Below are 72089 nucleotides of genomic sequence, written 5' to 3'. Positions count from 1 at the left end.
GAAGAACAAGCAGCCAACAAGTGCTCAGCATATGTGGGAACTCCTTCAAGACTGTTGGAAAAGCTTTCCAGGTGAAGTTGGTTGAGAGAATGCCAAGAGTGTGCAAAAGCTGTCATCAAGGCAAAGGGTGGCTACTTTGAAGAATCAAAATATAATAAGTATTTAACACTTTTTTAGTTACTACATGATTCCATATGTGTTATTTCATAGTTTTGATGTCTTCACTATTATTCTACAATGTAAAAATGAAGAGAAACCCTTGAATGAGTAGGCGTGTCCAAACTTTTGACAGGTACTCTATTTACATACACATCCCTGATTGGCTGATAGTATGGTTTAGAGCCCACCCCCTAACCCAGATGAACAGTCATTGGTCTATTATAATCAGATCACATTGTGATGTCATGATGTGGACCAAAAGTTCCATCACCACCTGAACAGGTTGAAATTCAATACTTTTTTCCAAATAACTCTTACACAAAAACTGCATTAACATCGTTATCCCAATTTCAGAGTTTTATTTCAACCTCATAGTAGGGACGAGACAATACCAGTATTGCGATACTCGTTAGTATCGTGGCAATCAAACACTAATGTTGGAAACAAACATCATATGTTGTCATCCAGAGTCACATTTATTAATTTTCCAACCTGTAGCACACACTATTTTTCATACAGCAGGTTATTAAAGAGTTTGATCTGCTTCATGTTTTCATGTTTGCCATGGAAAAAATATTGTGATACTGATGTCGTCCCAGCTCTACCTCATAGTGTGTGTGTGGAAATAAATTAGTGCATTCGGCTATTTCAGCCACACCCGTTGTTGACAGGGGTATAAAATCGAGCACACCGCCATGCAATCTCCATAGACCAACATTGGTAGTAGAATGGCCTTACTGAAGAGCTCAGTGACTTGGCACTTCAACGTGGCACTGTCATAGGATGCAAGTCAGTTCGTCAAATTTCTGCCCTGGTCAACTGTAAGTGCTGTTATTGTGAAGTGGAAATGTCTAGGAGCAACAATGACTCACCAGCAAAGTGGTAGGCCACACAAGCTCACAGAACGGGACCGCTGAGTTCTGAGGTGCGTAGTGAGTAAAAATCGTTGTGCAACCCTCACTGCCAAGTTCCAAACTGCCTCTGAAAGCAATGTCAGCACAATAACTGTTAGTCGGGAGCTTCATGAAATGGGTTTCCATGGCCGAGCAGCCGCACACAAGCCTAAGATCACAATGTGCAATGCCAAGCATCGGCTGGAGTGACGTTAAGCTGGATTCTGAAGCAGTGGAAATGTGTTCCGTGGATTGATGAATCACCCTTCACCATCTGGCAGTCCAACAGATGAATCTGAGTTTGGCAGATGCCAGGAGAACGCTACCATAGTGCCAACTGTAATGGTTAATGGTTCGGGCTAGGCCCCTTAGTTCCAGTGAAGGGAAATCTTAACACTACAACATTCAATGACATTCTAGATGACTCTGTGCTTCCAACTTTGTGGCAACATTTTGGGAAAGGCCCTTTCTTGTTTCAGCATGACAATCCCCCTTGCACAAAGCAAGGTCCATACAGAAATGGTTTGTTGAGATCGGTGTGGAAGAACTTGACTGGCCTGCACAGAGCCCTGAACTCAACCCCATCGAACACCTTTGGGATGAATTGCAATGCTGAACCAGGCCTAATCTCCCAACATCAGTGCCTGACCTCACAAATGCTATTGTGGCTGAATGGAAGCAAGTTCCCACAGCAATGTTCCAACATCTAGTAGAAAGCCTTCCCAGAATAGTGGAGGCTGTTATAGCACCAAAGAGTGTACCAAATCCATATTAAGGCCGATGATTTTGGAATGAGATGTTCGACGAACAGATGTCCACATACTTTTGGTAATGTAGTGTTTTCTTAAAAAAACGGAAAAATCACGTTTTTAACTGCACTGCCCCTTTAACATTTTTAGACAGTGCCAGACTGACTGACTGCACTTCTATAATACCCATGGCCTGTCCAGAAACAACTCCTAGCCCCTACTGCCCAGAGTCTAGAAACTTGTGGAGATCTGAGAGGGATTGATGTGGGGTGACATGGTGAGAGCTACACCTTACCCTCTGAAAGGCTTAGTGGAATTTTGGTGGTATTCCTCTCAGATCTCCACAAGTTTCTAGGGGTAGGGCCTAGGGGTTGCTTCTGGAAAGGACTCAACATCCCTCCGGGTATGTGGTGGACCTACAGCAGGGGTGTCAAAGTCAAATGGACGGAGGGCCAAATAAAAAAATCAGCTACAAGACGAGGGCCGGACTGTTCGAATGTTCATTGAAAAATGTTTAAATGACGCATATAGTCTAGTGAACCTAATTGAACCTACTGAAAACCTAACAAATATATTACAATATGATCAGATAAATAAAGCAATATTTTCTTATGGCTCTGTCAGTAATCTTTAATTTTCAACAGACACAAAAGACAAATTTCCTTTATATAAATATCCCCATAACATGAACATTAAATGAAAGAAACCGGTATTCAAGGCACCATCAGTAGACTATATTTTCTATTTTAGCAAAAGTGGGCTAAATTTACTTCAAAGAAAAACAATAATAGCAATTTTCTATCATCCACTCAACTGAAATATTTTTAAAATATAATTGGATTGAAATACAAAAAATAAAGTGCAAAAATCTATTAATCAAAAACAACACTTTGTTTAAGGAGAAGTAACATGCAGTGAAAACAAATATTAAATTTTAACTTTTAAACTTGAACTGAGTAAAAACTCTAAATATGTGATTGCACAGTAATGTTCACTTGTTTGAGGTTGAGGGTGATACTTGGTGGTGTCCCATCTTTTCCACAAGTTCATCAATGTTCGGGTAAGGCTCTGAGCTGAAGAAATCCTCAGAATTGAGTGGAGGTGTTCAGCAGTAAGTCGACTTCTGTGTGATGTTTTGTTCAGGTTCATCAAAGAAAACAGTTGTTCACACAGGTATGTGCTGCCAAACATAGACAACGTTTGAGCAGCCTGGATGCGCAGCTGGGGCATTGTGCCGGGAGGAAACGGGCGAACTCCGCAGCACCCACTGCCGCATATTTTGCCCTCAGTGCATCATTGCATTGGAGGTCAATCAACTCCATTTGGAGGTTTGGTGGTGAGCTTTCCACGTCAACAGCAAATGGGTTACCGAGCAGTTCCAACCTGCTTTTTTGTGCTTCAAAGTCAGCAAATCGGCGCCGAAAGTCAGCGGCAAGCATACCTATTTTATCAGCCAACTGTGTGCTCGGGAACGCACTGGTAGAGAGCTTCTCTTTCATGGTCTGGCAGCTGGGAAAGTGGCTCAAATTTTCTTTCCGCATCTGCGTCTCCCACAGAGTCAGTTTGGTTTTAAATGCCTTCACTGTACTGTACATATCAGAGATGACACGATCCCGACCCTGCAGCTGCAAGTTTATTGCATTCAGATGACTCGTAATGTCACACAGAAAAGCCATTTCACACAGAAACATTTCGTCTCGGAGTTGTGTTGTGTCTTTCCCTTTGCTGTCCAAGAACAGACAAATCTCCTCACGAAGCTCGAAACATCTTTGAAGCACCTTTCCCTGGCTTAGCCATCGCACCTCTGTGTGATAAGGCAAATCACCATGCTCCGTTTCTAACTCCGTCAGAAATGCCTTGAACTGGCGGTGATTCAAACCTTTGGCTCTGATAAAGTTAACTGTGCGCGTGATGATGCTCATTACATGCTCCATTTTCAAGGCTTTACCGCACAACGCTTCCTGGTGTATGATACAATGATAAGCTGTCAGCTCACCTGTCGCGTTTTCCTCTTGCATCTTTTCCCGTATCTTCGCCACCAGTCCGCTCCTGTGTCCACACATCGCAGGTGCTCCGTCGGTTGTCAAACCCACGAGTTTTTCCCAAGGCAGCTCCATCTCATTTACACATCTTGACACCTCTTCATACAAATCATGCCCCGTAGTTGTGCCATGCATAGGACGTAAAGCCAAAAACTCCTCTGTCACGCTTAGGTTGGAGTCCACTCCGCGGATGAAAATTGACAACTGGGCAATGTCAGAAATGTCGGTGCTCTCATCCACAGCCAAGGAATATGCAATAAAATCTTTTCCCTTTTTCACAAGCTGCTCTTTTAGATTGATGGACAACTGGTCTACTCTCTCGGCAATGGTGTTTCTGCTCAGACTCACATTTAAAAAGAGTTGCCTTTTTTCTGGGCAAACTTCGTCACAAACTTTAATCATGCAGTTTTTGATGAAATCCCCCTCCGTAAATGGCCGGGCTGATTTAGCGATCTCTTCTGCCAAAATAAAACTGGCCTTGACAGCAGCCTGGCCTTGTGATTTGGCTTTTTGAACAGAGCCTGTCGAGATTTGAGGCCTCGTTTTAATTCCTCTGCCTTTGTAGCCTTTGTTCCATGTCCATATTCTTGTTTTTGTCCGCGTGTTTCGTTTCATAATGTCGTCTCAGATTATACTCTTTCAGTACCGCCACACTTTCTCCACACAGAAGACACACAGGTTTTCCAGCTACCTTCGTGAACATATACTCCGACTCCCACCTTGTTTGAAACCCCCGGTTCTCAGTATCCACCTTCCGTTTTGCCATTTTTGATGGGTATCTGAAAGTTAATTTTACTGTGATGCTGACGACTGCTGTGCCAATAAATATTGAAATGAAGCAGCCTACTGCTCGGTGCGTCACCTTTGCATTGTGGGAAATGTAGTATTGGTGCGTGTAAAAGATCTGCGGGCTGCCGGCTTGCTGCGGGCCGGTTCTAATAATAAATCAAGATCATCCCAGGGGCCGTAAAAAACCTTCTTGCGGGCCGGATGTGGCCCGCGGGCCTTGACTCTGACATATGTGACCTACAGCATGACTCGTGGTATTGGTTGGATGTTCCATTCATTCCAGCTAGTTAGATGTGTCACCACTGACTAACTATATCTAGGGGCATGTGTCTAGTCTAGCAATAGATACTGTTGTTTTATCAATGGTTAGTTAGGTAACTAGGATATATCAGTCAACTAACCATTTTAAAGTAACAGTAGTTCATTAACAAGTCAATACACACTAAATCTTATGCAATTGAGAAATCTTACTTTATCGTGGCACTGTATGGGCAGCTATTAATCGATTAATAATTCATTAATATATAATAGATTCATAGAATGGAGTTAAAAGGGTGAACTCCTACTTTGAAAGCACAGAAAGTATTGGCTATGCACTTAACCAATGGCAGGCATTCCACATTTAAACCCACCCACACGTGAAAATCCACATTTCACATTTAAACCCACCCACGCGTGAAAATCCACATTTCACATTTTGTTTTGTTTGTTTGGTTTTATATGCAAAAATGAAATACAAGGCATTTAATCGAAGCCACTTTCACGTTCCCGATTGCTCCCTTTTAACTCGGAAAAACAAACGATCAAAACATATATGGACAGTAATCTTACCCCAGGAATTTTGACTTAATGTTGTCCGTGACGTAAGCTAATTATCCTGAAAGCAGTAACAACACCAAATGGCTGTCATTTCCCTTCATTTTGGCTGTTGTTCAATCGCAGTATCCAGAACTGTATCACTGTCACCTTTCCTGAATCAGCTGACGTTGCACGGTAATCTCCCCACAAAACTAAACAGCTAGACTTCAAATACACCTCAAACAACTATTATGCATCATTATTGAAGAGCCCCGTTAATGACCGTATTGATTTTAGTTTGATCTTGTTAGAATTATTCTAATAGAAAGAGTAACTTTATCTCGCAATCCATACAATATGGAGATGTGCCCGTGATAACTGTTTTCACAACATAACATACGGAGTTACTAAATGTTACGAGGTTACAGTGCACTTCCGAGATCTCCATACAAAAAAACGAGTTCAACAGCAATGTCCAGGAATTTTACAGGTTCAAGTTCATTGTGTAATTCAATTGTTAAATGCTTCGTTTAAGATATAATGACAAACAGAAGTCTCATGTAAGGAAAGAAAGGTAGTGTTTTATGTCACACGATTTTTGCCAAATCTGTGAAGACTCCAATCATGAGAAATTGTTTAAACAGGTTTTGATTTAACTCATGAATTAAATTGAAGGTATCTGTCTTCCCCCTTATATCTTAATGTATTTGTGTAAAAAAAGGAAAATGATTCGGCTCCAAACAGTTGTCCATTACAAGAAATGGTACCCTAGTTTATAGAAAGACCCACATGCACAGCAACAAAGCTGCCCTAGGGGCAGAGAGAGGAGTGCAGGGAGAGGGAGAAAGGCACATGAAAACAAGAAAAAGTGTGATTTATAATGATCTCACTTTGTTTGAGGACACTGCATACTGAATGAGGGACGGAGAGGGGGAATAAGACAGGGAGAAGGAGAAAAAGAGCAATAAAAGCTAGATTTATATGGAGTTGGCCCTCTTCTGTCACCAGTGATCCCATAGGAGCTGGCAGACTCTCAGGTCTGGTTTCATCGTCATGGAGACGGAGACAGTGGATGGGTGTAGGGCTAGGACTATAACCCCTGCACTCCTTTCCTGCACGAACCCAATCATATTTTACCCTCTCTGCCTGTGTGACGTCTGGCTGAGCCTCAGGTATGGATTATTTGTAGCAGTAGAAAGCAGAATGAGTTATTCACAGACCTTGAGAGGTAATGACCACTCAGAAAGACCCAATCTGAAGAACAGAAAGAAACGAGTCCACAACCATGTTATTGGTAATAAACAAGACACACACACACACACACAGAGATGATGGAGGTGACATGTGCTATTGCCTAGAGGCAGGGGAGAGGAGGGATGAAAGACACAAGACAAGAAATATGCTCAATTTTCCCCTGGAGGGAGAAAATTTGACAGCCATAATAATGCATCCAACAATCAGACTCATGTACAATAAACAGTAATATATACAGTACCAGTCAAAAGTTTGGACACACCTACTCATTCCAGGGTTTTTATTTATTGTGCTATTTTCTACATTGTAGAATAATAGTGAAGACATCAACTATGAAATAACACATTGAATCATGTAATAACCAAAAAAGTGTTAAACAAATCAAAATATATTTTATATTTGAGATTCTTCAAAGTAGCCACCCTTTGCCTTGATGACAACTTTTCACACTCTTGGCATTCTTTCAAACAGCTTCTTGAGGTAATCACCTGGAATGCATTCCAATTAACAGGTGTGCCTTGTTTAAAGTTTGTGCCAATCAGTTGTGTTGTGACAAGGTAGGGGTGATATACAGAAGATAGCCCTATTTGGTAAAGGACCAAGTCCATATTATGGCTAGATCGGTTAAATTAGCAAAGAGAAACAACAGCCCATCAAATCAAATCAAATCGAATTGTATTTATTGCATGCGCCGAATTACTTACAAGCCCTTTTAACCAACAACACAGTTTTAAGAAAAAATAAGTGTAAAGTAAAAAATGGATGAGTAAAAAATAAGAAATAACAGTAACAAATAATTAAAGAGCAGCAGTAAAATAACAATAGCGAGGCTATATATATACAGGGGGTACTGGTGCAGAGTCAATGTGTGGGGGCACCGGTTAGTTGAGGTAATTGAGGTAATACGTACATGTAGGTAAAATTAAAGTGACTATGCATAGATAACAAACAGAGAGTAGCAGCAGCGTAAAAGAGGGGGGGCAATGATAATAGTCTGGGTAGCCATTTGATTAGCTGTTCAGGAGTCTTATGGCTTGGGGTAGAAGCTGATAAGAAGTATTTTGGACGTAGACTTGGCGCTCCGGTACTGCTTGCCATGCCTTAGCACAGAGAACAGTCTATGATTAGGGTGGCTGGAATCTTTGACTGTTTTTAGGGCATTCTTCTGACACCGCCTGGTATAGAGGTCCTGGATAGCAGGAAGCTTGGCCCCAGTGATGTACTGGGCCGTACGCACTACACTCCCAGACACATCTCAACATCAACTGTTTAGAGGAGACTGTGTGAATCAGGCCTTCATGGTCGAATAGCTGCAAAGAAACCACTACTAAAGGACACCAAAAAGAAAAAGAGACTTGCTGGGCCAAGAAACACGAGCAACGGACATTAGACCATATCTCAGACTGGCAAATAAAAAGAAAAGATTAAGATGGGCAAAATAACACAGACACTGGACAGAATAACTCTGTCTAGAAGGCCAGCATCATTGAGTCGCCTCTTCACTGTTGACGTTGAGACTGGTGCTCTGCGGGTGCTATTTATTGAAGATGCCAGTTGAGGTCTTGTGAGGCATCTGTTTCCCAAACTAGACACACTAATGTACTTGTCCTCTTGCTCAGTTGTGCACCTGGGCCTCCCACTCCTCTTTCTGTTCTGGTTAGAGCCAGTTTGCCCTGTTCTGTGAAGGGAGTAGTACACAGCATTGTACGAGATACTCAGTTTCTTGACAATTCCTCACATGGAATAGCCTTAATTTCTCAGAACAAGAATAGACTGACGAGTTTCAGAAGAAAGATCTTTGTTTCTGGCCATTTTGAGCCTGTCATCGAACTCACAAACACTGATGCTCCAGATACTCAACTAGTCTAAAGAAGGCCAGTTTTATTGCTTCTTTAATCATAACAACAGTTTTCAGCTGTGGAGAATAATTACAAAAGGGTTTTCTAATGATCAATTAGCCTTGTAAAATTATAAACTTGGATTAACTAACACAATGTGCCATTGGAACACAAACAACGGGCCTCTGTAAAAAAAAATAATCAACCGTTTCCAGTAGAGGTCGACCGGCATGGCCAATTAATTAGGACCGATTTCAAGTTTTCATAACAATGTGTAATTGGCATTTTTGGATGCCAATTATGGCCGATTACAATGCACTCCACGAGGAGACTGCGTGGCAGGCTGCCCAACTGTTACGCAATTGCAGCAAGGAAGTTGCTAGCTAGCATTAAACTTATCTTATAAAAAAACAATCAATCTTAACATAATCACGAGTAAACTACACACGGTTGATGATATTACTAGTTTATCTAGCTTGTCCTGCGTTGTATACAGGGTATAATCATTGTGGTGCCTGTTAATTTATCATCGAATCACAGCCTACTTCGCCAAACGGGTGGTGATTTAACAAGCACATTCGTGAAAAAGGCACTGTCGTTGCACCAATGTGTACCTAAACATAAACATCAATGCCTTTCTTAAAGTCAACACACAAGTATATATTTTTAAACCTGCATATTTAGTTAATATTGCCTGCTAACATGAATTTCTTTTAACGAGGGAAATTGTGTCACTTCTCTTGCGTTCTGTGCTAGCAGAGTCGGGGTATATGCAGTAGTTTGGGCCGCCTGGTTCGTTGCAAACTGTGTGAAGACCATTTCTTCCTAACAAAGACCGTAATTAATTTGCCAGAATTGTACATAATTATGACATAACATTGAAGGTTGTGCAATGTAACAGCAATATTTAGACTTGGGGATGCCACCTGTTAGATAAAATATCGAACGGTTCTATATTTCACTGAAAGAATAAACATTTTGTTTTCGAAATGATAGTTTCCAGATTTGACCATATTAATGACCTGAGGCTCGTATTTCTGTGTGTTTATTATATTATAATTAAGTCCATGATTAGTTATTTGACAGAGCAGTCTGACTGAGCGGTGGCAGGCAGCAGCAGGCTCATAAGCATTCATTCAAACAGCACTTTCCTGCGTTTGCCAGCAGCTCTTCTCTGTGCTTCAAGCATTGAGCTGTTTATGACTTCAAGCCTATCAACTCCCGAGATTAGGCTGGCAATACTATAGTGCCTATAAGAACATGCAAAAGTCAAAGGTATATGAAATACAAATGGTATAGAGAGAAATAGTTCTAATATTCCTATAATAACTTCAACCTAAAACTTCTTACCTGGGAATATTGAAGACTCATGTTAAAAGGAACCACCAGCTTTCATATGTTCTCATGTTCTGAGCAAGGAACTGAAACGTTAGCTTTCTTACATGGAACATATTCCACTTTTACTTTCTTCTCCAACACTGTGTTTTTGCAATATTTAAACCAAATTGAACATATTCTGTTATTTATTTGAGACTAAATGTATTTTAAGTATGTATTATACTAAGTAAAAATTAATGTGTTCATTCAGTATTGTTGCAATTGTCATTATTCCAAATATATTTATCAAAATCGGCTGATTAATCGGTATCGGCTTTTTTTGGTCCTCCAATAATCAGTAGCGGCGTTGAAAAATCATAATCATTCGACCTCTAGTTTCCAGCTACAATAGTCATTTACAACATTAACAATGTCGACACTGTATTTCTGATCAATTTTATGTTATTTGAATGGACAAAAAAATTGCTTTTCTTTCAAAAACAAGGACATTTCTAAGTGACCCCAAACCAGTCAGCCACAAGAGCATTGGGGTGTTTGGGCACTTATGTTGGGCCATTTGGCCTGGCTAGCAGTCTGCGTTCCAGTGCCTTCAGAAACTATTCACACCCCTGGACTTTTTCCACATTATGTTGTGTTACACACTGAATTTGAAATGGATTAAATAGAGATTTTTATTTCATAATGTCAAAGTGGAATTATTTTAGAAATGCTTAGAGATTAATTAAAATGAAAAGCTGAAATGTCTTGAGTCAATAAGTATTCAATCCCTTTGTTATTGCAAGCCTAAATACTGTAAGTTCAGGAGTAAACATTTTCTTGAGTCACATATTAGGTTGCATAGGCTCACTCTTTGTGCAATTATAGTGTTTAATGTGATTTTTGAATGACTACCTCATCTCCGTACCCCACACATACAATTATCTGTAAGATCCCTCAGAGCATTGATTTTCAAACACACATTAATCCGCAAAGACCATGGAGGTTTTCTAATACATTGTAATGAAGGGCACCTATTGGTAGATTGGTAAAAAAACAGACATTGAATATCCCTTTGAGCATGGTTAAGTTATTAATTGCATTTTTGGATGGTGTATCAATACACCCAGTCACTACAAAGTTACAGGCATCCTTTCTAACTCAAATGCCTGAGAGGAAGGAAACAACTCTGGGATTTCACCATGAGGTCAATGATGACTTTCAAACAGTTACAGAGTTTAATGGCTGTGATAGGAGAAACCTGAGAATGGATCAACAACTTTGTAGGTACTATACTCCAAAATACTAACCTAATTGACAGAGGGCAAAGAAGGAAGCCTGTACAGAATACACATATTCAAAAACATGCATCCTGTTTGCAACAAGGCACTAAAGTAATACTGCAAAAAATTGTGGCAAAGCTTTTTGTCTAGAATACAAAGTTTTATGTTTGGGGGAAATCAAACAACACTTTACTGAATACCACTCTCTATATTTTCAGGAAGAGTGGTGGCTGCATCATGTTATGGGTATGCTTGTAATCAATATGGACTGGGGAGTTTTTTGGGGATAAAAAATAACCGGAATGAAGCTCAGCACAGGCAAAATCCTAGAGGACAACTTGATTCATTCTGCTTTCCACCAGACACTGGGAAATGAATGAATCTTTCAACAGGACAATAACCTAAAACACAAGGCCAAATCTACACTGGAGTTGCTTACAGTACCAAGAAGACAGTGGATGTTACTGAATGGCCGAGTTACAGATTTGACTTAAATCTCCTTGGAAATCTATGGCAAGACCTAAAAATGGTTGTCTAGAAATGATCAACAACCAATTTGACAGAGCTTGAATAATTTTGAAAGGAATAATGGGAAAATCTTAGAGACTTACCTAGAAAGACTCCCAGCTGTAATCGCTGCCAAAGGTCCTTCTACAAAGCATTGACTCAGGGATGTGAATAAGGATATAGATAGGTGCAGTGAAATGTGTTGTTTTACAGGGTCACCCATATGGCAGCCCTGGAGCAAATTCGGGTTAAGTGCCTTGCTCAAGGGCACAGCATGATTTTTCACCTTATCGACTGGAGTATTCAAACCAGCGACCTTTCGGTTACTGGCCCAACGCTCTAAACGCTAGGCTACCTGCCGCTGCCTAGTTCTCATGACAAATATAAACATGTGAAAAGCAATATCACAACATTTCACATAACTTCAGTAAGGAATATATTATTCATCATTAGTGATGGAAAATTGAATAATTTCAAGAACTGGTGGTGGAGTAGCAAACACGTTACACTTTGCACTGTCAAAATGTATTGACTTTTCTAAGAGAACTACATTCAAGAATACTTTAAATGAATGAATAGCTGATTCATTAATTTGGGGGACATTATCTTTGAATTTTGAGAAGAACATGTATCAAATGATATCCTTAATTCAATAGTGAACTTATTTATTCATAAAAAACAGAGGTAATTTCCAATAGAAAATTAGTAGTACAGATTTGATGCAAAGGTCGGTGTAGATTAATTTAAACTAGAGCAGAGGTTAATTGAAATGTAGTACTAAAATTCATTAAACATCTGTTGGGTTTAACCCCAAAAATATCCAACATTAATTTATTTGCAAAAAGATCACTTTTAAGAGATCATTTGTATTAACTTGATAGAACGTTCTAACTCAACACCACATCCTGGGGCAAAAGCTTTCAAATTAGATTTGGGATCAGAGCTGAATGTCAATGAATGCTGGATGTGTGTGTGAACATGTGTGTCAGTGTATTAGCTTCTCCTCTGAGAGCCGAGATTCAGCTAATCAATGGCCTTGTGGGAAATCCAACCAAGAAATCAATTAACTTTACTCCAGTAATACTGTCAATTATGGGGTAGGTGAATATGGGACAGCAACCTAGTAACAATAACTCCTTTTATCTGTCTTTTTGATCTCCTCATAAATCAACCCTAATCTTAAAAATTTGGGCTGTGGTAGTACTATTAGAATTCCCTCTAGAATGGAGATAGAGTTTGCCCTAATAGTATACATTGCAGGATAGAGTACGATCTATAGCTCTCACCAGGGGCCCCCCTTTCAAGTTTCTGACTTGAAAGAGTTTCATGGTTTTATTGCCATAAGGGGTAAAATGACAGCTGGTGTTGGCTGGACTTCAAGTAATAAAAAGCCTGCATTTGAAGGCTATATATGATAGACATACACAGAATAAATATGAATTCAATCATAGACATAAAACGACTAAGTAACCACCTGCAGTTCTATAGCAAAGAGTATAAACAAGAATCCTAGACATATACAAAACAGTTTGTAATCTGAACATTCATTTCATTTGTTGAGATAATAAGGAGATATCAAGGTGGGTGTGAATGTGGATGGAATTATTTTCAGAAAATCAAGACACACACATTTATCAAATAGACAATGCAGAATGATGGAAGGTGACATTCTCATCATGTATGCTCCTCAATAAACCCTTAAATGGGCAATTCCACCACTTTTCAACCTCATTTTTATTATGTCCAGCCCAATACCAACGTCTACATATGTGAAATGGTGCATGTCTTTGTTTTGTAGAAGAACATTTAAAAAAAAAGTTTATACCTGATGACATCATCAAAAGTTCAAACATTAAAAAAAGGGAATTTCAAACACTTGAGCTTTGCAGTGATGAGAAGAGCAATAAAATACCCTCCCGCTAGCTAGTAACTTGTTACAGGTTTTGAACATCATAGAAAAACTCACTTTTAATTCTACCTCTGTGATGTCACAGAGAAGCATTTTTTTTTTTGGGGGATCTTTCTTCTCAACGTTCACAGATCATAGAAATGTACCGTTTCACATACACTACACGACTAAAGAAATCTGGACACTGGGTCGTCGAACATCTAATTCCAAAATCATGGGGATTAATATGGAGTTGGTCCCCCTTTGCTGCTATAACAGCCTTCACTCTTCTGGGAGGAAGGCTTTCCACTAGATGTTGGAACATTGATGCGGGGACTTGTTTCCATTCATCCACAAGCTCATCAGTGAGGTCGGGCACTAATGTTGAGCGATTAGCGCTGGCTCGCAGTCTGTGTTCCAATTCATCCCAAAGGTGTTTGATGGGGTTGAGGTCAGGGCTCTGTGCGGGCCACTCAAGTTCTTCCACACCAATCTCGACAAACCATTTCCGTATGGACCTCGCTTTGTGCACGGAGGCAATGTCATGCTGAAACAGGATTGGTCCTTCCCCAAACTGTTGCCACGAAGTTGGAAGCACAGAATAATCTAGAATGTCTTTGTATACTGTAGCGTTAATATTTCCCTTCACTGGAACTAAGGGGCCTAAACCGAACCATAAAAAATAGCCCCAGACCATTATTCCTCCTTCACCAAACTTTACAGTTGGCACTATGTATTGGGGCAGGTAGAGTTCTCCTGGCATCCGCCAAACCCAGCTTTGTCCGTTGGACCAGCAGATAGTGAAGTGTGATTCATCACTCCAGAGAACGCGTTTCCACTGCTCCAGAGTCCAATGGTGGCTAGCTCTCCGACACTTTGCATTGCGCATGGTGATCTTAGGCCATGGAAACTCATTTCAATAAGCTCCCGACAAACAGTTCTTGTGCTGATGTTGCTTCCAGAGGTAGTTTGGAACTCGGTAGTGAGTGTTGCAACCAAGGACAGATGATTTTTACGCACTACGCGCTTCAGCACTCGGAGGTCCCATTCTGTGAGCTTGTGTGCTCTACCACTTCACGGCTGAGCCGTTGTTGCTCGTAGACGTTTCCACTACAGAATAACAGCACTTACAGCTCTAGCAGGGCAGGAATTTGATAAACTGACTTGTTGGAAAGGTGGCATTTTATGACAGTGCTATGTTGAATGTCACTGAGCTTTTCAGTAAGGCCATTCCACTGCCAATGTTCACCTATGGAGATTGCATGGCTGTGTGCTCTATTTTATACACCTGTCTGCAATGGGTGTGGCTGAAATAACCAAATCCATTCATTTGAAGGGGTGTCCACATACTTTTGTATATATAGTGGATATAGACACTGGTATGGTGCTGGAGATAATGAATAAGAGGTTGAAAAGTGTTGGAATTGCCCTTCAAATTATCTCCTTCAGCAATCCACCCTTCCACAATAAATTCTCCAATAGTTTTCTGTTACATTTGGCAAATGAACAGGTACAGATGTAGGATCTTAATTTGATCACTAATTTGATCACAGATTTTTTTCTGCCCCGCAGGAAATGCAGATGAGCTTCGTGATTTACATAAATTCCCTGAAAATCCAAACCAACACACAGTTATATTAACAGTATTGCATTTTTCATGTAGCCTACTTTTGGCTAGCTAATAAAACGTTCAAATCCTGTTGCTACAGGATTATTTAGCTGTGACCATATATGTACAATTAAGATCCAACATCTGTACCTCCATTTATTCTAATAATAATTTATTCATTTCTATAGCGCTTTTTCATAGAATCTCAAAGCACTTCAAGAGCAAAAAAACAAACAAGCAATATATCGTGACAGGTCAACCGACTCTTTGAAAGCTGCATCCTCCGAAGATGGAGAGGGTCAGTTCATGGCTTGAGCGGAGAGAGCTGGTCAGAGGATGGTAGATGAAAGTGATGGAGTCTGCTGATGATCTTGTAGAGGGCAAATCTGGGAACCAGCCTGACTCGTATAGCCACTGGAGTTCTCCTTTTCCACTCTGTGTAACACACACTTGGCACTTATTTGCCACTTCAGTTCGTGGAATGTAATTAACTTGAGAAGATAAAACAACCACCTAATGCAATTCAGATAGCAGCAGACTTGAAATGGAATTCGTAAATTAGAAATGGGATGACAAACAAATAAACATGATAACAGTATAAATATTGAATGCGCTGCTTGCTGGTGGCCAGCACACTAATCTATAGCAATTTCCATCACACTCCTGGCTCCTGGCACTGGACTAAAGCTCTATTAGAGGATGGGTGTGAGGACTGGGGGAGTGAGGACAATGTACATTCTGGCTCTGTGATACACAGATAAATCACACCATTATAGGGTGTAGAACATGAGCTAGGAACATGGCTGTATGGAATTTTTATTACATTTTTTACTTGATTTTTTTATTGGGATCCCCATTAGTCTGTTAGAGGATGGGTGAGAGGAATGGAGACAGCTAGTCTTACTGGGGTCTGACACATTACGAAAAAGACATTACAGACAAAATCTTTGACACGTTACATACATTTAAAAACATAATGTAGTGTGCCTGTCTCAGTTACACATACACGTCAGTACATGCACACAAAAAGTAGGCCACACGGGGGAGAGGCGTTGTGCTTTATTTGCTTTTTGAAAACAGGTTTGCTGTTTACTTATGTTATATGAGATGGAAGGGAGTTCCGTGCAATCGTGGGGCTGTATAGTACTGTATGTTTCCTGGAATTTGTTCTGGACCTGGGGACTTTGAAAAGACCCCTGGTGGCATGACTGGTAGGGGTAAGTGTGTGTGTCAGTGATGTGTGTAAGTTGACTATGCAAACAATTTGGAATTCCCAACACGTTTCTTGTAAAACAAGAAGCGATGCAGTCAGTCTTTCCCCACCCCTTAGCCAAGAGAGACTGGCAAGCATAGTAATATTAGCCCTCTGATTACAATGAAGAGCAAGATGTGCTACTCTGTTCTGGGCCAGTTGCATATGACTGGACAATAATCAAAATACGATAAGACTAGAGCTCACAGGACTTGCTTTGTGGAGTATGGTGTCAAAAAAGCAGAGCATATATTTATTACGGACAGATCTCTCCTCATCTTTACAACCATTGGTTCTATATGTTTTGACCATGACAGTTTACAAACTAAGGTAACCAAGTAATTTAGTCTCCTCAACTCGTTCAACAGCCACACCATTCATTGCCAGATTCAGCTGAGGTCTAGAACTTAGGGAATGATTTGTACCAAATACAATGCTCTTAGTTTTAGAGATTTTCAGGACCAATTTATTACTGTCCACCCATTCCAAAACAGACTGCAACTCTTTGTTAAGTGACTTCAATAGCTGTGGTTGCTGATGCGTATATGGTTGAATCATCAGCATACATGGACACACATGCTTTGTTTAATGCCAGTAGCAGATCATTGGTAAAAATAGAAAAGAGTAGAGGGCCCAGTGAGCTGGCCTGCAGTACACCACACTTTACATTTTTGACATTAGAGAAGCTTCCATTAAAGAAAACCCTCTGAGTTCTATTTAAATCAATAGCTCTGAATCCACAATATGGCAGAGGTTGAAAAGCCAAAACACATACACTACCGGTCAAAAGTTTTAGAACACTTATTGTAGAATAATATTGAAGATATCAAAACTATGAAATAACACATATGAAATCATGTAGTAATCAAAAAAGTTGTAAACAAATCAAAATATTTTCTATTTGAGCTTCTTCAAATAGCCACCCTTTGCCTTGATGACAGCTTTGCCTTCACTATTATTCTATAATGTAGAAAATAGTAAAAATAAAGAAAAACCCTGCAATGAGTAGGTGTGTCCAAACTTTTGAATGGTACTGTACTTCGATACATTTTTTCAACTGGTACCATGGGACCTTCAGACGAGTCTCGTGAGTCGTGTGGCGTAGCAATGCAGATGTGTTTTGTTCGTCCTCTCGTGTACTTTTGTATTTTTCGTCTTCTTTGTATATATTTCAATTTTATTTTATTTTATCTCTTTTCCATTTTAATTAAATTATACCTTCAGGTAACCTGCCTCACCCAATGTGATACGGAACCTATTATTTTTCCTTTTTATACCTTATAGCAAGAACCACCTAGCCATCAGAAGCTAATCAGCTAATTAGCTACAAGCTATTTATTCATTGTTAGCCACTGCTAGCAGCCTTTACCTTCTGCACAGATACCAGCCCTTTTTTTTGTTAGCCTGGATAATACTCGCCAGCCTACCAGTATCGGACTGTCTCTCCACTACAACGCTGTATTCCTGCCGTAATCCCTGGACCATTACTCCTGATCTTCACAGCTAGCTAGCACCCACCGAATGACCCAGTACCGAAGCTATCCCTGAGGCCCACATCCTGGCCTACTCAGTTGTTCACCCGGACTCCACCCAAACACGGCTAGAACCCACTACTCCACCGGATCCTTGCCGTAAGCTCTGGACCTTGGCACCGAATCACCGCTACTACCTAGTGGCTATAGTGGCTAAAGCCCCTGCCCCGAAGCTAGCACCAGTTAGCCGTGAGCCAGGCACATCTCCCGGCTAGCAAACTAAATTACCACAACTACAATACCTCTTTCGCCATCTGGCGTGGATCCTTTGTCAGCAAGGCGCCCGCCGCACCACCACGGCTGGTATGCCGACGAATACTCCATCCGCTGTGCCTTCAACCGGCCTCCGTCGGACGTCGGAGCAGACGCTTCTACTAGCCCCGGGCTACTAACTTTAAACGCCGTGTCGCCCGCGTGCTAGCGTAGTAGCGACTACTCCGCAGCTTCCCTGTTCCATCTATTGCTGCCCCCTTGACCCTAGCTTCAGAGTTTGTTCTGTTAGGTGATCTAAACTGGGATATGCTTAACACCCCGGCAGTCCTACAATCTAAGCTAGATGCCCTCAATCTCACACAAATCATCAAGGAACCCACCAGGTACAACCCTAAATCCGTAAACATGGGTACCCTCATAGACAATATCCTGACCAACTTGCCCTCCAAATACAACACCTCTGTTTTCAATCAGGATCTCAGCGATCACTGCCTCATTGCCTGTATCTGCTATGGGTCTGCGGTCAAACGTCCACCCCTCATCACTGTCAAACGCTCCCTAAAACACTTAAATTTTCACATATGTTGATGTTGGGGTGATGCTGGAGATAATGAATATGAAGTTTACATTTAAAAAAAAAAAATGTTCCTTTAAGTACTGGTCCATGAATATATTCCAACAGATACAGACATAATGATATACATTTGATGAAACCTTCCATTTAACTTTGGTTACCAGAAAGTATTACTTGACCCTTTTATATGAACATTAAGTTAGACAAGAGTGTGTCAGGTGTCGGAAGTGGAAGTAGGAAAAACAGACATCAAGTGTACTAGTTAGCCTATTCAATCATGCAAGTGTGCCTGGGCCTGGCTCCAACCCCTCTCCAACCATCGGAAGACTAGTAGATTGTCAAAAGTTGCCAGCGGCTTGGACACACATCCCAATTTCATCATTATCTAAAAGACGAAGAGGAACAGGGACGGGGAGAGAGAGATGGGAATCACGTTAAAACCAAAGATTCATTAGATTGCAGTAGCCTGAGAGAGTCGTTGAGTACACTCAGAGCCCAGGAGTCACAGGTCAAATCATCTTTCTTCATTTGACGGGATGGGCGAGAAACTGAGCACATCACTTTCGCAGTCATATTACGAAATTGCCATTTCCATTAACCCAAGCCAGTGACCTTTGACCCTGAACACTAAAGTACAAGAGGGGGGATAGAGGTCAAACACTTGAATCGGGCACATAAAAAACAGCCATACAACAGCATTCAGCAGGATCACCATTTAAGCATAAATGGAGACAAGTTGCTCGAATCTTCAGCGACAGGTTAGACTAATTCACATTACAGACAAGTTTAAAGCAGCATAGTAAAAGCGTTGGAAATCAGAAGCCTTCAGCTTCACCCTCCTGCCTGTGCCTAGCCCCATCAACATTACCCTCTCTGCTCTCATTGCCTAAATGAAAGGGCTTGAGGCACACACAAGATCAAATAAAAATGGATCGAACAGCAAGGCTGTTCGAGACAAACAGGCCAGCACTGGAAGTCTAGACAGAACAGTCTAGACAGTGTGGTAAGGAGGGAGAGAAAGACAAGTGTTTATTTTATCCAAAGAGTAAGAAGAGGGAACAAAACACAGAGAGCAGAGAGACAGTACAGAGAGATTGAGAGCTTTGTCTGAATCCTCTGCTCTCATGTCCTGGGGGAGTTCCGTTCCGTTCTGTCAGACACAAATTAAACTCTTCCCCCCCTACAACTCCCCAGTGTCTGACAGCTGACTTGGCACATGAGTCTGGTGTGTGTGTGTGTGTGTGTGTGTGTGTGTGTGTGGGGGGGGGGGGGGGGGGGTCTTTAGGGTGTGTTTCACATCGCCACAGTCCAAGTGACTGGGTAGAGATGTGGGGGTGTTAGGAGAGAATAGCAGATTGGGCAGATTAGATTAAAGGGTTTATTGGCTCTCTCACACAGTCTAGAGCTGTGGGAGAACCTGTTGTAGAGGCATTCAGCATACTGGCTGAACACAACAATTAATAGAAGAACACATCATGCATGCCTGTGATTTAAACATGAGGGGAAATAGATCTGTCAAAACAAAGGGCAAGTAAGTGAAGGTGGGATGCAGAGTGGAGAGAGACAGAGAGAGAGAGAAAGGTCTCTGATACTAACCCTCTTGGTAGGCTCCATCAGCCATGACCAGGTGAAGGATGTTGGGGTACAGGTGCTGGTGCTCAGTCCCCAGGATGTTGTTCAGTAACATGTTTGATGTTCTCATCCTCAACCTCATGAATTGCCTTTAATGGTGCAATGACATGAACATTCAATTACCATCCGTCATTTCTGGACGATAGATCAGATCATAAATGACATCATGAGGGTAGAGGGTAAGCAGGTCCCATCCTTGATCGTGTTGTAGGCCTCTATAAAGTTCTCAAAGCCTATGTCCTGCTCCAGGTTCAAACGCAGCTCCTCCAGACGGCTGTAGATGCTGTCCTGCTTCAACATCCTCCTCCTCACCACTGTCGTCTGGTGTTCACACACACACAATCCTATTGACAATCTGGTTCTGACTGCGTGCATTGTAACTATTGTGCATGTGGATAAAAGAAGGATTACTAAATGTACCTGATGGCCATTCCTCATGGAAAAGGCTCTCACTGCTGTGGTGCTCCTCTTCTTCCATTCTTCATGGAAAAGGCTCTCACTGCTGTGATGCTCCTCTTCTTCCATTCTTCATGGAAAAGGCTCTCACTGCTGTGGTGCTCCTCTTCTTCCATTCTTCATGGAGTTGGCTCTCACTGCTGTGGTGCTCCTCTTCTTCCATTCTTCATGGAGTTGGCTCTCACTGCTGTGGTGCTCCTCTTCTTCCATTCTTCATGGAAAAGGCTCTCACTGCTGTGGTGCTCCTCTTCTTCCATTCCTCATGGAAAAGGCTCTCACTGCTGTGGTGCTCCTCTTCTTCCATTCTTCATGGAGCTGGCTCTCACTGCTGTGGTGCTCCTCGTCTTCCATTCTTCATGGAGCTGGCTCTCACTGCTGTGGTGCTCCTCTTCTTCCAGTCCGTTGGTGAGTATGTGTCCTGCCTCCTCATCACCTGGAATCCCATTAGAACTCTCCTCCTCATCCTCAGCCATCCCGTTCAGCTCCTCCTCTACCTCAGCAGAATCGTCATCATCATCACCATCATCATCATCCAAAGCAGGGTTGCCGTTGAAGCAATCTCCTCCCTCTTCCTCTGGAGGGCTCCCGTTACCATCTTCATCACCCCTCTCCTCTTCCTCGTTGCGCTCCTCATGTAGGAGTCTTTCTATGGAGGCCCTTAACTCCCTCAGGTCATCATCCTGATACACACAGAGAACACAGGTCATATTACTCACAGCTTCATTATACACATGGTTTCATACTGCAGAAGGCATGTTCCTCATGACACAGAGAGGTCAACTTAAGTGTCTATGTATCAGACATATACTCATGGTGTGTGTGTGTGTGTGTAGTACAAGTGTGTCGCAGTGTCTTACTCCTCATTCTCTGATTGTTCATCCTCCTTGGCCTCTTCTTCCTCCATTGTCTCTATCTCCAGGTTGTTGTTGTTGTCGGGGGCAACAGCCCCGTTGCCCCCTCCTGCCTCCTGTAATGAGCTGAACAGTCTGCTGAGGTCTAGGAAAGAACAGGTCCGCAGCATCTGAGGACACACACACACCGCACAGCCAGCAAGTCACACTCCTATACACCCACCATGACTAACTAATTATCACACATGCAAATTCTTAGCGCCAGCTCAAGACTTTCATAACTCAAAAGTTTACACCAGGATTATTTTTGTTACACCAGGATTTTTTTGTTGTTGCCTTAAATAAGTTGTAGTGCAGCCAGGTCAGGTGCCCAGAAGCTCAAGAAACCGAATAGAATTGTAATATGTGAAAAATGCCTTTAACTACTGGATCATCATCCCGAAATCAGGACAGTTGCTGCTCAATATGCAATATTTGACTAGTAAGGCATTGTAAACAAAAGCCAACTTTCCGGGACATCATTTTAGGCGGAAAATGAGATGGGTCCGATCATGTTTGAGGACATGGGTGTGCACGTGAGTGTGTGTGTGCGCATGTGTGAGTGAGTGAGTGAGAGTGAGTGTGTGAGGCAGGCCGGTGGAGTGGCCTCTGGTATGATGACACATCAGGGATGTGGAAGAATCGCATTAATAACGCTGTGTCCAGGGAGAGCCATCGCTGAAAACACACATGCAGGGCTCCGACCTGGACCTGAGCATGCACACACACACACACACACACACACGGTTGAAAGTTGGAACTCTGCACAGACACACACAGTCCCTACAAAAATAACAGGGAACCTCGCCTGTCTCTCCATGGGCCTCTCTCCCTCTCTCCCCGGTAGAGGTTATGAAAGATGCAGGATGATAAATGTCCTCTCTCTCTCATCAGGCTCTCTTCCAGAACACGTGATGAATGGGGCTGGCTCCATTCCAGAGCCTTTTATTATTAAAGACTGAATCAGAGCCTAAAAATACCACAGAACCTCCGCTTTTCATCAGGAACAGGCAGAAAGGTCCGAGTACATTTTATGAACATCTACCACAGCTGTGCATCACATCACTGTAGAGGACAGAATAATAGATCTCATACGAATGGAAAAGGCCCTGCTGTCATGACTTCCAGCGAAGGTAGTTCCTCTCCCAGCTCGGGCGGTTCTCGGCGGTCGGCGTCGCCGGCCTACTAGCCATCACTGATCCTTTTTCCTTTTCCGTTTGTTTTGTCTTTGGTTCTTTCACACCTGGTTTCATTTGCTTTCATTTCTGTGTGTATAATTACCCCTGTTGCCTGCCTAGGTTTGTGCGGGATTATTCGTGGGATGTGGCTCGTTAAGGTTGTGCCTGATTTGTTTTCACATATTATACCAAGTGTGTATACGTTTAGGAGCGTTGTTTTTTCCTCCTTCAGTGAGTAACTGGTTTCCCGTTTGGTCGAGGTCGTTCATTTTTGGTATTGTACCTGACCTATATGTTTGTGGACTTGCCTATTAAAAAACCGCATCTCGGACATCTCTGCTCTCCTGCGCTCGACTCCTTCACCTACCTCTAAACACAATCTTGTAACACCTGCGATAGACCAGCGTCCTGTCCAGAGGGTGTACATCATGCTGCCTCACGCTACCGAAACAGGAGGCTCGTTCAAGGCTACTTACTTACGGGAGTGGCAAGTAGCCTAGTGGTTAAGAGCATTGGGCCAGTAACTGAGAGGTCGCTGGTTCAAATCCCCAAGCCAACTAAGTGAAAAATCAGTCGTTGTGCCCTTAAGCAAGGCACTTAGCCCTAATTGCTCCTGTAAGTCGTTCTGGATAAGAGAGTCGGGTTAAATGACTCAAATGTAAATTGCGATTAATATATGATCCTGGCTGATTGAAATTAACCATTTAATTTATTCATTTTATGGAGGAAATATGCTTGTTACTTGTGTTGTGATTGTGTACTATTATAGAAGGATGTTCAGGGACAGGGTTACAATATTAGTGCGAATATGAGAATGTTATTACTTCGTTATTCATAATATTTCCTTTATAATTCCACATCCATCCATTCTCTTTAGTTATTATCCCCAGTCTCTATGAGGAGAGGTGTTGTTATTCACCTTGGGGTTGTTGACTTCAAACCGGCCCGCGGAGAGGCAGATGAAGAGGGCGTTGTGGTGAGCGGAGCGGAGAGACTGAGCGAGAGCGTGAGGCCAGAGAGGAGGACGAGTCCTCCATGGACGACTGGGCTTATTTCTCTGCCCTCCCCAAACCCCTTGGTTTCTGCTGGTGTTACTCTGCCCCCTGGTGGCCTGATAGGGAAGTCACACACAAAATACAACGCAAGTATCCATTAGGAATTCTGTATTCATAACACTGGTTTTGCAAGACATAATTCATTAATAATTGCGTTTCATGAACATGTCATAAATAATCCAAGAGAATGGCTAAACTCCATTACAGTTCAAGTCACATTTTAGTCTAGAGGTTTTTAATCCAATATTAATAATGTCAATGAAATTCACATTAGGTCACTAGGAATAGGCATATACTTGGATTAGATGTATGTCATGCCGCTCCAGCGGTGGCAGTAAACCCTCACCTCAGCAGCAGGGCCTGTTCCTCCCATGCCTGCTCTACGCCAGCTGAGGGATTTGCAGCCCGCCTTTTGCCCTCCTCCAGGACCACTCACTCCAAGTCTGCTGGATCTGGAAAGAACAAGAGAACATCTGCCTGAGTGATTTAGATGGGCTGATCTATTCCACTGCCTGTATGTCTGTGGATAAAGAGTGTCAGTAACTGATAACCAGTACAGTACATAACCCACTCACCCTCTCTCTCTCTCTATAGGTTTGGGTGGCGTCTTCAGCATCTCTTCTGATTTGGCTGCTGTACCCTGGGAGCTGATTTATCTAGAGGATGATTTAAATCACGCTACAGAATGTTTTATTGATTTGCTCTTGGAGGTAATGGACCATCATGCCCCTATAAGAAAGAGTACAGTTGGTGCCCGTCCATCTCCATGGATTGATGATGAATTGGGTGAGGCTTTTTCTCAAAGAAATATGGCAAAAGTCTTAGCAGCCAAGTCAAAATTAGAAATTGATGAACAGAATTATAGAACATTACGTAATTATGCAGTTAAATTGAATCGAAAGAAAAAAAAGTTATTTTACAACAATGCTTTTATTGATTGTAAAAAATTATTGTAAAAAGGTATGGAACACAGTTAAGGGCTTACTTGGTACATCTATCTCATCATGCCCATCTAGTGTGGAGGTTGGCTTGGTACATCTATCTCATCATGCCCATCTAGTGTGGAGGTTGGCTTGGTACATCTATCTCATCATGCCCATCTAGTGTGGAGGTTGGCTTGGTACATCTATCTCATCATGCCCATCTAGTGTGGAGGTTGGCTTGGTACATCTATCTCATCATGCCCATCTAGTGTGGAGGTTGGCTTGGTACATCTATCTCATCATGCCCATCTAGTGTGGAGGTTGGCTTGGTACATCTATCTCATCATGCCCATCTAGTGTAGAGGTTGGCTTGGTACATCTATCTCATCATGCCCATCTAGTGTGGAGGTTGGCTTGGTACATCTATCTCATCATGCCCATCTAGTGTGGAGGTTGGCTTGGTACATCTATCTCATCATGCCCATCTAGTGTGGAGGTTGGCTTGGTACATCTATCTCATCATGCCCATCTAGTGTGGAGGTTGGCTTGGTACATCTATCTCATCATGCCCATCTAGTGTGGAGGTTGGCTTGGTACATCTATCTCATCATGCCCATCTAGTGTGGAGGTTGGCTTGGTACATCTATCTCATCATGCCCATCTAGTGTGGAGGTTGACGGGAGAATAATAACACAACCAGTTGATATTGACAATCATTTTGCAGATTTTTTACCACAGAAAATTTAATTACTGAGCAACAATGTAGACATACATTCTTCCAAACAAGCTATTGTCCAATGGATTTATGATCATATTATGAGCAATAAGATCTGCTCTTTTAGTCTACAAACGGTGTCAGTGGAGGAGGTGTTAAACCTATTGAAGTCATTACCTGATGGTAAATCTACAGGTTAAGGTCTTATGGACAATTTTTTTGCTTCGCTGTGCTGCTCCCCAGATTGCAGTTCCACTGAGATACATATTTAATTGTTCACTGGAAAAGGGGATGTTTGCAAATGTATAGAAGCATGCGAAACTGTGTCCTATTCCAAAAGACAGCAAAGAATCCATTACTCCTGCCAATAGTCGACCAATTAGTCTACTCCCTACACTCAGTAAGATATTGGAGGGTATTGTGAGTAGACAAATGTGGGAGTACATGGAAAAGAATGATCTGATTACAGCCAATCAGCATGCTTATCGCAAAAACCATTCCACTACCACTGCATTGGTTGACATGACTGACCAGTGGCTCAATGCTATGGATAATGGAAAATTTGTAGGTGTACTATTTTTAGATTTCAGTGCAGCATTTGATTTATTAGATCATGAAATCATTTTGACAAAATTAATGCATTATGTTTTTAAGGAGGTAGCATTGAATTGGGTACAGTCATATCTAACTGACAGGAAACAGTCCACCTATATCAATGGTTCATTTTCTTCCCCTAATGTGTTAAACTGTGGAATACCGCAGGGCAGCTGCCTTGGGCCACTTCTTTACTTAATATATACCAACAACCTTCCCTATGCCTTGGTTGAAACTCAAGCTACTATATTTGCAGATGATACTACAATTTATGCAGCAAGACAATCGGTTCAACAGGTACAGCAGGCTTTACAAGGAGATTTGGACAATATCAGGAAGTGGGTTTGCCAAAACAAACTTGTTTTAAACACCAAGAAAACCAAAGTTTTGTTGGTCTGTTCAACTAGGAAAAGGCCAAAACACCATGGGATACAATTAAGTATGGGAGGAGTACAAATTGAAGAAGTGGCAGAAACCAAACTACTGGGAGTGCAGCTAGACAACTGCTTATCATGGTCTTCTCAAATAACAAATCTATGTAAAAAAATATATATATATTAAAACAGCATGCATAATCAGAAGGATAGCTAAATATTTACCAGGAAAAATTATTCAGCAAATAACACAAGCATTAATTGAGAGTCAGGTGAACTACTGTTCTGTGGTCTGGGGAAATGCATCATCAAGTGAAGTTAGGAGGCTGCAGAATGCACAGAATAAAGCAGCAAGGATTGTTTTAAGGTGGAGATATGGTTCTTCTGTTGCAGTCATGCGCAGTGTTCTTGGTGGGTCATCAAACAACAAAATAATTGAAAAAAAACATGCTTATTTTATAATATACATCATTTAAAACGGCCAAGTTCACAACGGTATTCAGTTGGTAAGAGACAGACATTCCGTAAATACTAGGAATAGATTGTCCACCATCTATGTGTTATCCAGACAGAAAAGAGAAATAGGCTAAATAACATTTAGATTTAGAGCAATAAAGAAATTGAATAAATTAACTGAGCAAACTAGAAACCTTTCAATATATACATTTAAACATGATTTTAAAACAAATTAAATATAGTATATAGAAATGTTGTGGGACTATAGTAGATGAAGAATCAATATTTTTTAGATTGAGTATTTATTGGGTCATTATGCTAGTATATTATGTATGTTTGTAATAGTGTGTTATATGTGAAAGTGTGTTTGTTTTATAAATTGTATTTGAATGTTTAAGGACTCTTGGAAGATTAGTCCAAATGGGGACTAAAAGAGATCCAAATAAAATAAAATAAAATCTAACATAGTCTGCCTCTTCTCCTGACCTGTCACTTCTACTAAGGTAGCCCTCACTTCCTGACCTTTGGCCTCTGTGTTCTGAATAACAGGTGCCACAGCAGGTGGGTTTGGCTCTGGGCGCATCACTTGCTTAGTTCCACTCACACCACCCATCTCAGCCATTCGCTTAATATGGTTGTCTTGGGAACCAATCAGAATCATTTGCAGAGTCGTTAATACTTAGGCGTCGAGCCTGTACTGGATGTGGTTGGTGATAGTGAGTGTGTGTGTTGGTGGGTAAATGAAGGACTCAGTTTCTCTTCACAGATGCCGACGTTCCCCAGCAGCTGAGAAACGCTTTTCTGGGGACATCGTCCATCCGAATGACCTCGCCATTAGGATACATGTAAGATATAGTGTGGATGTAGGAGATATTGTCCTGGGATGCATGCATGTAGTTTATTCACCAGCGGTCCTCTACGGTCTGCTGAGCTACGGAGAGAATGGGTGGAGGTCCAGCCTCCCATTTTTTCCTGTCCCCACCAGAGGACAATCTCTCTTCTGGAGACCGAGCCTGGGGAGAGGAAGAGAGATGGCGCTTCAAGGGATAGCGTCAAAGAGTTGAGAATACAGTGCACAGAGTAAGGATCCACTGCTGTCATTAATCTACCAACTCCAATAGGTGTTAGACTTTTCTGTAGCGGATGAGGGTATATTTAAGAGTCAGGTCAGAGGAAAGGCAGATGGTGTAACTCACCAGTCGTTCTGATACAGGTCTATTCTGGTGTCTGCTGGGCTACAGAGAGAATCGATGGAGCTCCAGCCTCCCACTTCTTCCTGAGGACGGTCTCTCCTCTGTGATAGGCTGGCTCTGCTGGGGGGCGGGGCACTGTCCTTCTGGGGCTGTGGCTGACACCTCCTCCTCAGGGCTCTGGGCCTTCAGGTTCTCATTCAGTCTACAGGGAATCTCCTTCTCACTCTGAAATCACCATTAAAACCAAACGACCAAACTGTTTTAGGCGAGTCCTCTTTCAACGGAAAGCAAGGGGCTGATAGGGAGACAAATGGGAGAAGAAAAAAAACTTAATGATGAATGCATTTTTATTTAACCAGGCAAGTCAGTTAAGAACAAATTCTTATTTTCAATGACAGCCTAGGAACAGTGGGTTAACTGCCTGTTTAGTGGCAGAACGACAGATTTGTGCCTTGTCAGCTCGGGGATTCAAACTTGCAACCTTTCGGTTACTAGTCCAACACTCTAACCACTAGGCTACCCTGCTGCATAATGAAGGCATTCTCTCAATAATAGCTGGGAAAAGCTTAGGGTGACCGTACCCATGTCCTTCAGAGCAGTAGTCATGGAGATGGCAGGGGTGGAGGTTGTGGATGCAGTCTGGGCTTTAGCTGCCGGGTCCTATACAGGGAGGGAGGGGCCAGGCTGAAGGGGAGGAGCTACCGCTGCTGCTATTGCTACACCTCCTGCTACCATGCAAGCTGACAAAAACACACAAAAATGAAGCTAAGTGATTTTGGTCCTACATATGGGGTAGCTTAGGAGTAGGTAAGTGTGAGAAAAGAGATGGGGACCCACATGAGCCTCCCAGGCTCTCTTTTCTCTCTCATACGCCTATTTTCGCTTATTCTCTAGCTGCTCCACGGGCCTGTGCTTGGGCCTGGCAGAACAAACAAATTCCTCAGTCACATGTTGGTCAACACTTGTATTTCCTGGTTACTAGCTGTGACTTGAGGAGACTGACCGATGGAGCAGCACTCACCTTCAAGGCCTCAATCTTCTTTCTCCTAGGCTCCGCCTCATCACAGGACACCTGGCTGTCTGAGCCATCACTGTCGTACTGGAAGGGACACCAGAACAACCCAGAGAGGATGTCATAAACCTCTCACACAAATGATCCAACAAATACAGCGTCATAATCTGATCTCTGGTGGAGGAGGGATACCTTCTCTCCTATGAGGCGTGCTTTGATCTGCTGGCGCTCGTTGAAGTTCTGTAGCCTGAACTGCCTCAGCCGGGATAGGTACTCCTGAGAACAGACACAGACGTTACACACACACACACAGAGGTAACTAAGAAGTTACACAGTGCTCATGGAGACTACAGCGCAGATCACGCAGGTAACACATATCACAGACACACACACACACACACACACATTTTCACCTAATACAACATACACACACACCAACTGAGGTTTTAAAAACACAAAATAATTCACTAACATCATAACCATTTCCACAAGGAGAACATTGACTGAATTAGCCATCAACACATTTGACACGACAAAAAAAAGACAATACATTCACTTCAGTACATTCAGTTACACGTAAACACCTACAAATGACACACTGGTGTTATTTGAGATGAGTTTCTTTTAGTCAAAAACAAAACAAAAACCCATGACAAAATATAATGTGCACAAAATTGTGTGGAAAGGGTTCAAAAAAAGCTGTTACTGGTGCACCAAATGAATGAACGGCAGCTCTGACACAGACTTGTGCATTGACATAACGTTACACACACCTGTCCACACAGAAACATGCAGTACAGGAAGTGAGACACTGGGAGGTGCTGCTGGGTCACTTTTTGACTGCAGCGTTAAGGGGATGTGTCTGAGGGTAGCACCATGCAGACACAACAGAAGACTGGGAAGCCAAACCCAGGCATATCGTTATGCGTGAGGGATCGGATGGAGTGAGGCTGCCTGGACATCCAGAGCTGAAAGCTGGGCTCCTACCTCCTCCTCTTTGTTGGGTTTGACTCTCCTGTAGCTGGACCGACCATAGAGGGCTGCCTGGACATTCAGAGCTGAAAGCTGGGCTCCTACCTCCTCCTCTTTGTTGGGTTTGACTCTCCTGTAGCTGGACCGACCATAGAGGGCTGCCAGGTTTTGCCGGGCACCCTGTTCACTGTTGAATTCAACCACATTTCAGATGTATAAAATGTGCTTGCATTTAGTCCAAAACACCAGTAAGAATTCAATTCAACCTTGATTCCAGATCGACACTATGGATATTAACCATGAACATGGGGGGGAACGACCACTTCCCAACTGTTCCTCAGCGCGCACCTTGTTCAGCATGGCGTTTCTTTTACACTGCAGAAACTCCTGAACCTGATTGACCCGATCAGCTACCGCATGACCCCGTTGCCTGGAAACAGTTTAATTGACTTAGTACTGAAATAACATTGTACATCATGACTAAGAACTATTACCGTAAAATCCAGCAAAGCTTTTACTGCCAGTTAGAGACAGAACAGTGTGTTCTAGAATAGTTTGTGACCAACCACGGATCTGCTAACATGGGCTTGCTCTAGCCTCCGTAGCTCTCTCTTCACCGTATCAGGGTCTGGGAGACACGCATGACCGTTGATTAGACTACAGTACATGAAGCATATTTAAATAGGTTAAAATCATTACAAGCTTCCTTCTCTGGACGTGCACCAGCCAGTAAGTCGTCTCAATAAAGGCTATACATGACACTATTTCATCATCGTGGTGGCGGCTGCCTCAATGCACCTCAATGACCTTGCATTATCCTGTGTGTGTGACAAATTTACTCAGAATTTGTACAATCATGGTGATTCAACTCTACACCTTTTAAAATGAGTGTTTACAAACTGACATTCACACAAGGACCAAATCCTCAAAGTAAGTTCACGGCCCAATGTGAGGCAATGACCCCTCAGCCATGGTTACCTTTTGTTGTTGTACGTTTAGTTTTCACAAATCTCAGGTGACAGGTAGTACGGCATCCCGATACATGTCCTGGCCAGCTCCACAGCACTGAGAAAGAGGATTGTGGAGTTACTGAAATGGAGATTACCTTTGCAAAGAAGTTGCCCCCCTTTTTCACTGAAACACAGGCTATCTTCTTTAGTACGTGGTCTTGCTCACCTATTCAGCACCCGGGCAATCCCAAAGTCTCCTAGCATTATGGTACCATCTTCGGTCAGAAATATGTTCGGAAAGTTCAAAACCATATTAGTACGATGGATAACGTATACTACTACATGCTCAATACTCAGGGGAAAGTTGGGTCTCTTCGCACTTCCTGTTTACCTGCGATTTGATGTCTCTGTGGAGGATCTTACGGCCATGTACATGCTTCAGGGCGAGGCAATATCTGCACCAACCAATCCTGGATCTATCAAGACACAGTCAAACAAAGAGCATGTTCATACTCCTGCCCTCCCTCCATGACAAAAATCAGTCTGTAGCTACGCAAACGTAAGTATTTTTTGAGCTTCATTCATCTGAACCATGGCTCTCAGGTGAGTTTCACCTGCTTAATCTGCTCCTCAGAGAACTGCACTCCTTTCTGAGAGTTGATCATCTTGAATAGGTTTCCTCCCTCACAGTAATCCATCACGATGTACAGACATCCACACTCTAGAAAACACAAAGACACACACACAGATTGGTTTAACCCCTGTCTATGTATTACACTGTGCTACAGGACACACAAGCACCGTTATTCGATCTCCTTGGCCAGACAGATGTTAAACAGACTCTGCAGGATTGAATCAGGAGGGAGAGGACAGTGTGAGGTCATCCATCCTCCGTCTACTGTAATTAATGAGCCAGATCGATTCTCTACTTCCCTTGGAGGCTTCTGCCAAGTCTCACACACCCACTGAGATTCATCACATTGGTTCATCAGCACTCACACCACAGGTGACGGGCCCTGTAGCTCAGTTGGTAGCATGCTGCTTGTAACGCCAGGGTAGTGGGTTTGCTTCCTGGGACCACCAATACGTAAAATGTATGCGCGCAGGACTACGTTGCTTAGGATAAAAGTGTATGCTAAATGACATGATTTATTTCACAACCCTAAAGTCTCAAGGAAATAGATATAGGCCCAGACGTATTCTGGCCATCACAGCTGACTGTTGACCTCTGAACTGGGGACCCTGGACTGAGTAGTGCGCAGGTTGTTGTTTACCTTCAAAGGACTCTTTGTACTGGATGATGTTGGGGTGGCTCATGTTGGCCAGAACAGCCACCTCTTTCCGGGACTCCTGTCTCTCTTTACTGGACATCTGCCATCGAAAGTGAGAGAGGGGGAGGGAAAAGGCAAAGAGATAGCTAGAGAAATATAACATATTTTGGGTGAAATAAGACTTCCAAAACATGTCAAGTGTGACATGTCATGTATGTTCTCTCTTACCCGGGAGATGCCGATCTCCTTGATGACATACTGTTTTCCATCGTCCCTGGATTTGACGAGGATTGCTTTCCCGAAGGAGCCTTCCCCTATCTTCCTCACCTTTTCATAGTTATCCATGTCTCTGAAACAGATGACTCCTCATGTTGGGGCTGTTCAAAGACAAACACAAATAATTGTAATTCAGTTTAGACTTATGTGTGCCTAGGGTTGCAAAGGGAGGGTATATTACTGGAAACTTCAGAAGTTTACTAGAATTTTGGTAGCTTTCAAGTTATTTTATAAGACGACATCTAGCCGCCTTTTTAGGTTCTTCAGATTATCACAGGTGGCTAATTCTCTGCCCCTCTGTGTGGCCTTATCACATGTAAAATATATAAAATAATCAAATCAGATGATTTAAAAACTCAGTTGACGGAGAGGAAACTTCTCAGGAATTTAACCATGAGGCCAATGGTCAATTTAAAACAGTTAAAGAGTTTAATGGAGATAAGTGAGGATGGATTAACAACATTGTAGTTACTCTACAATACTAACCTAATTGACATAGTGAAAAGAAGGAAGTCTGTACAGAATAAAAAATATTCCAAAACAATGCAACAAGGCACTAAAGTAATACTGCAAAAACATTTGGCAAAGCAATATTTTTTTTTGTCCTGAATATAAGGTGTTATGTTCGAGGCAAATCCAATACAACACATTACTGAGTACCACTCTCCATATTTTCAAGCATAGTAGTCAACCTGGTCTCAGAGCATTTCATACTATTCTGTAAGTAAATATGTTACGAGTTACAATTCTTATTAAAATGTTACAAATTTCCAAAACGGAAAATATATGTTAATTTGCAAAATGTACAAAATGTACAGTGCCTTGCGAAAGTATTCGGCTCCCTTGAACTTTGCGACCTTTTGCCACATTTCAGGCTTCAAACATAAAGATATAAAACTGTATTTTTTTGTGAGGAATCAACAACAAGTGGGACACAATCATGAAGTGGAACGACATTTATTGGATATTTCAAACTTTTTTAACAAATCAAAAACTGAAAAATTGGGCGTGCAAAATTATTCAGCCCCCTTATGTTAATAATTTGTAGCGCCACCTTTTGCTGCGATTACAGCTGTAAGTCGCTTGGGGTATGTCTCTATCAGTTTTGCACATCGAGAGACTGACATTTTTTCCCATTCCTCCTTGCAAAACAGCTCGAGCTCAGTGAGGTTGGATGGAGAGCATTTGTGAACAGCAGTTTTCAGTTCTTTCCACAGATTCTCGATTGGATTCAGGTCTGGACTTTGACTTGGCCATTCTAACACCTGGATATGTTTATTTTTTAACCATTCCATTGTAGATTTTGCTTTATGTTTTGGATCATTGTCTTGTTGGAAGACAAATCTCCGTCCCAGTCTCAGGTCTTTTGCAGACTCCATCAGGTTTTCTTCCAGAATGGTCCTGTATTTGGCTCCATCCATCTTCCCATCAATTTTAACCATCTCCCCTGTCCCTGCTGAAGAAAAGCAGGCCCAAACCAAGATGCTGCCACCACCATGTTTGACAGTGGGGATGGTGTGTTCAGGGTGATGAGCTGTGTTGCTTTTACGCCAAACATAACGTTTTGCATTTTTGCCAAAAAGTTCAATTTTGGTTTCATCTGACCAGAGCACCTTCTTCCACATGTTTGGTGTGTCTCCCAGGTGGCTTGTGGCAAACTTTAAACTACACTTTTTATGGATATCTTTAAGAAATGGCTTTCTTCTTGCCACTCTTCCATAAAGGCCAGATTTGTGCAATATACGACTGATTGTTGTCCTATGGACAGAGTGTCCCACCTCAGCTGTAGATCTCTGCACTTCATCCAGAGTGATCATGGGCCTCTTGGCTGCATCTCTGATCAGTCTTCTCCTTGTATGAGCTGAAAGTTTAGAGGGACGGCCAGGTCTTGGTAGATTTGCAGTGGTCTGATACTCCTTCCATTTCAATATTATCGCTTGCACAGTGCTCCTTGGGATGTTTAAGTTTTTGTATCCAAATCCGGCTTTAAACTTCTTCACAACAGTATCTCGGACCTGCCTGGTGTGTTCCTTGTTCTTCATGATGCTCTCTGCGCTTTTAACGGACCTCTGAGACTATCACAGTGCAGGTGCATTTATACGGAGACTTGATTACACACAGGTGGATTGTATTTATCATCATTAGTCATTTAGGTCAACATTGGATCATTCAGAGATCCTCACTGAACTTCTGGAGAGAGTTTGCTGCACTGAAAGTAAAGGGGCTGAATAATTTTGCACGCCCAATTTTTCAGTTTTTGATTTGTTAAAAGAGTTTGAAATATCCAATAAATGTTGTTCCACTTCATGATTGTGTCCCACTTGTTGATTCTTCACAAAAAAATACAGTTTTATATCTTTATGTTTGAAGCCTGAAATGTGGCAAAAGGTTGCAAAGTTCAAGGGGGCCGAATACTTTCGCAAGGCACTGTACAACATTTTCTAAACATATGATAAGTTACGATTTTTCTAAATGTATGATATGCCACGAATTCTAGCTAGCTCACTAACGTTAGCTGGAGTTGCTTACCAAGAAGACAGGGAATGTTCCTGAGTGGCCGAGTTACAGTTTTGACTTAAATCTACTTGAAATACTACGGCAAGACCTGAAAATGGTTGTCTAGCAATGATCAACAACCAATTTGACAGACATTGTGTCAGGATTTGGCCAGGGTTGTTCCGGTTTTTGGTCACTAGATGCCCCCATTGTGCTTTTTGACCTTTTGTTTTCCCTTGATCCCCATTATTATTTGCACCTGTGCCTCGTTTCCCCTGATTGTATTTAAACCCTTAGTTTTCCTCAGTTCTTTGCTCTGTGTTTGTATGTTAGCACCCAGCCCTAGTATTCTGTGAACTCTTGTTGATCCCGGTGGACTCTCTTGTGGAATTCTGTTTTTTGTTCTTGTTTATTTATTTTTGAGTATCTTTTGAGGCTTTTTATGCTATACCTACCACCTTGTGGATTTACCTTTTTGTCTTGGAGGATTACCTTTGTTCTTGTGGAATTCCTTTTGAGGTTGTGGAGTTACATGTTTTCCTGAAGGACTTCACTTTTTACTTCATTAAATACACCGTCTCAAGTACTGCTGTGTCTGCTGTGTCTGCCTCATCTTCTGGGTTCTGCCGACTATTCGTGGCTCAGTTGGTTAAGTGACTGTTTCTCACTCCGGAGACCCGGGTTCGTAACCGGGTCCTGACAGAAACACAGAGCCAAAAATGAACCTTGTTGCCATACTGTCCCACCACCAGGAGACTGTCCAACGCCACGAAGCTGCCTTGGTTCAGCAAGAGGCCTTAATGGCTAGACATTCTCATCTTCTGTCGGAGATGCTGACTTCCATAAAGCAGATATCTGATCGACTTACCCCGGCAACAGTTCCCGTCCCAGTACCTCAGATTCACGTACCCATGGCAGTTAACCCCCTGGCTGAACCTCGTCTTCCACCTCCCCAACGGTTCTCAGGTGATCCAAGTGCTTGTAAAGGGTTTCTCACCCAATGTTCTCTCTCCTTCGAGCTGCAACCCTCGTCGTTCCCCACCGACCGGTCTAAGATCGCATATATCATCACCCTGCTGTCGGAAAAAGCCCTGGCCTGGGCTACTGCTGTGTGGGATGCCCATAGTTCCTGCTGTGCCAGCTACTCTGCCTTTGCTGAGGAATTCAAACGAGTGTTTCAAGGCCCAAGCAATGGTCCTGACTCAGCCAAACAGCTCCTGACTCTCCACCAAGGTCGGCGCAGCGTGACGGACTATGCCATCCAGTTCCGCACGGTGGCAGCAGCGAGTGGCTGGAACAACGAGGCGCTCACGGTGTGCTTTCTGAAAGGCCTTTCCGACACTATCCAAGATGAACTGGCCACTCGGGAACCACCGGACAATCTCGAGTCCCTGATCAAGTTGGCCTCACGCATTGACCAGCGTCTGAGAGAGAGAGAACTCAACCGTAGACCTCTAGCCCCTATCAGTCCCAGCTCCGAGTCCCCACCTTTATCCTCGCTGGCTCCACCGGAACCCATGCAGATTGGACGCATCTCCCAGGCTGAGAGAGACCGCCGGATGAGGGAGCGACGCTGTCTATATTGCGGCAAACCGGGCCATTTCCGTTCCACGTGTCCCGGGCTCCAGGGAAACGCTCTGTCCCGTACAGACCGGGGGAACTGTAACGGGAAACATAACCTCCTCCCATCCGTCCAACTCCCGTCTGCTCATTCCAGTCACCCTTTCCTGGGACAACCACAAGCTTCACCTTCAAGCCTTGGTAGACTCTGGAGCCGCAGGTAACTTCATGGATGGTGTCTGGGCGAAGGAGAATGGCGTTCCCTCTGAACCTCTAAGTGACCCCATGAGGGTTACTACATTGGATGGAAGCCCTTTGGGATCTGGACTTGTCACTCATGTCACTACCTCCTTGTGACTTTCAGTTTCACAACACCAGGAATTGATGAACTTTCATTTGATCTCCTGTTCCGAGTTCCCTCTCGTCCTTGGATACCCCTGGCTTCACAGCCATAACCCTCACATCGACTGGTCTGTGGGCTCTATCAAGCAGTGGGGTCCTATGTGCCAAGCTACTTGTATTTTCCCGAATTCCCCGAGTTCTACTCCCGAGTCTTTAGAATCCATCGACCTGACCCGAGTTCCCGAGTGTTACCATGACCTCAAACTGGTATTTAGCAAACAGAGGGCCACCATGCTACCACCCCATAGACCTTATGATTGCCCCATCGAACTGTTTCCGGGCACTTGCCCCCCAGGGGTCGGATCTTTTCCCTATCTCCACCCGAACGAGCTGCTATGGATACCTACATCAAGGACGCTCTGGAAGCAGGCCTCATGCGTCCATCCACCTCCCCGGCGGGAGCAGGGTTTTTCTTTGTGGCCAAGAAAGACGGTGGATTACGTCCTTGCATCGACTACCAGGGACTCAATGCCATAACCGTCCGTAACCGTTACCCGCTACCCCTTATGGCCACAGCCTTCGAGCTGCTCCAGGAAGCAGTTGTTTTCACTAAGCTTGACCTGCGGAACGCATACCATCTTGTGCGGATCAGACCTGGTGACGAGTGGAAGACCGCTTTCAACACGCCTACTGGTCACTATGAATACTTGGTGATGCCCTTCGGCCTGACCAACGCCCCAGCGGTGTTCCAAGCGCTCATAAACGATGTGCTTAGGGATATGCTTAACATATTTGTGTTCATTTACTTGGATGACATCCTCATCTTTTCGAGCTCTCTTCAAGAACACACAAAGCATGTCAGACAAGTACTCAAACGCCTCCTAGACAGCCATCTGTACGTTAAGCCGGAAAAATGTGAATTCCATTCATCCCGAGTACAATTCCTGGGATTTGTAGTGGAACCCGGTCGAGTCCAAATGGACCCCAGGAAGGTAGGGGCGGTAGCGGATTGGCCCACCCCCAAATCCGTTAAGGAAGTTCAGCGTTTCCTGGGCTTCACAAACTTTTACCGCAAGTTCATCAAGAACTTCAGCTTGGTGGCAGCCCCTCTCTCAGCTTTAACCAAGGGTGGCAATGCAAGGTTTTTGTGGGGAAGAGAAGCTGAGACGGCCTTCCAAGGACTCAAGCAGCGCGTCCTCTCTGCTCCCATCCTGATACTACCGACTACGGATGAACCGTTTGTGGTGGAGGTAGACGCCTCAGAGGTTGGTGTTGGAGCTGTCCTGTCTCAGAGGGGTGAAGACAAGAAGCTTCATCCATGCGCTTTCTTCTCACACCGGCTTACCCCGGCTGAGAGGAACTACGATGTGGGGGATCGTGAACTCCTAGCGGTTAAGATGGCATTGAAGGAATGGAGACACTGGCTCGAGGGGGCTTCTCACCCATTTCAAGTGCTTACGGACCACAAAAATCTGGAGTATATCCAGCAGGCGAAGCGGTTGAACTCTAGACAAGCTAGATGGTCTCTTTTCTTCAATCGATTCCAGTTTATCCTCACCTATCGGCCCGGGTCGAAGAATCTCAAACCGGATGCCCTGTCCCGAGTCTACGCTCCTGCCATTCGAGATGACACGGACATGCCTGTCCTTCCTGCTGCTAAGATCGTGGGTCCGATCTCGTGGCAAGTTGAGGATACCGTGAGACGAGCTCAAGCTATCGAAGCGGACCCGAAAGGAGGTCCTGCCAATCGGTTGTTTGTCCCCAAGGCAGTGAGGACTCAGGTCCTTCTGTGGGGGCACTCCTCTCGCCTCACCTGTCACCCGGGCGTAGGTCGCACCTTGGAGTTCATCCAGCGTAAGTTCTGGTGGCCTACCATAAGAGAAGACGTTGCCACTTTCGTCAATGCCTGCCCCGTGTGCTGCCAGGGCAAATCTTCTCACCTCCGCCCTCAAGGACTCCTTCACCCTTTACCTATTCCCCACAGACCCTGGTCCCATATCTCGTTGGACTTTATTACTGGCCTTCCTCCATCCCATGGCAATACTACTATCCTAGTCATAATCGACAGGTTTTCAAAGGCGGCCAGGTTCGTCCCTCTGACTAAGTTACCTTCTGCCAAGGAAACGGCTGAGTTGGTAATTAATCATGTGTTCCGAGTCTTCGGCATTCCTCAAGATATGGTTTCTGACAGAGGTCCCCAGTTCGCCTCAAGGTTTTGGAAGGCCTTCTGCCAACTCATGGGGGCTTCTGCCAGTCTATCTTCAGGTTACCATCCGGAGTCCAACGGCCAAACAGAGAGGATGAATCAAGAGCTGGAAGCCACCCTCCGATGTATGACTCGTAACAACCCGTCCACATGGTCGTCCTTCATTGTTTGGGCCGAATACGCGCACAACACCTTGCGCTCCTCTTCCACTGGTATGTCCCCGCACGAGTGTCAGTTTGGCTATGCCCCTCCATTGTTCCCGGACCAGGAGGCAGAAGTCAGAGTGCCTTCAGCCTTGAAGTTCGTCAGACGCTGTCGGCTTATGTGGAGGAAGACCCGTCTTAATCTTATGCGTTGCTCACAGAGGTACCAACAACAAGCCAACAGACGTCGCCGTCCCGGGCCTACCCTGCACCCCGGCCAGAGAGTCTGGCTCTCCACAAGAGACTTACCACTACGGGTGGAGTCTCGCAAGCTGTCCCAAAAATACATTGGTCCCTTTAAGGTTGCCAGGAGAGTTAACCCAGTTTCTTATCGCCTACACTTACCCAGATCCCTTAAGATTAATCCCACGTTTCACATTTCCTTATTAAAACCTGTTGTTTTTTCTCCCCTTGTCCCGGCAGACAGACCTCCCCCTCCGCCTCGTGTCATTGGAGGCCAGCCGGCTTATATCGTCCATCGGATACTGGATTCCCGCCGGGTGCAGCGGTCCTGGCAGTATCTGGTGGACTGGGAAGTCTACGGTCCCGAGGAGCGCTCCTGGGTTCCTGCCAAAGACATACTGGACCCTGACCTCATTCGTCAGTTCAGGGCCCTCCACCCCGAGAGAGCTGGTAGGAACGTCAGGAGCCGTTCCTAGGGGGATTCTGTCAGGATTTGGCCAGGGTTGTTCCGGTTTTTGGTCACTAGATGCCCCCATTGTGCTTTTTGACCTTTTGTTTTCCCTTGATCCCCATTATTATTTGCACCTGTGCCTCGTTTCCCCTGATTGTATTTAAACCCTTAGTTTTCCTCAGTTATTTGCTCTGTGTTTGTATGTTAGCACCCAGCCCTAGTATTCTGTGAACTATTGTTGATCCCGGTGGACTCTCTTGTGGAATTCTGTTTTTTGTTCTTGTTTATTTATTTTTGAGTATCTTTTGAGGCTTTTTATGCTATACCTACCACCTTGTGGATTTACCTTTTTGTCTTGGAGGATTACCTTTGTTCTTGTGGAATTCCTTTTGAGGTTGTGGAGTTACATGTTTTCCTGAAGGACTTCACTTTTTACTTCATTAAATACACCGTCTCAAGTACTGCTGTGTCTGCCTCATCTTCTGGGTTCTGCCGACTATTCGTGGCTCAGTTGGTTAAGTGACTGTTTCTCACTCCGGAGACCCGGGTTCGTAACCGGGTCCTGACACATTGAAGAACTTTAGAAATAAATAAATGGGCAAATGTTGCACAAGCGAGGTGTGGAAAGCTCTTAAGACACTTATTACCCAGAAAGACTCACAGCAGTAATCTAAAAAGTATTGAGATGTTACTGTATTCCATTTTCAATCAATGCGCAACAATGTGTAACAACCTGTTTGTAAAAACATTTTGAATTCAGTAGGGCTGACCTCAATTAGTCGACTAGTCGATTGTTTGGTTCTACATTGTAGAATAATAGTGAAAACATCAAAACATTGATGAAATAACACATATGGAATCATGTAGTGACCAAAAAAAGTGTTAAACAAACCAAAATATATTTTATTCACCATCAAAAAATGGAGATGGGATGAGTTGGACCGCAGAGTGAAGGACATGCAGCCAAGAAATGCTCAGCATATAATAATTCCAGGTGACTACCTCATGAAGCTGGTTGAGAGAATGCCAAGAGTGTGAAAAACTGTCGTCAAGGCAAAGGGTGGCTACTTTGAAGAATCTCAGATGTAAACTTTATTGACTACTAAATTATTCCCTGTGTGTTATTTCATAGTTTTGATGTCTTCATACATTTTTGTACAATGTAGAGTACGATTTTTTTTTAAATAAGAAAAACCCTGGAATGAGGGTGTCCAAACTTTTGACTGGTACTGTATATACGTTGGAGCCTTATTCTAAAATGGATTAAATAACCCCCCCCCCTCACTAATCTACACACAAGACCCCATTAAGACCAAGCAAAAACAGGTTTTTAGAAATGTTTGCAAATGTATACAAAATAAAACTGGAAATATCACATTTACATAAGTACTCAAACCCTCCACTTAGTACTTTGTTGAAGCACCTTTTGCAGAGTCTTCTTGGGTATGACACTACAAGCTTGGCACACTTGTATTTGGGGAGTTTCTCCCATTCTTCTCTGCAGATCCTCTCAAGCTCCGTCAGATTGGATGGGGAGCGTTACTGCACAGCTATTTTCAGGTCTCTTTAAAGATGTTCGCGTCAGGTTCAAGTCCGGGCTTTGGCTGGGCCACTCAAGGCCATTCAGAGACTTGTCCCAAAGCCACTCCTGTGTTGCCTTGGCTGTGTGCTAAGGGTTGTTGTTGGAAGGTGAACCATCACCCCAGTCTGAGGTCCTGAGTGCTCTGGAGCAGGTTTTCATCAAGGATCTCTTTGTACTTTGTTCTGTTCATCTTTCCCTCGATCCTGACTAGTCTCCCAGTCCCTGCCGCTGAAAAACATCACCACAGCATGATGCTGCCACCACCATGCTTCACTGTAGTGATGATGCCAGGTTTTCTCCAGACGTGACGCTTGGCATTCAGGCCAAAGAGTTCAATCTTGGTTTCATCAGACCAGAGAATCTTGTTTCTCATGGTCGGAGAGTCTTTAGGTGCCTTTTGGCAAACTCCAAGCAGGCTGTCATGTTCCTTTTACTGAAGAGTGGTTCTCCCATCTCCACCGAGGAACTCTAGAGCTCTTTCAGAGTCACCATGGGGTTCTTGGTCACCTCCATGACCAAGGCCCTTCTCCCCCGATTGCTCAGTTTGGACGGGCGGACAGCTCTAGGAAGAGTCTTGGTGGTTCCGAACTTCTTCCATTTAAGAATGATGAAGGCCACTGTGTTCTTGGGGGACCTTCAGTGTTGCATAAATATTTTCGTAGACTTCCCCCAGATCTGTGCCTCGACACAATCCTGTCTCAGAGCTCTACGGGCAATTCCTTCAACCTTGTGGCTTGGTTTTTGCTCTGACAATCACTCTCAACTGTGGGACCTTATATAGACAGGTGTGTGCCTTTCCAAGTCATGTCAAGTCAATTGAATTTACCACATGTGAACTCCAATCAAGTTGTACAAACATCTCAAGGATGATCAATGGAAACAGGATGCACCAGAGCTCAACTTCGAGTCTCATAGCAAAGGGTCTGAATACTTATGTAAATAAGGTATTTTTGTTTTCTTAATTTTAATACATTTTCAAAAATTTCTAACAACCTGATTTCGATTTGTCATTACGCGATATTGTGTGTAGATTTATGAGGATTTATTTGTATTTAATCACTTTTAGAATAAGGCTGTAATGTAACAAAATGTGGAAAAAGTTCAAGTTAAGGGGTCTGAATACTTTCCGAAGGCACTTTATATCCATGGATTTGTCATTAAATCCTCCACCCACCATGCAGTCTTTAAATAGCCTACTCCGTATCAGTGAAGGGCTGTTTAGTTAAAAACCAAAACTCCAATTGAGGGGGTATCCCATAGGCCTACCTTTTATTAAAGAAAATGTCGAAAAGCACAGGCCTACCCATTGTTATAAGATTTTGAAGAAAATAAAACTGATCTGATTATATAAAGTGATCTATAACAGCGCTTTGGTCCTTTACGCTAGAAACAAGCTGTAAAATACCTGGGAACGACACGACTCCGATGCATATGGGGATATCATTGTTTCGTTTCTTTGACATTCAGAGGCTGACGGCTTGAGAAGTAATCTAATTCTGACACTATCAATTGATTAAGCTATTCACTTTCTGTACAATAGAAGATGTTTAAACCCAGAAGTTTTTAGGGAAACACTTGACCTTCTCTCGCTGGGTTAAGCCATGGAAGAAGAGTAGCCAGCAATTAAAGCTTACATTTTTCTGCGTCGGTAGGCATTATCTGTCTGGAGTGGAAAGGTGGGCTTAACTTTTAAATGTACCATACTCAGATGACGTCTCAGATTTCATTATTCTCAAACAGGGACAGTTTCGTTACAAACAAGACATGGATTTGGCATTGGAGAAATATGATAAGGTGAACACATAGACATATCTCTCTTTATAAAAGGCAAATTCGATGATAGATTCATGCAATGCTTTTACTACATAGGATATCTTTCCACCCCTATTCTTGTCCACCATGGTCTGGGAACCCACAACCTTCCGGCCCGCAGCCCTGTGCACTATTCAAATTCCCACGTTGCCATGTAATGTTTACAGGACAAAGAACAGTTTCAAAAACTGCATATCTAAGTTTCTGGTCTGTCCTGGAAGTGAGGGTAAACAGTTGGCATGTTGTCTGCTATCCGCAAAATGTTTTTATTATTATTTGGTGTATAGGGGAGGGTCACTTGTTCTTTTGAAACATTCAGGGAGGGTTTAGGTAAAATACAGTTGAAGTCTGAATTTGACATACACTTTACATACACTTTAACAGGGTCAACTTGGAAGTTATTATTAAAACAAACCAATTCAGAACAGCATTCTTGGTAGCTGTGAGCAGTCAGAGAGCAGTATATTTATTTTGTTGAATTATAAGAGAAAAACTATAACTTATCGTTGAGCATAGCCGACTAGTACACATTCACGCCCCAGATGGAGAACTTGATAAAAATCGCTTCTTCTTTTATGGTATTAGTCCGCAAACAAAAGTACTCGATTGTAATACTTGAGTAAAATTCCTATTAAGCAAACCAGATGGTATGATTTTCTATTTTGTCTGTAAAGACAGGGGCATGCTCCAACACTCAGACTTTAGTGAGTCTGCCAGATCAGAGGCAGTAGCGATGACAACGTGTTATATTAATAGGTGCATGAATTTAACCATATTTCTGTCCTGCCTGAGGATTCAAAATGCAACTAGTTCTTTTAGGTGTCAGGGAAAATGTATAGGAGTAAAAGTACATATTTTCTTTAGGAATGTGGTGGAGTAAAAGTTGTCAAAAATATAAATAGTAGGGTACAGATACACCAAAAAACGACTTACTCGTACTTTAAAGTATTTTTACTTAAGTGTTTTACACCACTGGCTACCACCTACTGTACTGGAGTGTGTACCACACCCCCCAGCTGTGCAGGCAAAACAGGAAATGTCGTTTTTCAGAACGAATAGGAATTCAGATCGTTGCACTATACCGGAAGCAGCCCTGACACACAAGATAAACATTCGTCTCGGCCACAATCTCTAAAATGGCTGAGTCTTGTTCATTATTTGGTGAAGAACAATTCACTTGTTCAATTTGTCTGGATCTACTGAAGGAGCCTGTGACCATTCCTTGTGGACACAGTTACTGCATGGGCTGTATAAAGGACTACTGGAGTCTAAATGACCAGACAAGTGTCTACAGCTGTCCTCAGTGTAGACAGATATTCACCACAAGGCCTGCTCTGAACAAAAATACCATGTTTGCAGAGGTAGTGGAAAGACTGAAGAAGACTGAAGAACTCCAAGCTGACCCTTCTGTTCCTAGTTATGCTGAACCAGGGGATATTGTGTGTGATGTCTGTGCTGGGAGAAAGCAGAAAGCCATCAAGTCTTGTCTTCTGTGCCTGGCCTCGTACTGTGAAACACACCTCAAGCTTCATGACAAGCTAAACCCAGGAAAACGACACAGGCTTGAGGAAGCCTCCATACAGCTACAGGAGAAGATCTGCTCCCAGCATGACAAACTGCTGGAGGTTTACTGCCGTACCGATCAACGTTGTATCTGCTATGAGTGTTTGATGGGTGTACACAAAGGCCATGAAACCGTTTCAGCTGTAGCTGAAAGCACAGAAAAACAGGTAAGCTCTCTGAGACTGCTTCTACATGTTTTGTATGACTTAAAATCAAATAAAAAAGTGCTGAATAAAACACTTGAAACTGTAGCCTTATGCTTCAGTATCCACACTGGTAAAAGAGATAAGACCTAGTCTGAAGTCCACATAGCAATTAAACAGTAGCTAGAGAGTAAACAAAACACCGCCCGAACCTCCCAAGGTTTACAGCACCATTCCAATGAAATCCCATATAATTTTCACTCATAAGAGTTTTGGATCTACAGAAAGAACTGAAGGAGGCACACAAGAAATCCAAGCAAGTAATCAAGAGGAAAGAGAAGGAGCTATTGCGGTTGAAGCAGGCCATGGAGTCTCTCACAGTGAGTATTGATGAGAGAACTTCAACTTCTGACAACTGAAGCTCTTCTCCAACCAATCATCTGATAAGTTCAGTGTTCAGAGCTGTATGAGAGGTCTGTATGAGAAGACTGCTGCTCTCTCTCCCTCTCTCTTTTTGTGTGTGTGCCTCCCTACAGTACTCAGCACAGGTAGCTGTGGAAGACAGTGACAAGGTCTTTGATGAAATGATCCGCTCTGTTGAGAAGTGGCACTCTGATGTGAAAAGACTGATCAGATCACAGGAGAATGCTGCTGTGGGCCAGGCTGAAGAGCAGGTTGACCAGTTGCAAAAGGAGATTGCAGAGTTGAGGAGGAGAGATGCTGAGCTTGGGCAGTTGTCAAAAACAAAAGATTCTATTATTTTCCTCCAGGTAATATTGGCACTATCAAGACTCCTGGATAAAATTACTCTTCATTAAAATATATATTTTTTTGCCAAATTCACACACAATTCCTCTGGTACTTTGTTTCACTTTGAATTTGTCAGGATCCAACTTGTATATTAAGATTGCCTTTTTGTGTCTATAGAGCTGTCAATCAATCCTAGCCCTCCCTGGATGTGGAGATTCATGCAGCATCAATGTCAGCCAACAAGTGTCTTTTGAAGGCGTGAAGAAATCTGTGGCTGAACTGAAACAGCGATTGGAGGACATCTGCAAAGGGACCTTCGTAAAAATCTCTAAAAAAGGTTTGCAACAAACAAACCAAACTTTTCAAATCCCTTGTTACACTCAAACCATCTCCACTGACCAATCAATAGCTTTCCTTCATTATAATTGAGTAAACCTAATTAAAAAACAATAAATGAACAGACTTCTGTATACATACCTGAATCTGTATAGAATGGCTAAATTACATTGTTATACTCACTTGGACTATATATCCGTTTCCACAGTACAAGATGTTCATATTCTGCAGGCATCAAATCCCAGTCCACGTGAGCCAATTTTCACCACACATTTGCACTAAAATTACATCAGCACAATCACAGTTTATCTTGAGACTAATGCAACATAATTGACTGTCTTTAGTTCATTATTTCTGTATCCCTCTAGCTCTACCCCAAGTAAAAGAAAAGTTTGTGGAGAGTAAAGTACCAACAACAAGGGAGGAGTTTTTGAAATGTAAGTATGGAAGACAAAACAACAGACAGACAGGCAGACAGATCAATACTTGTTGTATGGGTTCATCATATCTGATTTCTTACCATCAGATGCCTGTCAGCTCACATTGGACCTAAACACCGCACATAAAAACCTCCTTCTCTCCAAAGACAACAAAGAGGCTGTATGGAAGGATGTGGCACTGCCTTATCCTGACCACCCAGAGAGATTTGTAAACAATGCTGTAGTACTGTGTAGAGAGGCGCTGTCAGGCCGCTGTTACTGGGAAGTTGAATGGAGTGGAGTACAGGTTGTTATGGGTGTTGCATATAAGGGGATAAACAGAAAGAAGTGTCCTACTCATGATCATTTTGATTGGATTTTAAACTTTCATGAACAGACCTGGAGTTTGGATGTGTTTGGTCGCTGTGTTTGGGAGAATACTAAACAGACTAAACAACTACCTTTTTGGCCTTCTAAGAAAATAGGGCTCTACTTGGATCACAAGGCTGGATCGCTAATGTTCTATAACATTACTGACACAATGACCCTCCTCTATAGAGTACAAACTACATTCACTCAACCACTCTATCCTGTTTTCTGGATCAAAGTACAGTCCGGGATGAAATTGTGCCGCATGAAATAAATGAAAATGATTATTATAAAAATATGATGCTTTTTGAAATACTCTTTTTACAATTGAAAAGAAGTATGGGGGTTTGTCTGTTTGGGATTATAAACGGCACCCACTTCTAACGGCAATCATTTACAACAAATTATACAAATTATATGCTGTATGAGTAAGAAGGAAGTATACCAATTGCATACAAGAATGAATAAAAATAAGTGAATGGTAATATCTGTGTCAATGTTCTTTAATGCTCAAAAAGAAAAGCTTATATTTGAGAATTTAGGCCTCAGGCTATACAACATTGGTTATAAATCTTCTTACTTATTTATTTTGTATTTATTTATTATAAAACAGATATACTGTACCTTCCAATGTGATACAGAGTTGCTGAGAATTAATAACTTAAGATGCCTCACCAAACTAGACTAGTAGTACATGATGATACAGTAAAATGAAAATGCCCATCACCTCACCTGCACAAATAGTTGGGGAGGAGCGTCACCTACTGGCCAACATTAGAAACGACATGTTTTATTTTAACCTTAATTTAACTAGGCAAGTCAGTTAAGAACAATTTATTTTTTACAGTGAAGGCCTAGGAACAGCAGGTTAACTGCTTTGTTCTGGGGCAGAACAACAGATTTTTACCTTGTCAGCTGAGGGATTCAATCTAGCAAGCTTTCGGTTACTGGCCCAACACTCTAACCACTAGGCTACCTGCCACACCAAATGTAAGTCAGTCCAGCACACTCTTTGCCAATAAAAAGCACAAACTTAGAAACTAATATTATTGAAATAAATGCCAATGTCCAATGCGGTGTAGTTCATTTCTAAAATCCATAAGATCTGAGGAATTATCTACAACAGAAAAATATTTATATCAAAGTAACACAAGAGTTTTCAAAAACGCCATAGAGATCCTATTAAATTATTAGCTACACGGAACAATAATATAAATGCAACATGCAACATTTTCAAAGATTTTAGTGAGTTGGAGTTCATATATGGAAATAAGTCAATTGAAATAAATGTATTATGTCCTAATCTATGGATTTCACATGACTGAGAATACAGATATGCATCTGCTGATCACAGATACTTAAAAAAAAGGTAGGGGCTTGGATCAGAAAACCAGTCAGTATCTGGTGTGACCACCATTTGCCTCATGCAGCGCGACACATCTCCTTGCATAGAGTTGATCAGGCTGTTGATTGTGGCCTGTGGAATGTGGTCCCATTCATCTTCAATGGCTGTGCAAAGTTGCTGGATATGGCGGGAACTCGAACACGCTGTCGTACACGTCGATCCAGAGCATCCCAAACATGCTCAATTGATGACATGTTGGGTGAGTATGCAGACCATGGAAGAACTGGGACATTTTCAGCTTCCAGGAATTGTGTACAGATCCTTACGACATGGGGCTGTGCATTATCATGGAATATCATGAAAGATGAGGTGATGGTGGCGGATGAATGGCATGACAATGGGCCTCAGGATCTCGTCACAGTAGCTCGGTGCATTCAAATTGCAATCGATAAAATGCCATTGTGTTTGTTGTCAATAGCTTGTGCCTGCTCATACCATAACCCCATCGCCACCATGGGGCACTCTGTTTCCAACGTTGACATCAGCAAACCACTCGCCCACAAGATGCCATACACGATGTCTGCCATCTGTCTGGTACGAAGAGTACACTTCTCCAACATGCCATTGAAGGTGAGCATTTGCTCACTGAAGTTGGTTATGACGCTGAACTGCAGTCAGGTCAAGACCCCGGTAAGAGCGATGAGCATGCAGATGAGCTTTCCTTAGATGGTTTCTGACAGTGGGTACAGAACTTCTTTGGTTGTGCAAATTCAGTTTCATCTGCTGTCAGGGTGATTTGTCTCAGATTATCCCGCAGGTGAAGAAGCCAGATGTGGAAGTCTTGGTCTGGCGTGGTTACACATGGTCTGTGGTTGTGAGGTCTGTTAGATGTACTGTGAAATTCTCTAAAACAACGTTGGAGGCGGCTTATGGTAGAGAAATGAACATTCTGTTTTCTTGCAGCAGCTCTGGTTAACATTCCTGCAGTCAGCATGCCAATTGCATGCTCTCTCAAAACTTGAGACATCTGTGGCATTGTGTTGTGTGAAAACTGCACATTTTAGAGTGGCCTTTTCCTGTCTACAGCACATTGTGCACCTGTGCAATGATCATGCTGTGTAATACATTTCTTGAAATGCCACACATGTCAAGTGGATTGATTATTTTGGCAAAGGAGAAATGCTCACTGACAAATGTGCACAACATTTGAGATAAGATTTATGTGCGTATGGAACATTTCTGGGATATTTTATTTCAGCTCATGAAACATGGAACAAACACCTTTACATGTTGTGTTTAGATTTTTGTTCAGTGTAGTATTCTAATTCCTAATTCCACCGAATATGTCACATGACAGTGGAGTGCGCATGCCCATTCTGACTTCACCAATGCTAAGATAACCAGTTAGCTAGTCAGTGCTGACTAGTTTTTATGGAGTGAAGATGGCACCTTTTCCCGACGAGGTGGATGTTTTTACTGGTCCACATTGGCGAATGAAACAGTTGGTAGGACTTTACTGCGAGAAGGTGTGTATGGAGGAATATGAATTGAGAATTTGCTCAAAAAGCTAGCTATCGTCTGCTGCTAACGCAGTGGTTTAGCTAGCCAACGTTAGCTGGTCAGAGAAATGGGTGTGTTTTTGGCATAGTAGTTAGCTACAGTATGTCAGTCGCTGGCTAGTTGGGAAAGGTTTCAACCAGTTTCTTAGCAAGCTGACCTAGCTAGGTAATGACAGGATAACTAGTGTAGCTAACTTGGCTATTTAGTAGGTAACAAACACTTTAGTTCTAGCTAGTTACGTGGCTGCCGAAGACGAGTCTGAAGTTTGCTAACCCTGTTGTTATGCAACACGATATCTTAGTTAGCTAGCTAAATCATTACAGTGTGGCTAGCTAGTTAATACTGTTTTCCCGTTACCTAACGTCATAACATGGCATGAGCAAAACACAATACAATTCATGCATGACTTAGCTAGCAAGCTACTTTGTGTCCGTCCAAGCAATGAACAGCGGAATGAACGGTTCTTCGGGCATTAATCAATCAAATGTTTTTATAAAGCCCTTTACACCATCAGATCTCACAAAGTGCTTATACAGAAACCCAGCCTAAACCCCCAAAGAGTAATCAAGCAAGCAATGCAAATATAGAAGCACGCTGGCTTGGGAAAAACTCCCTAGAAAGGCAGGAACCTAGGAAGAAAACTAGAGGAACCAGGATATAAGGGGTGACCAGTCCTCTTCTGGCTGTGCTGTGTGGAGGTTATAAGTGTACAGATCCAGATCGTTCTTTAAGACGTCAAATAATAATCAGTGGTTATAGAGGGTGCAACATGTCAGCAAATCATGAGTAAATGTCAGTTGGCTTTTCATAGCCAAGCATTTAGAGGTCGAGACAGCAAATGTGGTGGAGAGGGAGAGAGCAACAAGTCCGGTACAAGTTAGCACATCCAGTGAACATGTTAGGGTTCCATTGTCGCAGGCAGAACAGCAGATACTGGATCAGAGTATGACCATGCGGACTGGGGACAGCCAGGAGACACGTGGTCCTAGGGCTCAGGTCCGCTGAGAGAAATCGAAGAATTAGAGGGAGCATAACTAAGGTCACGTTAATAATGAGGCTTAGTTCCACTCATACAGGCATGTCCACAGTTCTGTTGCTATGGTTGTGTGCAGGTCTGCTATTACTATCTGAGAAACTTTGACGTGTTCTTTATTTCCTTTATACCACAGCTGTCACAGACCAACTTCTCCAACAACAATGACTTCCGCTCATTTCTTCAGTCACTGTGTGCCACCTTCAAGGAGTTCAAGATGCACGAACAGATTGAAAACGAGTATATCATTGGCCTGTTGCAACAGCGCAGCTGCACTGTGTATAATGTGCACTCCGATAACAAGCTCTCAGAGATGTTGTCCCTGTTTGAGAAAGGACTGAAAAGCGTTAAGGTGACTCCACTAATGATATCAGCAAAAGTACTGCCACCAACATAACATTTATGACAAGACTCACAAATGATCCCTCTTGCTCCTTGGGCTTTGTGTTGTGTGTCACTGAGTCATGTCTGCACTGAAATGATAGCCTATCCCTGTAGTGATTCATCCTTCAGACATGTCATTTTAACAACAACACGTTGTTCGATAAGGAAGTTCTTGGTTTCCTGTAACTGAGAAACGCTCAACACTGTTCTCTTATATCGAGGCAGAGTTTAATTTTGATAACTGGTTGCGGGATTTACTAGCAACATTATTGAGTCACCATCAGTCGAGTCTTGTAAAAATGTCAATTCTGAAAACACTTACCTGTACCTTTGTTTGTACTGTACAGCTACAGTCCTTCCGTTTAGCGAATACAACCACCCACCTTTTCCTCGTTGCTTGCACGACGTAAGCTGAGATGCAATTTGGTCCTTACTATCCGGGATCCTTGGGATGTCCCAACCCTAAACTCTAACTTGAACCCCTAACCTTAACCATTTAAAACTTAAATGGGGTAGGGACGTCCCAAGGATTCCGGATAGCACAGACCCAATTGCATCTCAGCTTACATAGTACGAGCAACAAGGAAATAGTCGGTGGTTGTAGTCGCTAAAGTTGAATTAAAAGTATGAATTTCAGCACCCCGCGGAAGGACTGCAGTTGTACTGGACAAACATAGGTACAGGTAAGTGTTTTCAGAATTTACATTTTTACAAGAATCGACTGATGGTGGCTCAAATATGTTGATAGCAAATCCCGTGAACAGATATCCAAACTCATCTCCTCGATATAAGACAATGGAGTTGAGCGTTCCTCAGCTAGGTTTCCTTTCTGTCTACCTTTTTTAGTGAAACCGGTGTTTTTAAACACAACACATTATTGAACAATAATAATTATGCCTCAATTCCTTAAAAGGGAATCTGTTCAATTCTTGGCATTATGTTAGAAACGCCTATATGGACTTTCCTGACCTGCAAAATGCCAGTTTTAGATTTTGGTTAGTCGTTTTACTGGGCCTATGAACATTACAGGGACACTCCTTTTATAGACCCCACAAGCTGTTTTGAGAGAGCGAGACTGCTGGCCTATTTTGGTTCCAGGCAGAATTGTTCCTGTAACCTGTTTCCGGAGCTTTTGGAGACAAATGTTGTAGCCATGTACAAACAAGAAATGGCCTGTCCTGAATGGCGCAATGGTGTACATTTTAACATCTGTTCTGAGTCTGTCCCAATCATAATCTGCTCTTACTAAACGGTGGAATTTCCTTTGTAAGAGCAGAATTTGGTAATCTGTACTTGGTCTTCAACCAGGACAGGAAATGTTTTAATTTCAGCTCCAGATAAACAAGACTTTGTTTAATTGTTTGTAAATGCAATTATAATCATTTTTGGTTAAGTCTCTGCAGATTCATCAATGGAATATTGGATGAAAAAAGTTACTGATGGTATTTTTCAGTTTCGCCTGTTAATCATTTTCTTATCCTACAAGTGAAAGTATTTGTTAGAGTATTTTATTGGTCTGTTCACTCTTTAGTGTTTGACTGTTACGATTGTGTGGTTGGATCTGACCGAAGCTGAGGATTGATGGCATTTATTTAAATGGAGTGAATGACAGTCAGTCGTGTATGATGTCATGATTACCATATAATTGCAGAGCGAGTATGAGCAGCTGAACTATGCCCGGCAACTGAAACAGCGACTGGAGGCATTCACACAGGACTTCTTACCCCACATGAAGGAGGAGGAAGAGGTATGATTAAATAATGTAAATTGTAATAATTAAGTTGAGGTATTCGGATGTAGGACTCACTGTAAATGATTAGGTCACACTTTATTTGGATAGTCCATTTGTTGATCCTCTACATATGGTCATACTATCAAAAAATGATCTGTTGATAAGCAACTGCTTGCTAAGGTTAGGGTTAGAATAAGGGCTAAGTTTAAGATAAAGGTTACGGTTACTAGATGGACTATCCAAATAAAGTGTTACCAATTATTAATACATGTTTGTTATATAGTGTTCTGTCCATGAATGGGTACTGTCACAAAACGCATAACTAGCCTACGGATATTGTTGCACTCACTTTTAGTGGTCCTAGGCCTAGTTACATGGTCTGTAACCTGAATTAATGTGTGCATTTGTGAGAAACAAGAGTATGTGCCCAGCTCTGTCTTGACTCCTTTGGGTCGGCGAGCACAAGCGGTGTATTAGTTGTTCAGATAGTAATGTACAAAACAGAAACTTACAAACAGGCATGCCCAAACTAGACTCAAAATCAAATGAAAAGCCTCATGGCTGCCAAACAAATCCAGCAGCCTCAAGGCTTGTAAACTGGGACAATGACTGGCGATCACCCTAATTGTCAGCACATGATGTGCAAATCAACCAGACTCAGCATCTGGACAAGGTTGCTGCTGCCTCCTGGGGGAATGGAGTGTGTGGAAGTGTAATCTGGATAGACAAAACGCATGTGTCCTAGCAGTAACCTTCCCCTCCATATCATAACTCTTGGTCTTTCTGTCTAGCTCATAATAATTGATTGCTTTATATGTGTTATGTAATGGGGTCTATTCCAGGTGTTCCAGCCCATGCTGATGCAGTACTTCACCTATGAGGAGCTGAAAGACCTCAAGAAGCAGGTGATGGCACAGCACTGTAGCCAGCAGCGATGGGACTGTGCAGCAGAAGTGCTGAAGGGGCTCAGTCTGTGGAGCCAGGCAGAGGAGCTGCACAAGGCCTTCAAGTATGCTGACCACGAGAAGACTGACGGTGAGCCACAGACCCCTTTATTGCCTTCTCTCGAGTGCACACCTACATCTTGGTGACGGCTATGATTCACCTGTATTCTCCCCAGCATACACAGCCTCCTCCATATGACATCTATCACCATGCAATCCCTTTACCTAATATCTCCTTCAGCAACACACTTCTCAACTTGAACGTAGTCATAACTACGCTATGTTGGAGGATGTGGTCAGTACATTAGGAAATTAGTTGGCCAAATTTCCCAGAACCAAATGTTTGTCGAGGTGTGGCTTTAATGCTTACCAAAAACATTTCTACAGACGGCTGAACCACACTTCTGTTGCTGTGGTCTAGCAATTATTCTTAGGTCTTTTTACCCCGAACTGTAGAGAAGCATTACTTAAGTAACCTTTCATTAGCACTTGAGTTCAGCATATGTTGTACACTACACTGACTATGGTTATCAATCCTCAGAACTAGAGAAAGAGCTGTGCTCCACCCACATCTCCCAGCTACCTACAGAGATCCTGCTGCATCTGTTCCGCTACCTGGGTCCTGAGGACCTGTGTCACTGTGGCCAGGTGTCCTCAGCCTGGTCCGACCTGGCCAAGACCGGCTCTCTGTGGAGGCACCTCTACCCTGTACGCTGGGCCAGAGGTACGGAGATATCAGTGTTGACCTTTTATACTTTTTTTCCTCACTGATGGTGAAGCAGGTAACACTGTAAAAGCTGTCAATAAAATATTTTGACACTTGTTTTTCCCCTTAAAGAAATAAGACACTGATAAGAAATAAGACAGTGCCATCTGTCTGTTTCCCAGGGGATCACTATCGTGGCCCCCCAGCTGATCTGAATCAGGAACCGGATGAGGAGTGGGTGAAGAGTCTGCAGGATGAGGGCAAGGCCTACCAGGAGTGGGATGAGGATGCAGATGTGGATGAGTCTGGTGAGCTCTTTCAGCCTCGTAACTAGAGGTCGACCGAATAATCGGAATGGCCGATTAATTAGGGCCGATTTCATAACAATCTGTATTTTTGGACACAGAGTGGCCGATTTATTTAAAAAATATATAAAAAAAAATAATATATATATATATTAATACAAATAAATAATAAGAATAAAAATAAAAAAAATAAGAATAAAAAAAAAATACATAAATAAATGACATTATATATAATACTTTTTTACACCTTTATTTAACTAGACAAGTCAGTTACATTTACATTACATTTAAGTCATTTAGCAGACGCTCTTATCCAGAGCGACTTACAAATTGGTGCATTCACCTTATGACATCCAGTGGAACAGTAGTGCATCTAAATCTTTTAAGGGGGGGGGGGGAAGAGGGATTACTTCATCCTATCCTAGGTATTCCTTAAAGAGGTGGGGTTTCAGGTGTCTCCGGAAGGTGGTGATTGACTCCGCTGTCCTGGCGTCGTGAGGGAGTTTGTTCCACCATTGGGGGGCCAGAGCAGCGAACAGTTTTGACTGGGCTGAGCGGGAACTGGACTTCCTCAGTGGTAGGGAGGCGAGCAGGCCAGAGGTGGATGAACGCAGTGCCCTTGTTTGGGTGTAGGGCCTGATCAGAGCCTGGAGGTACTGAGGTGCCGTTCCCTCACAGCTCCGTAGGCAAGCACCATGGTCTTGTAGCGGATGCGAGCTTCAACTGGAAGCCAGTGGAGAGAGCGGAGGAGCGGGGTGACGTGAGAGAACTTGGGAAGGTTGAACACCAGACGGGCTGCGGCGTTCTGGATGAGTTGTAGGGGTTTAATGGCACAGGCCGGGAGCCCAGCCAACAGCGAGTTGCAGTAATCCAGACGGGAGATGACAAGTGCCTGGATTAGGACCTGTGCCGCTTCCTGTGTGAGGCAGGGTCGTACTCTGCGGATGTTGTAGAGCATGAACCTACAGGAACGGGCCACCGCCTTGATGTTAGTTGAGAACGACAGGGTGTTGTCCAGGATCACGCCAAGGTTCTTAGCGCTCTGGGAGGAGGACACAATGGAGTTGTCAACCGTGATGGCGAGATCATGGAACGGGCAGTCCTTCCCGGGAGGAAGAGCAGCTCCGTCTTGCCGAGGTTCAGCTTGAGGTGGTGATCCGTCATCCACACTGATATGTCTGCCAGACATGCAGAGATGCGATTCGCCACCTGGTCATCAGAGGGGGAAAGGAGAAGATTAATTGTGTGTCGTCTGCATAGCAATGATAGGAGAGACCATGTGAAGTTATGACAGAGCCAAGTGACTTGGTGTATAGCGAGAATAGGAGAGGGCCTAGAACAGAGCCCTGGGGGACACCAGTGGTGAGAGCACGTGGTGTGGAGACGGATTCTCGCCACGCCACCTGGTAGGAGCGACCTGTCAGGTAGGACGCAATCCAAGCGTGGGCCGCGCCGGGAGATGCCCAACTCGGAGAGGGTGGAGAGGAGGATCTGATGGTTCACAGTATCGAAGGCAGCCGATAGGTCTAGAAGGATGAGAGCAGAGGAGAGAGAGTTAGCTTTAGCAGTGCGGAGCGCCTCCGTGATACAGAGAAGAGCAGTCTCAGTTGAATGACTAGTCTTGAAACCTGACTGATTTGGATCAAGAAGGTCATTCTGAGAGATAGCGGGAGAGCTGGCCAAGGACGGCACGTTCAAGAGTTTTGGAGAGAAAAGAAAGAAGGGATACTGGTCTGTAGTTGTTGACATCGGAGGGATCGAGTGTAGGTTTTTTCAGAAGGGGTGCAACTCTCGCTCTCTTGAAGACGGAAGGGACGTAGCCAGCGGTCAGGGATGAGTTGATGAGCGAGGTGAGGTAAGGGAGAAGGTCTCCGGAAATGGTCTGGAGAAGAGAGGAGGGGATAGGGTCAAGCGGGCAGGTTGTTGGGCGGCCGGCCGTCACAAGACGCGAGATTTCATCTGGAGAGAGAGGGGAGAAAGAGGTCAGAGCACAGGGTAGGGCAGTGTGAGCAGAACCAGCGGTGTCGTTTGACTTAGCAAACGAGGATCGGATGTCGTCGACCTTCTTTTCAAAATGGTTGACGAAGTCATCTGCAAAGAGGGAGGAGGGGGGAGGGGGAGGAGGATTCAGGAGGGAGGAGAAGGTTGCAAAGAGCTTCCTAGGGTTAGAGGCAGATGCTTGGAATTTAGAGTGGTAGAAAGTGGCTTTAGCAGCAGAGAGAGAAGAGGAAAATGTAGAGAGGAGGGAGTGAAAGGATGTCAGGTCCGCAGGGAGGCGAGTTTTCCTCCATTTCCGCTCGGCTGCCCGGAGCCCTGTTCTGTGAGCTCGCAATGAGTCGTCGAGCCACGGAGCGGGAGGGGAGGACCGAGCCGGCCTGGAGGATAGGGGACATAGAGAGTCAGGATGCAGAAAGGGAGGAGAGGAGGGTTGAGGAGGCAGAATCAGGAGATAGGTTGGAGAAGGTTTGAGCAGAGGGAAGAGATGATAGGATGGAAGAGGAGAGAGTAGCGGGGGAGAGAGAGCGAAGGTTGGGACGGCGCGATACCATCCGAGTAGGGGCAGTGTGGGAAGTGTTGGATGAGAGCGAGAGGGAAAAGGATACAAGGTAGTGGTCGGAGACTTGGAGGGGAGTTGCAATAAGGTTAGTGGAAGAACAGCATCTAGTAAAGATGAGGTCGAGCGTATTTCCTGCCTTGTGAGTAGGGGGGGAAGGTGAGAGGGTGAGGTCAAAAGAGGAGAGGAGTGGAAGGAAGGAGGCAGAGAGGAATGAGTCAAAGGTAGACGTGGGGAGGTTAAAGTCGCCCAGAACTGTGAGAGGTGAGCCGTCCTCAGGAAAGGAGCTTATCAAGGCATCAAGCTCATTGATGAACTCTCCGAGGGAACCTGGAGGGCGATAAATGATAAGGATGTTAAGCTTGAAAGGGCTGGTAACTGTGACAGCATGGAATTCAAAGGAGGCGATAGACAGATGGGTAAAGGGGAGAAAGAGAGAATGACCACTTGGGAGAGATGAGGATCCCGGTGCCACCACCCCGCTGACCAGAAGCTCTCGGGGTGTGCGAGAACACGTGGGCGGACGAAGAGAGAGCAGTAGGAGTAGCAGTGTTGTCTGTGGTGATCCATGTTTCCGTCAGTGCCAAGAAGTCGAGGGACTGGAGGGAGGCATAGGCTGAGATGAACTCTGCCTTGTTGGCCGCAGATCGGCAGTTCCAGAGGCTACCGGAGACCTGGAACTCCACGTGGGTCGTGCGCGCTGGGACCACCAGATTAGGGTGGCCGCGGCCACGCGGTGTGGAGCGTTTGTATGGTCTGTGCAGAGAGGAGAGAACAGGGATAGACAGACACATAGTTGACAGGCTACACAAGAGGCTACGCTAATGCAAAGGAGATTGAATGACAAGTGGACTACACGTCTCGAGTGTTCAGAAAGTTAAGCTTACGTAGCAAGAATCTTATTGAAAAAATGATTAAAATGATACAGTACTGCTGAAGTAGGCTAGCTGGCAGAGGCTGCGTTGTTGACTATGTAGGCTAGCTGGCAGTGTCTGCGTTGTTGACACTACACTAATCAAGTCGTTCCGTTGAGTGTAATAGTTTCTACTGTGCTACTGTGCTGCTATTCGGGGCTAGCTGGCTAGCTAGCAGTGTTGATTACGTTACGTTGCGTAAAAGAACGTCAATAGCTGGCTAGCTAACCTAGGAAATCGCTCAAGACTACACAATTATCTTTGATACAAAGACGGCTATGTAGCTAGCTATGTAGCTAGCTACGATCAAACAAATCAAGCCGTTGTACTGTAATGAAATGAAATGAAAAATGTGATACTACCTGTGAAGCGAAATGCGACCGGGTTGTTGAGTGAGGAAGTTCAATTCGGTTGCAGTGTCTCCTACGTTAAGGACGACAAATAGCTGGCTAGCTAACCTCGGTAAATTAAGATAATCACTCTAAAACTACACACTCTAAGCTACACAATTATCTTGGATACGAAGACAGCAAAGACAACTATGTAGCTAGCTAACACTACACTAATCAAGTCGTTCAGTTGAGTGTAATAGTTGTGCTGCTAATCGGTAGACGGTAGACTAGCTAACGGTGGACGTTAGCTAGCTGCGGGGCAGTGTAGACTGCGTTAGGACGACGAAATACGATAATTACGCAATTATCTATGATACAAAGACGGCTATGTAGCTAGCTAAGAAGAAATTGCTAAGATTAGACAAATCAAACCGTTGTACTATAATGAAATGTAATGAAATGTAATACTACCTGCGGACCGAGTGCAGATGCGACCGCTCGCTCCAACCCGGAAGTAACGGGGTGTGTGTTAAGAATGTGTTAAGAACACATTCTTATTTTCAAAGACGGCCTAGGAACGGTGGGTTAACTGCCTTGTTCAGGGGCAGAACGATTTTTACCTTGTCAGCTCGGGGATTCGTTTTTGCAACCTTCCGGTTACTAGTCCAATGCTCTAACCACCTGCCTTACATTGCACTCCTCGAGGAGCCTGCATGGCAGGCTTGACTAGCTGTTACGTGAGGGCATCAAGAAGCCAAGGTAAGTTGCTAGTTGGCATTAAACTTATCTTATTTAAAAAAACGATCAATCTTAACATAATCAGTAGTTAACTAAACATGGTTGATGATATTACTAGTTTATCTAGCGTGTCCTGCGTTGCATATAATCGATGCAGTGCCTGTTAGTTTCTCATTGAATCACAGCCTACTTCGACAAACGGGTGATGATTTAACAAGCACATTCGCTAAAAAAGCACTGTTGTTGCACCAATGTACCTGACCATAAACATCAATGCCTTTCTTTAAAATCAATACACAAGTATGTATTTTTAATCTTGCATATTTAGTTAATATTGCTTGCTAACATTAATTTCTTATAACTATGGAAATTGTGTCGCTTCTCTTGCTTTCCGTGCAAGCAGTCAGGGTATATGCAGCAGTTTGGGCCACCTGGCTCGTTGCGAACTGTGTGAAATCCATTTATTCCTAACAAAGACCACAATTAATTTGCCAGAATTGTACATAATTATGACATAACATTGAAGGTTGTACAATGTAACAGCAATATTTAGACTTAGGGATGCCACCCGTTAGATAAAATATGGAACGGTTCCGTATTTCACTGAAAGAATAAACATTTTGTTTTTTGAAATGATAGTTTCTGGACCATATTAATGACCTGAGGCTCGTATTTCTGTGTGTTATTATGTTATAATTAAGTCTATGATTTGATATTTGACAGAGTAGTCTGACTGAGCGATGGTAGGCAGCAGCAGGCTCTTAAGCATTCATTCAAACAGCACTTTCGTGCGTTTGCCAGCAGCTCTTCGCTGTGCTTCAAGCATTGAGCTGTTTATGACTTCAAGCCTATCAACTCCCGTGATTAGGCTGGTGTAACCGATGTGAAATGGCTAGTTAGCGGGGTGCGCGCTAATAGCGTTTCAATCGGTGACATCACTCACTCTGAGACCTTGAAGTAGTTGTTCCCCTTTCTCTGCAAGGGCCGTGGCTTTTGTGGAGCGATGGGTGACGATGCTTCTAGGGTGGCTGTTGTCGATGTGTTCCTGGTTCGAGTCCAGGTTGGGGCGAGGAGAGGGGCGGAAGCTATACTGTTACACTGGCAATACTATAGTGCCTATAAGAACATCCAATAGTCAAAGGTATGTGAAATACAAATGGTATAGAGAGAAATAGTCCTATAATTCCTATAACACCTAAAACTTCTTACCTGGGAATATTGAAGACTCATGTTTAAAGGAACCACCAGCTTTCATATGTTCTCATATTCTGAGCAAGGAACTTAAAAGTTAGCTTGTTTACATGGCACATATTGCACTTTTACTTTCTTCTCCAACACTTTGTTTTTGCATTATTTAAACCAAATTGAACATGTTTCATTATTTATTTGAGGCCAAATTGATTTTATTGATGTATTATAATAAGTTAAACTAAGTGTTCATTCAGTATTGTTGTAATTGTCATTATTACAAATATATTTTAAAAAATGTGATTAATCGGTATCAGCTTTTTTCGGTCGTCCAATAATCTGTATCGGCGTTGAAAAATCATAATAGGTCGACCTCGACTCCTAACGGTGTCAACCCCAGTCAGTCTAATGTGTTTGTCAGGAGTACATCTAAAGGATTGATCCAGGGAAAATTCATAGCTTGATTGAAGTGACAGTGTTTACAGATTTGGATGAACTGTTAGGGTGATTTTCTGGATGTCTTGTCCTATTACCTCATCTCTGGTGTACCCATTTTCTCCCTTGTTTAGATGAGACTTGTGAAGACTCATTGGCTATAAGCTCAGCTCAGAGGGAGAAGAAGCTACTGAATGAAATGATCCAGAACCTTCTGCCAGCTGTGGGTTCCTCTGTCAGGTCCATCGTTCTGGCCTACAGCTCTACGGTCTCCAGTAAGATGGTATGAATATTCATGATCATATGCCTAGAACACCAATGAAGCAGTGCTACTAATACAAAGCTTCCTATTCTCTAAGTAATGAGAGAAGCTGGCGTGTGAATGAAGGATGTTTCAGACCGACTAGCCTCTACATGGCAGAGTGTAGGTTAATGATCTGTATATGTATACAGTACCAGTCAAACATTTGGACACCTACTCATTCCAGGATTTTTCTTTATTTTTTGACTATTTTCTACATTGTAGAATAATAGTGAAGACATCAAAACTATGAAATAACACACATGGAATCACGTAGTAACCAAAAAAGTGTTACACAAATGTTTTATATTTGCAATTTGCCTTGATTCTTGGCATTCTCTCAACCAGCTTCATGAGGTAGTCACCTGGAATGCATTTCAATTAATAAGTCTGGCTTAAGTTAATTTGTGGAATTTCTTTCATAATGCATTTGACCAAATCAGTTGTTGTGACAAGGTAGGCGTGGTATGCAGAAGATAGCCCTATTTGGTAAAAGACCGGGTTCATATAATGGCTTAAATATGGCTTAAATATTTAACAGCTTAAATAAGCAAAGAGAAATGACAGTCCATTACTTTAAGACATGGTCAGTCAATCCTTCAAGTGCAGTAGCAAAAACCATCAAGCATTATGAAACTGGCTCTCATGAGGACCACCACAGAAAAGGAAGACTCAGAGTTACCTCTGCTGCAGAGGATAAATTCATTACAGATACCACCTCAAAAATCGGCAATTCACTGCACCTCAGATTGCAGCCCAAATAAATGTTTCGGAGAGTTAAAGTAACAGACACACCTCAACATCAACTGTTCAGAGAGAACTGCGTCAAATTACTACAAAGAAACCACTACTAAAGGACACCAATAATAAGAAGAGGCTTGCTTGGGCCAAGAACCACGAGCAATGGACATTAGACCGGTGGAAATCTGTCCTTTGGTCTGATGAGTCCAAATGTGAGATTTTTGGTTCCAACCGTTGTCTTTGTGAGATGCAGAGTAGGTGAACGGATGATCTCAGTATGTGTGGTTCCCACCATGAAGCATGGAGGAGGTGGTGTGAGGGTGCTTTGCTGTTGACACTCTGTGATTTATTTAGAATTCAATGCACACTTAACCAGCATGGCTACCACAGTATTCTGCAGCGATATGCCATCCCGTCTGGTTTGTGCTTAGTGGGAGCATCATTTGTTCTTCAACAGGACAATTACCTTAAACACACTTCCAGGCTGTATAAGGGCTATTTGACCAAGAAAGGAGAGTGATTGAGTGCTTCATCAGATTCATGGTGGGGAGGCAGGTAGCCTAGTGGTTAGAACGTTGGGCCATTAACCAAAAGGTTGCTGGATCGAATCCCTGAACTGACAAGGTAAGAAATCTGTCGTTCTGCCCCTGAACAAGGCAGTTAACCCACTGTTCCCCGGTACGCTGTCATTGTAAATATTCATTTATTCTTATCTGACTTACCTAGTTAAAAAACAAAAAATTGAACCATTATTTATCATTTGACCTGGCCTCCACAATCTTCTGACCTCAACCCAATTGAGATGGTTTGGGATGAGTTGGACCGCAGAGTGAATGAAAAGCAGCCAACAAGTTCTTTGCATATGTGGGTACTCCTTCAAGACAGTTGTAAAAGCATTCCAGGTCCTCATGAAGCTGGTTGAGAGAATGCCAAGAGTGTGCAAAGCTGTCAAGGCAAAGGGTGGCTACTTTGAAGAATCTCAAATATAACATATGTTTTGATTTGTATAACTGTTTTTGTTTACTACATGATTCCATATGTGTCATTTCATAGTTTTGATGTCTTCACTATTATTCTACAATTTAGAAAATAGTCAAAAATAAACAAACTCTTGAATAAGTATGTGTGTCCAAACTTTAACTGGTGCTGTATGTGTGTCCTGCTGCCACAGGTGCGTCAGATCCTTAGTCTCTGTCCTAATCTCACCCACCTGGACCTCACTCAGACTGATGTCACAGACTCCGCCTTTGACAGGTATGCCATTCATAGCCAGACCAATTATGCTGAAGACTACAGGGTATGATTAACTATTGAACTTGTCTCTCTTCTTCCCTAATTGTTTTGATTTATTTTCACTTATTTTCTGTCAGTTGGTCATCTCTGGGGGCATGTCCATCTCTTGAGCACCTGGACCTATCCGGCTGTGAGAAGATCACTGACCACACCCTGAAGAAGCTGTCCATTTCTCAGAAACGATCTGACCGGCAAGCCAAGCTTCTGAAGAGCCCGCCTCCCATTAGTCTGCTGGACGAGCGGATCCTCCATTTGATGGGGGGCAGCAGGCAGGCCCTGATCTTCAAGCAGCGTACGGGGACACGGTGCAGCAGCCCCTCCAGGGTCTGGGTCCTGGACCCTTCGGAGCTGGCCGACATCGAGGATGCAGCAGAGTGGAACCGCCGCGGGGGAGTGTCTACCCCTGAGGGGCGAGGCTTTGTGGCGACGAAGAAAGGAGGTTCATGTTGCTGCAGGAGGAGTAGGAGGCGGGGCCTCAGGACAAGCTATAGCACCTCCTACTGGCAGCAGCAGTATGGGCTTGGGGAGGCCTGCTGTGGCCATTCAACCTGCTGCACTGGTGAGATGGCCCTGAGGGCTTGTGGAGGGCTGCAGTGTTTGTCTTACACCACCAGGGGCAGTGCAGGGGCAGAGTTTTGGACTAAATGCTCCTCTGGGGGCCAGCGGTGCCTGGAGCTTTACAACAGAACTGATCAGTCAGACGCTCGACGCTCGCTGAGATTCCTCAGCCTCTCTGGATGTTATCGGGTTACAGACCTGGGTTTGAGGTAAAACTGCTTGGGATGATGTTCTTCAAAGAAACGACAAACATACATGTATTATACCTGTGGATAAATTGTGTAAATCTTTTTTTGTGTTATTGATATTGACTGTGAGTAGGTACAAATGATTGTGTATTATATACTCCAAGTGTGTGTGTTTCAGGGCGCTGTCTCAGCGTGGAGGTCTTCCTTTCCTGGAGCATCTGAACCTGTCTGGATGTCTCCTCATCACTGAGGTTGGGCTACAGGAGCTGGTGTCAGCCTGTCCTGCCCTCAATGATGAACACTTCTACTACTGCGACAACATCAACGGTAACGCACACACACAACGCACAACGTTAGGGAAAACTGTGGGTAAACACCCTCTTATCAGGCAACGTATTCATACAAGGATATGAGTGATGCACAAGTTGATACATTTTTTAAATTTAATTTATTTTACAATACAAACACAAAACGACCACATGTGGACACAATGCATTTAAAATGATTGGGAATGACACAACAACGTTTAACAACGTACTTCCACCCTTTTTTTTCTCTTCAATATCTGTCTAAAATGACATCTAACTGACTGTAGCTTAGGACCTGAAGCAAGGATATGCATATTCCTGATACCATTTGAAAGGAAACACTTTGAAGTTTGTGGAAATGTGAAATTAATGTAGGAGAATTTAACACCTCAGGATGACAAATCAGAGCAAGATTACTGAATATTAGACCGTTCAGTTAGATTAACAGGAATTTAAGCTTTCTGCCCATATAAGACATGTCTATCTCCTGGAAAGTTTGCTGTTACTTATGTCATTCTATCCACATTAGCAACAACTGTCCCGGTATAGGGACAACGATCCAACATTTTAAGAAATTGATTTGTAAATTCTGAAAGATTATTGGAAATTACGCTGAAAATGTTTTTCCTCAAGAAATTGTATTTAAACAAATCTATAAAAATGCTATGCACAAAAAAATTAATTCCACAACCCACCTGGACCCCTGCTGCGACCCACAGTTTGGGAAACAAGGCGTTAGATGGTTTGATGCCAGATGATGCTATATGATGGTGATGCAGTTGGCTTGCTGCCTCTGTTATCCTGCGTGTAATGTCAGGTCATTTAATTTTGGCTGTGGATTGTATTAAAGGTGCAATATGCAGAAATCACTCTGCCATTTCCTGGTTGCTCAGATTCTAATAGTTTGTCTAATTTCAGTTTGTGACAAAACAATGTATAGTGTAGAGAATCATTTTACCATCTAAACCGCTGTGAAATATATTTTCAATAACAGAAAATATTGTGTTTTCAGCTGTTTTGAAGCTGGTGTACCAGTATGTATACACCTGTTCTGAAAGGCCCAGAGTCTGCAACACCACTAAGCAAGGGGTACCATCAAGCAAGTGGCATCATGAAGACCAAGGAGCTTTCCAAACAGGTCAGGGACAAAGTTGTGGAGAAGTACAGATCAGGGTTAGGTTAAAAGAAATATCAGAAACTTTGAAGATCCCACGGAGCACCATTTAAATCCATTATTAAAAAATGGATATGGCACTACAACAAACCTGCCAAGAGAGGGCTGCCCACCAAAACTTACGGACCAGGCAAGGAGGGCATTAATCAAAGAGACCAAAGATAACCCTGAAGGAGCTGCAAAGTTCCACAGCGGAGTTTGGAGTATCTGTCCATAGGACCATTTTAAGCCATACACTCCACAGAGCTGGGCTTTACGAAAGAGTGGCCAGAAAAAAGCCATTGCTTAAAGAAAAAAATAAGCGAACATGTTTGGTGTTCACCGAAAAGGCTTGTGGGAAACGCTATGTCTGGCGCAAACCCAACACCCCTCATCACCCAGAGAACACCATGGTGGTGGCAGTATCATGCTGTGGGGATGTTTTTCATCGGCAGGGACTGGGAAACTGGTCAGAATTGAAGGAATGATGGATGCCGCTAAATACAGGGAAACTCTTGAGGGAAACCTGTTTCAGTCTTTCAGAGATTTGAGACTGGGACGGAGGTTCACATTCCAGCAGGACAATGACCCTAATCATACTGCTAAAGCAACAATTGAGTGGTGGGCCTAGTCAAAGCCCAGACTTCATTCCAATTGAGAATCTGTGGTATGACTTAAAGATTGCTGTACACCAACGGAACCCATCCAACTTGAAGGAGCTGGAGCAGTTTTGCCTTGAAGAATGGGCAAAAATCCGGGGTGACTCCGGGAGGCTGGCCTTCTAGGCGGAGTTGATAAAAAGCCATATCTCAGACTGGACAATAAAAAGAAAAGATTAAGATGGGCAAAATAATACACTGGACAGTGAAACTCTGCCTAGAAGGCCAGCATCCCGGAGTTGCCTCTTCACTGTTGACGTTGAGACTAGTGTTTTGCGGGTACTATTTAATGAAGCTGCCAGTTGAGGACTTGTGAGGCATCTCAAACTAGACACCCTAATGTACTCGTCCTCTTGCTCAGTTGTGCACCGGGGCCTCCCACTCTTTCTATTCTGGTTAAAGCCAGTTTGCGCTGTTCTGTGAAGGGAGTAGTACAGAGTTGTACAGAGTTGTACGAGATCTACAGTTTCTTGCCAATATCTCACATGGAATAGCCTTCATTTCTCAGAACAAGAATAGACTGACAAGTTTCAGAAGAAAGTTATTATGTTTCTGGCCATTTTGAGCCGGTTATCAAACCCATAAATGCTGATACTCAACTAGTCTAAAGAAGGCCAATTTTATTGCTTCAGTTTTCAGCTGTGCTAATATAATTACAAAAGGGTTTTCTAATGATCAATTATCCTTTTTAAAATTATACTTAGATTAGCTAACACAACGTGCCATTACAACATTAACCATGTCTACACTGATCAGAAATACAATTTCATGTTATTTTAATGGACAAAACAAGGACATTTCTAAGTGACCCCAAACGTTTGAACGGTAGTGTATATAACTCTCATTTCTATGTGAATTTGGTCGCAGGATTAAAGAATCTCTCTATGGGGCTTATCCAGCAAGACTAGTAATGAATGTGATTCGATAACCCTCTGTTATAACAATCATACCTAACCTCACCTGGCTGCCCAGCACATTTCCCAGTGTAAGTTCCTTATGTAACAGTCCTGCTGATCTTGTGAGGTGCAAGGTAAGTGGGCCTTCTTTAGGTAGCTAGTCGATGAAATACATTTACTGTTGAGTGTCATAACTTAATATTTAACTACATTGTGTAAACAGTACCATTTGAGATCGTTTCTAAACCAGTCGGAAGAGTGGGCAGTAGTCCTACTTGGGAGGAGTTAATAGGTGCATTGGTTTGAACTTGACCAGGCCACTGGAATTGGAGACCATTCCATTGTCCCTGAAGTGCAAACTCCGCCCAGCTGGTGCACCGGCAAGGTAAAACGAATGGGCACAGCAGTACTATGAGTGAGTGATTGACTGTTCTGACTGTGGCCTCCCTCTGCAGGTCCCCATGCTGATACGGCCAGCGGCTGCCAGAACCTGCAGTGTGGCTTCAGGGCCTGCTGCCGCTCTGGAGAGTGACCTTTGACCTAACCTTACTTTCTATGAACCCCCCCATCTGCACTTTAATCCTCACCTGGGAACATGCCATTTATTGTATTTTGTCACTTCAGATAGTTTCTATATGAAATGTTAAGTAAAAAAGTAGAGAACTGGCAATGTCAGGAATATCTGTATTTCTTGGAAACACTAATTTAGAAAATAAAATATGGGTGTTGGATGAAGTATCTGCAAATGTATATTCTGGTTCCTAGTTTTTGTGGTTTTGAGAAGGTGATTTGTTTTCCACTTGGTATACGTGAGCACCTAGTACTTGTTTCTGTACAACCGGTATCCTGTCGTTTCTGACTAGTTCCACCTTCTCTGCTCCTACTTGCTTGTTTTAGATCACCAATTTGCGATTACTGTAGTCTTACTTGGTTTATTGGAAATAGAGTAGTCAGAAACATCAGATTATTCACTGTTGTGATGTGAGGTCCCTTCATAGGAAAATAAGCACCCACTAAATGATTTATTATTACACACAGCTGACATTTTAAAATATTAATTTTTGTTGTAAATAGTGGTGATTCACGCGGTGGAAGATGCTGTTGCAGCGTAATGGGGTTTGTCAGTGGCGGTTAAGAATCTGAGGGTGCTGCACATTTCACTACCAGAGACCACACACATTCAACAAAGTTTAAAGTGGTAAATTGGTTGTGATCCTCTTAACAATTTATGTATATTAATAAAACAACTGTATGGTAACGCTATTGAAGAGTTCCTTCATGTAGTGTGCCCACTCATGGTGAAGACTGGTTCTTATTCTGGCAAGTGGCAACCCATGTAAGTTAGATCAGGGGTTCCAACACCTTTTTTTTGTGTTGCTTTGAGACCCAGGTGTCCCACCATTGAGCGGTGTAAAAACATACACTGGCCAAAGAATGAGTGAAACATTTATTTTGGCAGGAAGGTTTAAAGGTAATATCTTGCAATTCTATACATTTTGGGATGGAGCTGAAACAACATTTTTGCAGTTACAATAATTTCCTGCAATTCTAAGCATTTTGACATGGCTAATTGTGTTCTTATGCTCTAACATAACAAAATCAATGGGAGCCTGATTGTCTAGGTTTTATTTTGTTGATTGTAAGTTTTTAAAAGATAGTGGGCTATTAAAAAATATATAGGTCACCCTGGTGGTCAGTTCACTGGTAGAATTGTGTCAGATGGGTACAGGCATTTCAGGAATAAAGAGTTATTGTGGTTTCTGTCTGCAGGTAATACCCTTATGCAATATCTCTATCAACCTTTTAAAATGTCATTCACAATGCTCCTTATCTTTTTCCTTTGTGGCTGGAAACATTTGATTGTTCTGATTTAATATTTACTTAAGTATTTTCCCTTTGTCACTGATCTTCACTGAATCAATGGTAAGGACTGTGAAATTCACCCACATTCACATAAGCACTCCCAGGGCAGAGGGTTACAAAACAATCTGAGATATAGAATGACCAAATGGAGCCAATTTGAAAAGTAGTCCTACTCTGTGAAACCCACTGTGATTGCTATACATAACACATCCATTGTCAGGAGACATGGCCTGTTCGAACAATCTGCATGAGAAGTCGTATTGGTGATGTACAATTTCAAAAGCAGAACAATAAAATTAACTTGGGTTTAAAAAAGTGTTTCTGTATGTGTTAGAGGATTCAAACAATGGTAGTATTTCATATAATTAAGCAATAAGGCAGGGAGGTGTGGTAAATTGCCAATATACCACGGCTAAGGGCTGTTTATCACGATGCAACGCAGCGTGCCTGTATTCAGCTCTTAGCTGTAGTATATTAGCCATATCCAACAGACCTCCGAGGTGCCTTATTGCTATTATAGACTGGTTACCAACATAATTAGAGCAGTAAAAATACCTGTTGTATACGGTCTGATATACCACAGCTATCAGCCAATCAGCATTCAGGACTAGAACAACCCAGTTTATAAAGTTCATTATAAACTGGGTGGTTTGAGCCCTGAATGCTGATTGGCTAAAAGCCATGGTCTTTTTTTAACACAAATTACATTGGTAACCAGTTTATAATAGCAAACAGGCTGTCATGTTCCTTTTACTGAAGAGTTTCTTCTGTCTGGCCACTACCATAAAGTCCTGATTTGTGGAGTGCTGCAGAGATGGCTGTCCTTCTGGAATGTTCTCCCATCTCCACAGAGGAACTCTTGACAGAGCTCCAGAGTGACCATCCGGTTCTCTCTCGCCTCCCTGACCATCGCCCTTCTCCCCTGATTGCTCAGTTTGGCCAGGCAGCCAGCTCTAGTTAGAGTCTTGGTGGTTCCAAACTTCTTCCATTTAAGAATGATGGAGGCCACTTTGTTCTTGGGGACCTTCAATGCGGCAGACATTTTTGGGTACCCTTCCCCAGATCTGTGCCTTGATACAATCCTGTCTCGGAGCTCTACAGACAATTCCTTCAACCTCATGGCTTGGTTTTTGCTCTGACATGCACTGTCAACTGTGAGACCTTATATTGACAGGTGTGTGTCTTTCCAAATCATGTACAATTAGTTGAATTTACCACAGGTGGACTCCAATTAAGATCTAGAAACATCTCAAGGACGATCCATGGAAACAGCATGCACATGAGCTCAATTTCGAGTCTGCTAAATGACTTAAATGTAAATGATGGGTATGAATAATTACGTAAATAAGTTATACAAAAAAAAAGTAATACATTTGCAAAATGTCATCATGGGGTATTGTGAGTCTGCTATGCAGACGACACACAATTAATCTTCTCCTTTCCCCCCTCTGATGACCAGGTGGCGAATCGCATCTCTGCATGTCTGGCAGACATATCAGTGTGGATGACGGATCACCACCTCAAGCTGAACCTCGGCAAGACGGAGCTGCTCTTCCTCCCGGGGAAGGACTGCCCGTTCCATGATCTCGCCATCACGGTTGACAACTCCATCGTGTCCTCCTCCCAGAGCGCTAAGAACCTTGGCGTGATCCTGGACAACACCCTGTCGTTCTCAACTAACATCAAGGCGGTGGCCCGTTCCTGTAGGTTCATGCTCTACAACATCCGCAGAGTACGACCCTGCCTCACACAGGAAGCGGCGCAGGTCCTAATCCAGGCACTTGTCATCTCCCGTCTGGATTACTGCAACTCGCTGTTGGCTGGGCTCCCTGCCTGTGCCATTAAACCCCTACAACTCATCCAGAACGCCGCAGCCCGTCTGGTGTTCAACCTTCCCAAGTTCTCTCACGTCACCCCGCTCCTCCGCTCTCTCCACTGGCTTCCAGTTGAAGCTCGCATCCGCTACAAGACCATGGTGCTTGCCTACGGAGCTGTGAGGGGAACGGCACCTCAGTACCTCCAGGCTCTGATCAGGCCCTACACCCAAACAAGGGCACTGCGTTCATCCACCTCTGGCCTGCTCGCCTCCCTACCACTGAGGAAGTCCAGTTCCCGCTCAGCCCAGTCAAAACTGTTCGCTGCTCTGGCCCCCCAATGGTGGAACAAACTCCCTCACGACGCCAGGACAGCGGAGTCAATCACCACCTTCCGGAGACACCTGAAACCCCACCTCTTTAAGGAATACCTAGGATAGGATAAAGTAATCCTTCTCACCCCTTAAAAGACCTAGATGCACTATTGTAAAGTGGCTGTTCCACTGGATGTCATAAGGTGAAAGCACCAATTTGTAAGTCGCTCTGGATAAGAGCGTCTGCTAAATGACTTAAATGTAAATGTAATTCATGAGAATTTTTTACAATCCGTTTTAGAATAAGGCTGTAACGTAACAAAATGTGGAAAAAGTCAAGAGGTCTGAATACTTTCCGAATGCACTGTATACCACGGTTAAGGGCTGTATCCAGGCACTCTGCATTATGCATAAGAACAGCCATTAGCTGTGGTATATTGGCCACACCCCTTCATGCTTTATTGCTTAATTATTTAAAAAAAAATATACAGTACATTAACACAGTTGAGGCTGAGCTTCAGATTTGGTACATATACAACTGTATTATTTCTTAGGAATGATAAACAACCCGCAAACAATCAGGTATAGTCCAGAGCTAACACACTCATATGTAATGATAAACAAAATACAAGACAAAATAGCCTAAAATGTGGTTGTGCTCTACACATTTCTTCAGATAAAAAATATATATACAGTATCAGTCAAAAGTTTGGACACCTACTCATTCAAGTGTTTTTCTTTATTTTTACTATTTTCTACATGAAATAACACATAT

General features: G+C 43.1%; 2 protein-coding genes and 1 pseudogene across 4 annotated transcripts; 2 read left to right on the top strand and 1 right to left on the bottom strand.

The window, feature by feature from the left end:
• Nucleotides 1-19987: 19987 nt before the first annotated feature.
• Nucleotides 19988-32710, bottom strand: LOC115145163 (serine/threonine-protein kinase Nek1-like; annotated as a pseudogene).
• An 11849-nt stretch (nucleotides 32711-44559) lies between these two features.
• LOC115145104 (tripartite motif-containing protein 16-like) lies at nucleotides 44560-47541 on the top strand. Its single transcript, XM_029686368.1, has 7 exons — nucleotides 44560-45206; nucleotides 45467-45562; nucleotides 45719-45952; nucleotides 46110-46269; nucleotides 46477-46518; nucleotides 46637-46705; nucleotides 46795-47541. The coding sequence occupies exons 1-7, from the start codon at nucleotides 44613-44615 to the stop codon at nucleotides 47328-47330; spliced, it is 1731 nt and encodes a 576-aa protein (XP_029542228.1). The 5' UTR covers nucleotides 44560-44612; the 3' UTR covers nucleotides 47331-47541.
• Nucleotides 47542-49771: 2230 nt separating this feature from the next.
• LOC115145103 (F-box/LRR-repeat protein 5-like) lies at nucleotides 49772-68586 on the top strand. Of its 3 annotated transcripts, XM_065003125.1 has the most exons (12): nucleotides 49772-49927; nucleotides 51131-51346; nucleotides 53030-53125; nucleotides 53953-54145; nucleotides 54596-54778; nucleotides 54943-55068; nucleotides 61361-61509; nucleotides 63440-63522; nucleotides 63639-64328; nucleotides 64486-64634; nucleotides 65628-65753; nucleotides 67779-68586. In XM_065003125.1, the coding sequence occupies exons 1-12, from the start codon at nucleotides 49844-49846 to the stop codon at nucleotides 67853-67855; spliced, it is 2172 nt and encodes a 723-aa protein (XP_064859197.1). In that variant the 5' UTR covers nucleotides 49772-49843; the 3' UTR covers nucleotides 67856-68586. The 3 variants fall into 3 exon arrangements, with proteins under 3 accessions (XP_064859197.1, XP_029542225.2, XP_064859198.1); XM_029686365.2 differs by lacking the exon at nucleotides 65628-65753 and having other exon boundaries at nucleotides 49773-49927; XM_065003126.1 differs by lacking the exons at nucleotides 49772-49927; nucleotides 51131-51346 and adding an exon at nucleotides 52119-52820.
• Nucleotides 68587-72089: the final 3503 nt, after the last annotated feature.

This window comes from Oncorhynchus nerka, linkage group LG17 (genome assembly GCF_034236695.1).
Source record: "Oncorhynchus nerka isolate Pitt River linkage group LG17, Oner_Uvic_2.0, whole genome shotgun sequence".
Lineage (NCBI taxonomy): Eukaryota > Metazoa > Chordata > Actinopteri > Salmoniformes > Salmonidae > Oncorhynchus > Oncorhynchus nerka.
Note: the sequence above shows the minus strand (reverse complement) of the source record. Positions and strands in the feature narration are given on the sequence as shown.

What these genes read in the sequence shown, in the direction of transcription:
- LOC115145104 (XM_029686368.1), top strand. Translation starts at nt 44,613, where the DNA reads ATGGCTGAGTCTTGTTCATTATTTGGTGAAGAACAATTCACTTGTTCA. An exon ending in CTGAAAGCACAGAAAAACAG is followed by an intron (nt 45,207 to 45,466) that starts GTAAGCTCTCTG and finishes TTGGATCTACAG; the next exon opens with AAAGAACTGAAGGAGGCACA. An exon ending in AGGCCATGGAGTCTCTCACA is followed by an intron (nt 45,563 to 45,718) that starts GTGAGTATTGAT and finishes GCCTCCCTACAG; the next exon opens with TACTCAGCACAGGTAGCTGT.
- LOC115145103 (XM_065003125.1), top strand. Translation starts at nt 49,844, where the DNA reads ATGGCACCTTTTCCCGACGAGGTGGATGTTTTTACTGGTCCACATTGG. An exon ending in TGACCACGAGAAGACTGACG is followed by an intron (nt 54,146 to 54,595) that starts GTGAGCCACAGA and finishes ATCAATCCTCAG; the next exon opens with AACTAGAGAAAGAGCTGTGC. An exon ending in CTACGGTCTCCAGTAAGATG is followed by an intron (nt 61,510 to 63,439) that starts GTATGAATATTC and finishes CTGCTGCCACAG; the next exon opens with GTGCGTCAGATCCTTAGTCT.